Source organism: Culex pipiens, chromosome 2, assembly GCF_016801865.2.
Source record: "Culex pipiens pallens isolate TS chromosome 2, TS_CPP_V2, whole genome shotgun sequence".
In the NCBI taxonomy this organism is placed as follows: domain Eukaryota; kingdom Metazoa; phylum Arthropoda; class Insecta; order Diptera; family Culicidae; genus Culex; species Culex pipiens.
In genome coordinates, this window is record NC_068938.1 from 85,854,188 (window position 1) to 85,915,135 (window position 60,948).

Genomic DNA, 60,948 nt, shown 5'->3' on the forward strand with positions numbered 1-60,948 from the left:
TAATCATTAGAGTTGCACTTTGTTTAGAAAAAAAACTATGCTATCATTTGTTTTAAATAATATTTCATTAGGCCAGGGGTGGTCAACCTTTTGGCCCTGTGGGCCAGATCTGATTTTTCTGAAGCAGAGGCGGGCCGGAACTAATGTTTGATAAAAGTTGAAAATGCAAAAAAAAAGTCATAACATTATATTCATCAGATCATTTAAAAATAATCAAATAAAACAACTAGTATTGCAATCAAGATTCATTTATCTGGATTATAAGAAAGAATAATAAAGATACCTTTTGAAATTAAAATGAAATAATAAATAGAATTTATTTCAACGAAACTTGGATCCAAATCTTCTTTACCAAAAAACACTTTTTGCTTTATTGTGCAATTTTTTGCAAATATCTTACAAAATATTATAAAATGATTTGAAACACACACAAAATTCAAAAAGTTTTTCTTAAAATTTCTTCAAACAATTGAAATTCAGTAAAAAAAATTGAGACATTTTTCAATAATTCAAAAATATTTGCAGCAAACTCCGTTATCTGTATAAATAATTTGCTTTTAAAGCTTATTCTCGACAAAATCTATTACTAAAAGATTTTACAAAAACTACATCATTTTTTTCTTACTCATTTTAAATAAAAATCAATTTGAATAAACTAGCTCAGGACAGAAAAACTAAAATTTAAAGTAAACACATTCAAAATTGTAAGAAATTCAATATTAGAATTAATCTGTACAACAATCAAGTTTGTTATCGTACATTTAACAATTTAACGAAATTGATAATTATACTTTCTTTTCCTAGTTTTCAATTTAATTATTGATTTTGAAGAAATTTGCCTCAGATGACTGTACTTTCGGCTCAAATACAATCCTGCTTTGTTTTGACTGTAAATTAGGCTCATTTCTGAAGTCTGAGTTTTGGTTATTTTTAACTAAAATTTTACTAATTTCTTTCATCCGTTAATAACTATACGAAAACTATTTCATTACACTACTTTTCTGAAGTTGATTTTATGCAAAATCTTCCAATCTTTCGAATGAAAATGGTTGCGTAATGATAAGTGGTTGCGAGCACGGTCAAAATTCAAAATTAAGAGTAAGTTTTTCTAAAACCCTAGAAATTACCATTGAAAAAATAACTTTTGAAATGTTTTTCAAAGTGCGATAGAAAGCTCTCGCGATTACCTTTCCAACGATATATAACTTTTTGATGTTTGGTAATGTATTTTGGGAGATATCATTTCTCCAAATTAGGGCTTTTTTTCGAAAAAATCCATAGTTCAATACAAGTTTTTATTTACAGGTGGCTAACGGCTGACATTTTCATTGGTTCGAAGGTTGTTTTAATGGTTTTTTGGTGCGCTGAATCGAATGAGAAAATTGCCGTAACGATTTGAGAGCATGTGCATGTGCATCTAGTGGGACGGTTTCAGCGAGAATTGCTCATATTTCATTAACTGCCTAAAGGGCCATTGATAGAAATTTTTTGAAATGCAGTCGCGGGCCGGATAAAATAGCTTCACGGGCCGGATCCGGCCCGCGGGCCGTACGTTGGGCAGGCCTGAATTAGGCCGTTGCATTTTTTTAGGTTTTTTCGTTTAATTTAGTTAGTTTAATGAAAATACAAGAGCATTCAACTCATCACCTTATTTTCATTTTATATTAATATATTATTTTATATTATTGAAATTAGAATTGACTAGATAGTGGTACACAGCTAAAAAAGTTGCAATCCAGCTGCGTGTAAAAGGCCTGGGTGTAAAATAAATAATGCATTATTTTATGCAATTTTATGTGATTTTACACCCTGAAATATGTAGCCCATCAGTATGGGAAACCTACTTGACCGAAATATCAAGCTGATATATGCGTTTATCCTTCCAACTGTTCATCGGTCTGATGGTCGAGTGGGCTAAGGCACCAGTCCTTACTGTTGGTGCTGGGTTTGAATCCCGTCGATTGCAACTTTTTTTGTGTTTGCAAACATTGTACATGCAGTGTGTAATATTAAGTGTTTATTTTGACGAAGGTGATGTGCATGCTTTTGCATGCGATTTTACCATCGGATTTTTTGCTGTGTAGTCAACATATTACAAAAACATTGTCAGCGGCTTAACCTGATTTTAATGTTTGGTGAGGCAATGAAAAAATTGTGGATAATATTTTTCAGATTTTATTTGGTTTTGTTGATTCTTATAAATTCAAACCAATTGACTTTTCTAAACAAAACTGTTGTAAATTGCAATTTGTTGTTCTCTAATATTTAAATGCCAAAAATGTAAAAAAAATCATGAAATTAAAAAAAAGGATAATAAATTTATTTTTCACTTTAATAGATCATGATAACACAATTAAGTTTTATTTAAATAAAAAAATATCACATTTGGCCCGGAAGCTCATGTGAGCTTCAAATTTGGCCCGCCCTTAAAAAAACTTTGGGCACCCCTGCCCTACTGTCATTAGACTGTAATACAAATTGATTTTTCCTTTACTGAACAGTTATATACTTTTAATATCTGAAATAATCTTGACAGGATTTTTCTGGGCTGTGGAGTTGGAGTCGGAGTCGGAGTCGGAGTCAGAGTCGGAGTCAGAGTTGGAGTCGGAGTCGGAGTCGGAGTCGGAGAAGAAGCCGGATCCGGGTACTTTAGTCGGAGTAGGAGTCAGTAATATCTGAATAGTTAGATTTGGTGTCGGATTCGCTAAACCTTCAGTAGTCAGAGTCACAGTTGACTAATTTCAACAACATTGTATGGGAATTGTTGTTGGAGTCGTAGTCGGACTCGGAGTCGCTTGATCTCCAGAAACCGGCGGAATTGAAATCGGAATTGAAAAAACAACTTTTTGCGGTACTGTTCATCGGAATTTCACAAGAATTCAAAAAAATAAACCAAGCCAAAAAATTAAAAATATGATTAGTAACATGCATTTTAAACTGTTTTAGTAGATTTTACTTCTATTTCTGTTAATTTTTGAAAAGTATTCGAAACGGCCTTACTTTTTGTAACGTTGCCGAGATTTTTCAAAGAGTGTAAATGTTCAACCAAATTGCATAGACAAGTAAAATACAAATTTAAATTACAAGCTATGGATTCAACATTTGGATGAAAAAAGGGTTTAAAAAAAATACAATAATTAAAATTCTAAAAAAAGACCGATTTCGTGTTTATCTTCGAAATGATAACGGGAAAACTTATATTAATATAAAATTGATCAAATTAATTATTTGCTTCAAATCGTCGGAAACTCTGCTTTTTTCATATACACAGAAAAAAATAATGTAAATTTGGAAGCTTTAATTTTGGAAGGTTGAATATTACCTCTTTTATGATGTAATTTTACCTCAATTTAGACAGAAAAAGTGACATTACACCAGAAAAGTGGTAAAATTACACATTTCCAGAGGTAAAATTACACCTTTTTTCTGACATAAAAGATGTACCCCTTCCCAGATGTAATATTACCATGATTTTTTTTTCTGTGTATTTCTTGTAAAAACTGTTAACAATCATTGAATATTTTTTTGCCTCAGTTCCTGAAAAACAATCAATTTATAATTTTGGATGAAAATTGGAAAGTCTGAGGATTTGAAAAAAATATCAACGTTGTGTATGGATGGCCCTTTAGAAACAAGGTTGTTCATATTTCGTCTAATGTAATCAATTAATAAAAAATCAAATTTCATTCCTCACCATTTCAAATCTAACAATTTTCATAAAAGTCCACTTTCCGCGTCCAATGAAACATTCATCATCGCACCATCCGCCTCTCAGCGGGCGTGGCTCTGCGGGAAATCACACTCTCGTCGAGGCCATGTCACGTCTCAACCCCTTCTTCGGGTTCTCCAGTAACCGAGGAATAACTTTCTCATTTCGTTATTCCATTTGTCGAAAATCTGCTGCCCCGAATATCACTCCGAGTGCCCGCCGCCAGAACAAGTTCAAAAATACCAAGTTTCAGCAGTTAATTTCCCCCTGGCCGCCGGCCACCAGCCACCGCGTCTCGTCACAATCCGGCACATAATTTTCGCCGTTTTGCCCTCGTCAAAAGGACACTATCAAGCGTCTATCGGGAATTTATTAAGATTTACCGCTGTAATTTAAATTGATACCCATGAATTATGGCGACTCGACTCCCTCCCTCGTTCCCCAAGTTTCCATCAGGACTTTTCATTTCCCGTTTTTCAGGCGACGAGTCGAGTCGAGGCAGTTTTGAGCAGCAGCAGCAGCAACCAGGAAGAGTTAGTTTGTGTGTCGATGATTTGTGACTGTTGGTTGAAAAATTTCCCCTTTCGCCTTCTTTCGGGGGGTAATTCGTTCATTAACACTCTTTTCTGAATTTATATATATTTGAATTATATGTCTCTTACCCCCTTTTCCTCTCGAATATTTCCACCATCCAACCATCAGGCAGGTCCTTTTGGTCCTGAGTCGTCAGTGGGACCTATCCTCTCCCATTTCTGCCAGCAGCGTTAGAAAAGTGCCTCATCATACAATGAGGGAAGTCCGCACCTCGGAAGAGGGTATGACACCCCCTTGGGGGGCCTTCACATTGACTTGGTAGGGATAAATTGCTTGCCACTCTTGAGCAATTTTGTGCTGCTTGGTGGGCACTTTGGGCGGAAAAGTGAAACAATAGTAGCTAAAAGTCAGAACTTATTCAAATACGTTTTTTTATTCCATAAATTTCAAACTTCAATCCTAATATTCATAAAAATAAAGCAAATTTAATCACAATTTGCTTTATATATCATTACAGTTATGCTACTGTATGAATTATGAGAATTATTTTTAATATCACGTCTTGTCCCGTTAGTTTGTAAAGCCTTAATTTGTTTTGAAAACGCAAGAATAAACGTAATGCAATATGTTCTTATTAGTTCACATCAATTTTTAAAGGTTGTTTCAATGAAAAAATAAATATGCTGCTGATATTTTGAGCCAATTTGGAAGGACTTATAAAAATTTGCTTATTAAAATATGCAATGTAATTTTTGGGACCATCCACAAACCACGTGGACACTTTTTTGGAAATCCCAACCCCCCGATCGAAAAATTCCTTCAAAGATACAAATTTTTGATTTTTTTTTATACATTTTTGTATGGACAGCTGCCAAATTTGTATGGAAAAGCATATGGGGGTAATTCTCTACCAACTCACACGAAATCGGGAAAAGTTGCCCCGACCCCTCTTCGATTTGCGTGAAACTTTGTCCTAAGGGGTAACTTTTGTCCCTGATCACGAATCCGAGGTCCGTTTTTTGATATCTCGTGACGGAGGGGTGGTACGACCCCTTCCATTTTTGAACATGCGAAAATAGAGGTGTTTTTCAATAATTTACAGCCTGAAACGGTGATGAGATAGAAATTTGGTGTCAAAGGGACTTTTATGTAAAATTAGAAGCCCGATTTGATGGCGTACTCAGAATTCCGAAAATAACGTATTTTACATCGAAAAAAACACTAAAAAAGTTTTAAAAATTCTCCCATTTTCCGTTACTTGACTGTACAAAAATTTGGAACATGTCATTTTATGGGAAATTTAATGTACTTTTCGAATCTACATGGACCCAGAAGGGTCATTTTTTCATTTAGAACAAAATTTTTCATTTTAAAATTTCGTGTTTTTTCTAACTTTGCAGGGTTATTTTTTAGAGTGTAACAATGTTCTACAAAGTTGTAGAGCAGACAATTACAAAAATTTTGATGTATAGACATAAGGGGTTTGCTTATAAACATCACGAGTTATCGTGATTTTACGAAAAACAGTTTTGAAAAGGTTACTTTTTGCGTTTCTCTTTGTTTCGTCGTCCATGTCTGTCGCGGGTGACCATAAACGGCCATGATCAACGACGACCAGCATTTTCAAAACTTTTTTTCGTAAAATCGCAGTAACTCGTGATGTTTAGAAGCAAACCCCTTATTTCTATATATTAAAATTTTTGTTATTGTCTGCTCTACAACTTTGTAGAACATTGTTACACTCTAAAAAATAACCCTGCAAAGTTAGAAAAAACACGAAATTTTAAAATGAAAAATTTTGTTCTAAGTGAAAAAATGACCCTTCTGGATCAATGTAGATTCGAAAAGTACATTAAATTTCCCATAAAATTACATGTTCCAAAATTTTTTACAGTCAAGTAACGGAAAATGGGAGAATTTTTAAAACTTTTTTAGTGTTTTTTTCGATGTAAAATACGATTTTTTTTCGGAATTCTGAGTACGCCATCAAATTGGGCGTCTAATTTTACATAAAAGTCCCTTTGACACCAAATTTCTATCTCATCACCGTTTCAGGCAGCAAATTATTGAAAAACACCTCTTTTTTTGCATGTTCAAAAATGGAAGGAGTCGTACCGCCCCTCCGTCACGAGATATCAAAAAACGGACCTCGGATTCGTGATCAGGGACAAAAGTTACCCCTTTGGACAAAGTTTCACGCAAATCGAAGAGGGGTCGGGGCAACTTCTGTGTGAGTTGGCGGAGAATTAGCCATGCACAAACCAATGATGCAAAATTGCTTCTTTGGGCATACCAAATGCACCAAAAATGTTTCAGCTGGATTAAAACATACAAATATAGAAATTATAGAAAAAATACCGATTTAACCAATTCATTTTTGTCTTTCTTACTAAAGAAAGGTAAAGGTTTTACTTTACGGCTGGACGCCATTTCCATCTTCGTAAATATTACGATTTAGCATGAATTTTCATCGGAAAAATCGTCTAAAAATCACACTGCATCGATTTTCGACGCTTCGTCGCCAAATCGACAAGTTGTCAAGTTGAGCTTCGAATACTGGCGCGAGAATGCTGGCGCATATAGTTTGTGGCTCGAGATATATGTTTTGTAGTAGCTTGCCTATCGATGTTTTGTTCAGCATTGAAGATATCGTAGCTTTTCGGTTTCTTTTGAATAACTGTCCAATGTTTATGCAAAAACTTTTGTGACATAGGACATTTTTCTGGCTAGATTCAAATTGTTTCCTATGTGCTCCTAAAATCGCCTAAAAGTAGACTTCATTTTTCGTAATTTCGTAAGTTTATTTAACTGATTATATTGGATTCCAATAGGAGCTTTCTAAGCTTTTCATCGTTTATATCGTTTTCAAAGTTTTCAATGCTCGCGACGCTAATGGCTATCTACCTAAGCTACTCGCGGGTGAGTGTGTAGTGGTGCGGTTGTAAAAACAGCTTTCTCTGACTCTGTCACTTTCATAGAAGCTGAATGGCAAACTTCCCTGCACCGCTGTGCTATGCTCGCGTTTGTCATAAACACTTTGCGATTAAGAATATGTACGATTAAAAATATTCTTTTGGTGAAAATCGCGTTTTTTATTTCTTTTGGAAAACATATCATTCATAATACTTTGCATTCATCATAAGATTTTTTTGTATCATTTCACTTTCTTTTGTACTGACGTTATAAATAAACATATTCGATGTTATGAATTGAAAGAAGTTCTACCATTGTTATATTATTTTGTAAGAAAGGCGAGATAGTCACCCCGGGTGGGATTAAATTAGATTTTTATCATTCGATTTTAATCAATTCGGCTAAAAAAAGTCTCACAGAGAATTTTGAAGGAAATTTTCTCAGCTATTTAAACATATTTTCAAGGGGTGCTTTTCATTCAAGAAGTTTTGTTTAAGGCAAAAATGACCCCTCAAACTGAATTAAAAATTTTTGAAATCAAAAAAAAACTTATATTGAGTATTTAACTTTTAGTGATAATAGTATAAATAAAAAAATCGAATTCATTTTTCCAAGTAACTATTTTTTCGAAAAGTCCTAAAATTGATTGATCAAAAAATACCCACTTTGTATTACCAGCCCCCGAAATGAATGGTGACTTGTATGGAAAAGCGAAAGAAGCAAAACTGCTTCTGGTGACTTGTATGGAAAAGCGAAAGAAGCAAAATTGCTTCTTTCAAAATTGACATATGAATGGAATGCATGGACAAAATTCATTCAAATAACAAATTAAAATGAAAAGACGATTTGCGAAACCGTCGAAAACCTCCTTTTCAATCGATTGTATTTTTTTATTTTTCATTGCACATATCTTGCAGTTTCAGTGTTCAGTAATTTTTTATCAGTTTCTGTTAAATTTCAAATTTTTATACAACAATTTATTTAAGAGGCAGTATTTGTAAATTCTGCTCGGTTTGTTCTACAGGTCGTATCGAGGTGCTCCGATTTGGATGAAACTTTCAGCGTTTGTTTGTCTATACATGAGATGATCTCATGCCAAATATGAGCCCTCTACGAGAAAGGGAAGTGGGGTAAAACGGGCTTCGAAATTTGAGGTCCAAAAAACCTAGAAAATCATAAAATTGCTCGCATTTCCGTAAAACTTCATCAATTCCAACTCTCGTAGATGCATTTGAAAGGTCTTTAGAATCACTTCAAAATGGGCCATAGACATCCAGGATCCGTTTGACTTTTTCTCATAGCTTTTGCAAATTACTGTTCAAAATTGTTTTTTTTAAACCTTAATATCTTTTTGCAATAGCCTTCAACACCCATACTCCCATAGGTCAAAAGATAGGTAATTATATGGATTATAAGCCTACGGAATTAACTTTTTGGCCAATCGCAGTTTTTCTCATAGATTTACGATTTTTCTACAACAAACATTTAACAACGTTAGTTTTTGCCCTGTAGGCCTCCATATCGGCACTTTTTGGTCTCAACTTTGTCATATTCGGAATCCTCGGAAAATTTCACGTTAGTTAGATGTAGGGGAGTTGTCAATTTGATTGCAAAAATTGCCATTTAGAATGAATTAAAATATTTTTTAACAATTTGTTGGATTTGGAGTGAAACAGATTTTCGCCTACTTGATACAGCATTTGACGCATTTGACGTGATGATCACAGAGTAAATAAGTTCCATTTCTTTTTTCGAAAAAGTTTTATTTAATTATTTTTTAAATCAAATTTACCACTCCCCTACTTCTTACTAACGTGAAATTTTCGGAGGATTCCGAATATGACAAAGTAGAGACCAAAAAGTGCCGCTATGGAGGCCTACAGGGCAAAAACTAACGTTGTTAAATGTTTGTTGTAGAAAAATCGTAAATCTATGAGAAAAACTGCGATTGGCCAAAAAGTTAATTCCGTAGGCTTATAGTCCATGAAATTACCTATCTTTTGACCTATGGGAGTATGGGTATTGAAGGCTATTGCAAAAAGATATTAAGGTTTTAAAAAAATCAATTTTGAACAGTAATTTGCAAAAGCTATGAGAAAAAGTCAAACGGATCCTGGATGTCTATGGCCCATTTTGAAGTGCTTCTAAAGACCTTTCAAATGCATCTACGAGAGTTGGAATTGATGAAGTTTTACGGAAATGCGAGCAATTTTAAGATTTCTTAGATTTTTTGGACCTCAAATTTCGAAGCCCGTTTTACCCCACTTCCCTTTCTCGTAGAGGGCTCATATTTGGCATGAGTTCATCTCATGCATAGACAAACAAATGCTGAATGTTTCATCCAAATCGGAGCACCTCGATACGACCTGTTACACATTGGTGAAAAACTCGCTATTAATATAACACGAATTAGAGGAATAAGTCAACCTTCAAATTTCAACGATCCAAAATTCAACTTTTGATTGTTTACAATCGTATTTTAAAGAAAACAAGTAGTAAAATGTTTTAATACAGAATTCTTTTTTTTTTTCATTTTCCATTGTTCCTTCCTCGTTACGAAATCACTCATAAAAAAGCCAAAAATAAAACATAGGCAAATAGAAAAAAAAGTAAAATATTTCCGCACGAATCCGAGACCCGTTGGGACCATTCGCACATTCCACCCCCAACGGGAGGAAAAGTGGAAAAAGGGTTTCGCAGAGAGGGAGAGACCGAAATTATGATTATGATTTCTAAAGATGTCGTTTAATTTTTGATTTATTATATTAGCAATCCAAACGATGCCACCGTCGTCGCTGCTGGCTGTCTAAATAGAACGCAAATCCCGGCTGCTGCTGCTCAGTTCCAGAGTTTGAGGTAAAAATTTTCAGCGGAAAAAGGGACATCACCGGCAGCAGCAGCGGCGATGGAAAAGGAATGCTCAAAAGTTATAAATTCGTTGAGGGTTGAGAAAAGGGTTTTGCTGTTCCGCTTTTTCCTGGGGAGAGAAAGTTGAGCAAATGGATGCTTGGGCCCCGGGAAAAGGTCTCATTTGCTGTGGAGGTCGACACAGCAGAAGCGACCGGAGATGATGGAGCCGAATCGTGAGGTGAGCTGAGCTGCCGGTGAGGTGAGATTCCGCGGATGATTTAAAATATGCCGTGTCTTCTCTGCCAGCAAGAGGGGGAGAACAGGAGGGGTAATTTTTTAGCAGAGTAAGTACAAATAAAGAATTGTGGGAGGAGAGCTTTCGGTTGTTTATGATTGGGATGAATTGCTTTGTATTTATGTATTTATCTGTTTTGTTTAAAAAAAATCAATTTCTGATTTGATAGTTTTGAAAAAAAAACTACTTGAACTAATATTTAAAGACAATCCGATTGAAAAACAATTTCGCAAAATAATTCAACTTCGAATTTCTAAAAATACTATCCTGTAGCCTTAAAAATGTCATAAAACATCACGTCCCGCATTAAACCTCTTTACTGCAAACCCTTTTCCCGCGCAGAGTTCTTGTGTGATGTGACGTGACGTGATCCGAACGATTCCCCTTTCTCCAACTTTTCCTCTAATCTTTCTCCACAACCCACTGAAATCCTTCAACAGCTTCCCCCCGTCCCTGTATCGTGTTGTTTTTCCACGCGAAAGGAAACCGACCGCCGACATCACATCGCAAAAACAAACATCACCAACGACGACGACGGCGCCATCGCGCACAAATACACGCTCACCAGCGAAGGATCCAACCAGCCAACCATCATCGAGCAGCCACGGTTTGGCCTCGGAAAACACGTCAGCCAGGCATCACTGCTGATGCTGCAGTGTGACGAGGAAAAACGCCTTGACTGATGTGGGTGGAATGAGAAACTCTCTGATGGAGTAGAAAGAATGGGTAATAGGTGGAGAGGGTAGAAAAAAATCTTAGTGGTTTTACACAACACTTTTAATCGCGATGCCTTAAAACCTAAGCTATAGAAAAGATCATGTTTTAAAATATTTTGTGAACTTAAAACTAGTGTTTTTAGATAATTTGGGCATGGTTGACTGCCACATGAGTTGCTACTCCGTTATTGGCATATCAGCAAAATTTAAGCAATGAATCAAAAATGATCAGTTGGAGCCAACCATCCGTTCAAAGTTTAACCCCTGAAGACCCAGTTCAGATAAATACAAGTAAAACTATATGTGTTCCAAACAGTAGTTAGTACCAAATTCCATGAAGCTGATACAGTTACAGACCTATCAACTAGTAATCTACGAAAGTAAACTGTAATGACGGAGTTAAGGTGAAGCCGTTGATCATTTTCGAAGAAAGTTGATCATCACTCTAAAATGCTCTGTATTGAATTCAATTTAACGAATTTCTGCACCAAAATGAATCAGCATGTGCCAGTTGTTGCCTTCTTGAAGCCACTGAAAGAATTTTTGATCTAAATTAAATGTGTCTAAAAATTTATGTAATTTTGTGGAACAATCATTGACGTCCTAGTTGGCAATCATTGATTAATGACAATTTCCATAAAAATCAGGTTGGTTTTTTGTTCAAAAACCATCTGGGACGTTTAGCATAATTATGTCTACCTATGTTTGTTTTGTTTTTTAAGTGTTTCTCATTTTGAAGAATATTTTTCTTTTATTTTTAATTAACTTAACCTCTGTCATTTTCTCGCAATTGCTGTTTTTTAAGATTTTTTATGTGATATAATATAAAAGATATAATTTTCATTGGAAATATGTGTACATTTTCTCCTTTTTCAATTTTTCCTTCTTTTATTAAATTTGACTCAAAAAATGGATAATCTTTTGAAGATGTACTCTTTTAGAAATAATTGCAATTAAGTTTTATATTGTTTTCTCAAATTTTGTAGTCCACCTAAAGTAAGGATAAGCATTTTGTTCCTCTTGAAATATCCTGCAATTTAGTTGTTTATGCAATTTTCTCTTCTTTTATTCAATATTCAACTTATACAAGGTATATCAGCTTTATGGATGTACTTTTTGCGTGGGAGTCGTCTTCCTGCTATAAAGACAAACAACACAACAAACCAAGCCTGCTCCGGTGGAATCGCTGGCGGTGGTTAGACTCGCAATCCAAAGGTCATCAGTTCGAACCCCGGTGTGGAAGGTTCCTTGGAGTAGAAAGACGTTTGGGTGCCCTCCCCATTCAAGCCATCGGGCTCCTAGGTGAGCAATTCTCGCTTAAACCGTTCCACTAGAGCAATTCTCTGAGACTTCGGGCATTCGATTTTTTCTGTATTTTTTAATCCGGCTGAAACTTTTTTGGTGCCTTCGGTATGCCCAAAGAAGCCATTTTGCATCATTAGTTTGTCCATATAATTTTCCATACAAATTTCGCAGCTGACCATATAAAAATGATGTATGAAAATTCAAAAATCTGTATCTTTTGAAGGAATTTTTTGATCGATTTGGTGTTTTCGGCAAAGTTATAGGTATGGATATGGACTACACTGAAAAAAAATGATACACGGTAAGAAAAAATTTGGTGATTTTTAATTTCACTAAAATTTGATTTGCAAAAAAACACTATTTTTATTTTTTTTATTGTTTGATATGTTCTCGAGGACATAAAATGCCAACTTTTCAGAAATGTGAAGAATGGGCAAAAAATCTTTGACCGAGTTATGATTTTTTGAATCAATACATTTTTTTTCAGATAATCGAAATATTGATCGTAAAAATTTTTCAACTTCATTTTTCGATGTAAAATTGAATTTGCAATCAAAAAGTACTTTAGAGAAATTTTGATAAAGTTCATCATTTTCAATTTATAGCCATTTTATGTAACTTTTTTCAAAATAGTCTCAGTTATTGATTTTTTTTTTAAATAGAACCCATGCACTATTTTCTAATATCGATATCTCAGCAACTAATGGTCCGATTTACAATGTTAAAACATAAAACATTCGCGAAATTTTCCGATCTTTTCGAAAAAAAAATTCATAAATTTTAAATCAAGACTGACATTTCAAAAAGACCAAACATTGTATATTACGCCCTGAGATATCGACATTAGAAAATGGTGGGTTGTTTGGGTGAGACTTTGAAAACATTTTTTTTTTTGTTTTCAACCCTAAGGGTCTAAGGGTCGTATCAAAAAAGTCCAAATATAGAGAATTTTCTCAGCTTTTCAAAAATATTTTTTTCAAAAGTGGGCAAACATGAGCACTATTTAAAAAAAATCAATAACTGCGACTATTTTGAAAAAAAGTCACATAAAAATAGCTATAACTTGAAAACGAGGAACTTTATCAAAATTTCACTGAAGTACTTTTTGATTTCAAATTCAAAATGAAGTTGAAAATTTTTTACGACCGATATTTCGATTTTTTTTAAAATCTGTATTGATTCAAAAAATCATAACTCAGTCAAAGATTTTTTGCCACTTCTGGAAATTTCTGAAAAGTTGGCATTTGATATCCTCTAAAACACATCAAAAAATAAACAAAAAAAATAGTGTTTTTTTTTTGCAAATCAAGTTTTAGTGACAAAAAGTGAGTGCATGATTGGCAAAGGGAGCGCTTGGTTGTAAAAAATATTCGGAGTGAAAAGTGTTTTTTTGTGATTTTTAAAGCCCTTCCTATATCACCGTTGATTGGAAGGCACGGCGTCGGGTGGATTGTGTTTAAATTTTTCGAATAAGGTTTTATTTTTTTGCGGTGAAAAAGCCATTTCTATATAATGATCGAAAGACGCACTGACAATTTGGATCATTGAGTTAATAGTGAAGCAAAATAACTGTGTGAGAGTGATTTTGTGTGCTAACCAGAAAGACCTTCCCATATCATCCTTGCTCGGAAGGCTCACCGACGGATCTGTTATGAAAGTCCTCCCCATAGCGTCGTAGCTCGGGAGGCATCGAAAAGCCAATACCTTATCCAACTAACCCAAAAAAAAATTAATCACGTGATGCTTGAAGGAGATGCTGTGGATTCAACGGTCTCAAGCGGTATCAACAAGTATATAGCGAAAAACTATATGTTTGATGAGTCTGCAACTTCAACTATCGAACTAACATTCCTCCCTTTCGTTGAACTGCAGGCTTCTTGGGAGGGCGCCGGTATTGACTAATAAAGTAGGGATCTTCAGAGGTTAAACAGTGAACGGATGGTTGGCTCTCACTGATCATTTTTGATTCATTGTTTAACTTCTGCCGATCTGTCAATAACGGAGTAGCAGCTCATTGGCAGTCAACCATGCACATTGCTCATGCTCATGCTCATCAAGTTTAAGTGACAAAAAGTAAAATTAAAAATCACCAAAAAAAATTTTACCGTGTATCATTTTTTTCAGAGTAGTCCATGTCCAACCTACAACTTTGCCGAAGACACCAAATCGATCGAAAAATTCCTTCAAAAGATACAGATTTTTTATTTTTCACATATCATTTTTGTATGGACAGCTGCCAAATTTGTATGGAAAATTATATGGACAAGCTAATGATGCAAAATGGCTTCTTTGGGCATACCAAAGGCACCAAAAAAGAAAAAGGCACCAAATTAAAGAAAAAAGACCGATTCCGTAGAGAACTGCTCCCTAGAATTTCCCCTACTACAGCTCAACCATCCAATTACAAAATTTCAAAAATCATTTTCAAATGTAAAATCTAATTTGAAATTGAAAATTACTTTAAATTTTATATAAGGTGCACCGTTTTCAAGTTATAATAATTATTATAATTTAGGTGATGTTTTTTTCAAAACTGTTAGGTTTTTGGACTTCAACCAATAGTTTCTGAGATATCGCGTGCTGCACAAGAGGGCTAATTAGATGACAATGAAAAGAACTCGTTTTCCGGATATTTGAGCATCGAGAGGGTGTATCTCAGCAAACAGCTGTCCGATCAACAAAGTCAAAAAAGGATAATTGTACACAGTCAAATATACAATGGTAATATTACATCAGGGTAGGTGTGATAGAAAAAATGTGTAATTTTACCACTTTTCTGGTGTAATATAACTTTTTCAGTCTAAATTGAGGTAAAATTACATCATAAAAGAGGTAATGTTCAACCTTCAAAAATTACATCTTCCAAATTTAAAGATTTTTTTACTGTGTAGGAAACTTTCTCTGCATTTTTGAAAATATAGTTTGGGTGATTCCTTTTCTTTCGTGAAGATTGTATTTTTAAATTGCAAAAAAAACAAACACTTTTCGAAAACTTTCGCCTGGATGCTTATAACATTGAAACGGTGCACTTTATTAAAGAAGGCGTAGTCATTTTCAAATGCAAATTAGATTTTTAATCTAAATTTATTGATGCAATTTAAAATCACAATATTTTATACTTTTTTCAAACTTTGTCCAAAAGTTTCAAATTGTTGATTTCATTTCTGTTGAAATGAATCAGATAAAATTGTGAAGTCAAACCAAAGCGAGAAATATTCCCGTTTGATTTTTTCTTCATTGGTATTACTTGGGATGGGGCAAAGCCAAGCAACACCTTAAGTTCGTTTTTGATCTCATCCACCGACAAGTCGTTGGAGAGACCTTTCAAGACCGCCTTGAATGGCCGAGCATTCTTGGTCTCATACGTGTAGAAATTGTGTTTGTGGTTTTTCAAATAACCAACAAAAGTTTGGTGATCTTGTAAAGATTCCGTCAACAAGCGACATTCTCCTCTTCGACCAAGCTGGAACGAAACCTTCAAATTGCAAGTTTCCTTGCAATTCTTCAGTTGCGTTCGAAAGCTGGCCAAATCGGAGACGGAAGTCACTACAATTGGCGGAGCCTTTACTCGTTTCTCGACGGCAGAAGGCTCAGTACGAGGAGAAGGTTCCTTGTCATCAGTTTCGGATAAAACACCGAAACTGTTTGTCAATGGTATTGGAGGATTGACCTCACATTCAGAATCAGAATCAGACCTCAGAAGAGGCTGTTTTCTTTTTCTGTTTCCGTTAGCCGGTTTAGCGTTCAAACGCTTCACCGACGTAACGACCAAATCTTCAGAAGATTTGCGTTTACCTTTGTTTTGACGCATTTTGCAAGCAAAGTTCTCTTAAAAAGATGGCTTCGTTTGTAAAATACAACAAAATTTCAGGCGGGGTTAGTCTTGAAAAGACTGTTTAGAATTTTGGAAAATAACTCAGGTAGTCTTTAAAAAGACTGTGAATTTTGTTTTGAAATAACTCTGAGCTTAGGTAGTAAAAAATACCGCAGCTCTAGTGTCCGTTCACCACGAAGGTTCGCAAGACACTCGCACATTCTCTCACTTCACAATTAACAACACAAACTCAACAAATCGACCGCTCTTGTTCGAATCCTGACTTCAAATGACAAACGTAAACAAACCCAAGTTCATCTTTTTAATATTCAACCAATTGATATTTACATTTAACCAAAAAAAAATCTTGATTTTTCTAAAACCAAAGCTAACAGTCGAGCACGTTCATTCGAGTTCGGGAAATCTGTTAGCTTTTTGCCTTTAGCATTTTCAACAAACAGGTTATTAAATTATTACTTAATTTTGGTTGATTTAACTGAAAATTGGCCGCAACAAGTACGCTTTTGTTGAAATTTACGAAAGTAAAATCAACAATTTTAGTTGTTAAAATTTCTGGGCACAGTCTCTCCGTGTATTTTCTCCGAACAAAACCAAATGAGAACGTACTTGGCTTGGGATACAAAGTTTTTGTCCAATCGAACTCATATACCGGATTTAGGCTCATCACCCAAACATTTCAGCCCTGTAATTGACGGTGAAAAGTAAAATTTGAACCATTCTAATGCTAGTAAACAATATGTAGAAAAACCAATAATTCTAATAGCTTGAAGGATTTTGGTAAAATCCAGATTTCCTAGGATTTTTTTAAATAACAAAAACATGTTTTCCGAGAAATTAAACACACTAGCCCCAAGTCAGACAACCTTCACTCTTCTCAGCGAGACTATCACCTCAATCAGACCGAGTAAATTCCTTTCAAAAACTATTGAGGCCATTGGGAAGCTCAAACCATCAACCGGTTGTACACTAGCGCTTCACTTACTCGGTCGAATAAATTTCAAAACTGCTGCACTTTCCGACTGAAATTGTACATAAAATTAAATATACGGTCACATTCGAGGAAAAGTTTTGTATTTTATTATTTTATAGCATGTAGCCACCCGTATCCGCAGGACGAAGCGCATATCACAGAGCCATCTCCGAAGTGTGCTCCATCCATCCAATCCGGCGATCCAACTGGCGCGCGCAAGGACTTTTTGGATTCATTTCCTATGAAAGGAGACAGTCCCGAGGACCGATGCCATCCGGTGCATTTCATTCCTCAGCCCTCACCCCACCACGCCGATGGCCAATCCACGTTGAGCTGGCGTTTCCTGGCTGATGGAAGTGTGCAGCAAAAGTTGTATCCAGAGAAAGTAGGGGAAAAAAACATTTCAGTAAAATGTGCGAGTCCTTGAGAAGTTGCTGCACAACTTTACTCAATCCTGGGGGCAACAGCAGCGCGGAGACATGCCGCGCGCCGTGACGAGGAAACGGTTCCAGCAACCGGTCGGATGATGGCCAACGTTGGTCGTCAGGAGGGAAAGTTGGGGTAAGGTGTGAAGAGGAATTATGGGAGCATTGCTTTTAAAAGGTGTTTCGAAATTGCTTGGTTTAGACAAAACATGAAAACAAATATTCAATTTCAAAAGTGTTTTTTAATTCCTTTTGCAAGAGATGAATAATTTATTCTATTGATTTTAAAAATGTATTTTTGAATATTTATTATCGACCTCCCCTATAAATCCATAGCACAACGTCACACGTACAAAAAATTGCATTCTCACACACAGCGAGCAAGACGTACAACGAAATACAACGAACAGCATCGTCCTGTGTGCTGGAAAATCGGCGATATCCATCCATCCTTTTCTTTGGTTCGGTGCGACGGTCGACACAGTCGTGACACGTCTTCTCACGATCTGAAGCGTGATATTGCTGTTGGTGCACGAAGAGAGAAACATCACCAGCCAGCCACGTCCTGATTCGTCCTGGTTCGTCGTCGACGTGTTTCCTGATGTCCCGGTCCCCGAACCTATCGTCCTGCCTGGCAAAAAGGATATTTATGCAGAACTTTATCCGCATTTCACCATCATACTTTCGTCGTGCACACACACAGATACACACACAAAGAGTCTTCTCGTCAACTGGCTGGTGGTGGAAAGTGAGGAAAACTTTTTTGTGAAAAGCGAACCTCCTTCAGTGTTTTCCCCCCACACACAGATCTCGGAATGGCGGTGATTTCGTCTGATGCCATTCGGATGCTGCAGCTGTATTTGTGTGCACGTGCACAATTTCATTGCATGTGCTACTGCAAACGCTCTTTCTTCTCAGTAGTGGCGATTGTGGCATTCGACGAACTCAAATGTACATGTAACCATTAAGAAATATGTTAAAAGTTTGGGAAAGATTTATTTTCGCCATCCTGGGTTGGCATCATTTTCCGACTGCGAGTTTGCTGCACATTTCAAAGATTTCTGAATGCTGGTTGGTAGAATTGACTTGATTTATTAGAACATGTCACCCATCAACCAAGTGTAATCTTTTTAGGAAATCTCAAACAGACACAGATCTCTTATCTTTGAAGTGAATTTGAGTTTAGCTACCCTAAATTTGATTGATTGTCTGTTACATTACCAAATCGTCGCCGTATTTTTGTCACTTTTCATATGAGCAATTCTCTACCAAATCGGTCTTTTTTTTTAGAATTTTAATTTTTATATTTTTAATCCGGCTGAAACTGTTGTGGTGCTTTCTGTATGCCCAAAGAAGCCATTTTGCATCATTAGTTTGTCCATATAATTTTCCATACAAATTTGGCAGCCGTCCATAAAAAAATGAAGCATAAAAATTCAAAAATCTGTATCTTTTCAAGGAAGTTTTTGATCGATTTTGTGTCTTTGGCAAAGTTGGTTAAAATGATACACGGTAAAAAAACTTTTGGTGATTTTTTATTTAACTTTTTCTCACTAAAGTGAGTGCGAAAATTGACCAAAGGAAGTTCAGGTCAGAACGCGTTTGACACAGGAACAGATTCAATTATAACTCGGGACTCCAGCAGCCAAATTCAACCAAACTTCGGGGCAGTGTACAGTATTGTAAACAATAACAAACAAAACGTGTTTGTTATTGCGTGCTCTCGTTTTTGTGTATTCAACTGCTGTTCTACGCATTATTGTCACATGTTCAAAAAAGTGCAACTGAGAAAAACGCGAATTAAATTTTTCGACCGTTTTTTGTGTTTCTACGCATAATTTATACTTCAGCATCACCATTTTGGAAAAGGTAATACCACATCACATATATTTGAATGGAAACTGTATGCTTTTTTATCTTGTCAGTGAAAATTAATTCAAAGTTTTAAAATCAGCAACCAAAATGACACAACAGAGTCAAAAAAATATAAAATTATGAAATATTTTCTGAGATCCTCGAAAAAATCATGATTTTTTTAATTCCGGTGCACTTTATTTTCCGGGTCCGGAGGTGGTGTAAGAAAGGATTTTAGATTTAAAATGGAATTATAAATTTTCAATATTTAATTTTTTTAAATCATATTTTTTCTTTTTCTTATATCAAAATAATTCAAAGATCTGTTCTTGGTGGAACGAATGCAAAAGCTTAATAATTTTATTTTGAATTAGGCCGTTGAAATTTTTTTTCAAAGTTTATGTCGCCCTCCTTCAAAATCGGTCCAAAAAAATCAAGTGGCAAAAAGAAATTGTTCTGGCAAAACTTCAAAATTTTGATGGAAATAGAAGTCTAGTCAACTAAAAACAATTTGAAATGCATTTTACTTCGTTCAAAATCATATTTAGCATATCTGAGATCGATACAAATATTTTGAATTGTTGTGCAATACCGTTGTACAGTGCAGCTAAAAAATTTTTTTCGCGGAAAAAAAATTTCGTCGATACTAAGATATTTTGAAAACTAAGCAACTGTGCAGGTGAAAAATGCATTTTATTACACTTTTTTCATTCAAATGTTAATACTTTGGATTGTAAACATAGTTTTTTTTTTCTACAAACTCGTTAAATTTGATTCCAAGGACATTTTAAACAAGCAAAATCTTCCAGAAATAATTTAAAATTATTTAAACAAATATTTATAAGCTGCTGCTTTTTTTCAAGAACTGTTCATGTTGCATAAAATGCAGATTGCAGGTACTCGAAAAAAATACCTATTTTTCCAAAAAAGTTCTCACGTTCAGCATTCAAAAACTCTGAGAAATTATTGTTTAAAACCAACTTGTAAAAAAAATGAAGAGTTTATAGTTTATTTTTAAAGAAGGTACTAGTGTTGTTAAAAAGTGTTCAAAAACTCTTTTTTTTAACCAACTTCAGTTCAAAAAAATATTTTCAAAGAATTGCTCACGTTTAAAAGCTTGTAAAAAACTGTAATTTTTTTTTTGAAAATTTAAATAATTTTCAAAGAACCTATTCCCTGGATTTCCAATAAAACATATTTCCCGTTTCTCGGGAATTCCTGAAATTCAAGCGGAAGTATACATTTTCTTAACTGTTATGAACCGTTTTGTCAAGATTTATTTCTGAATTCAAAACTGAAAATAGATTTTGTTAGATGAAAATAATCTACTACACTTTTGTTCTTCTTCTTTTTACGTTTTTGTTTTGTTTTGGGTAAAAATTGTAAAAATGAATTGGTATCATTAAAATTGCAAGAAGAAAACAGTTTAAAGTAAAAAGTAATTTATTTATAATTTTAACTATCTTTCTGTTCTATGAGAAGTCAGTTATTAAGCTGAAAACCATATGACAAAATAAAACCCATTAAAAATAAAAACTACTTTGTATTGTTTGAAAGGTACCCAAAGAATGCAAAATATTTGAAAAACTTGATCCAAATTAATGGATTATGATTTCATTTTACTCACTTTCCAAACACATGGATAAAAAATACATCTCATCAAAATATACCTGAGATCATTTTTTGATTTATTGTACGATTTGAAATACAGAAGTAAGTAATTTTTTCCCATGACCCATGAAGAGTATTGGGGCTACATTTACAAAGCAGATTCAGTGGCTAGTGGCCGGTGGCCGGGAACCGCGGTGTAGGGGTAAGCGTGATTGCCTCTCACCCAGTCGGCCTGGGTTCGATCCCAGACGGTCCCGGTGGCATTTTCCGAGACGAGATTTGTCTGATCACGCCTTCCGTCGGACGGGAAGTAAATGTTGGCCCCGGACTAACCTCTAATGGTTAGGTCGTTAGCTCATTCCAGGTGTAGGAGTCGTCTCCCTGGGTCCTGCCTCGGTGGAGTCGCTGGTAGGCAGTTGGACTAACAATCCAAAGGTCGTCAGTTCGAATCCCGGGGTGGATGGAAGCTAAGGTGTAAAAAGAGGTTTGCAATTGCCTCAACAATCAAGCCTTCGAACACCTAGTTTCGAGTAGGAATCTCGCAATCGAGAACGCCAAGGCAATGCTGTAGAGCGAATAATTTGATTGATTTTGATTTTGATTCAGTGGCTATTTCTTAACTAAATGTTAACATGTTAAGGTTAAGGGCTAAGAGAAAGACCGAGCTCCGATTTTTGTCGTTTTGCGCTTGCTAGATTTCGCTCTCCCCGTGCGTTGCTTTCTCTCTCTATTCTCTCTTAACCAGTAGGTGCGTAAGAATGTTGGCTACAAAATGTCGGGTCGGTTTGTTGAGAAAATGTATCGTTTTCGAGATATTTCAATTTTACTGAAAAAAACTCCCAGCTGGTTCTCTTAGCCCTTAATGTTAACATTACATAGGTAGCCTTCCCTAAGGTGGCATGATAAGGTCCAGCTTGTGACGATACATTATCTTCCCTTTACTAAGCAATCGAATCCAGAAGGGAAAAGATCTGAAACTAAGTTCTTAAAGTTGTATGAATTTTATACGCAGTCAAGCTATCAATTGATCCTCACACTAGTTTAAACCATTAAAGTCGCTGTCCTACACGATTTTGTAGAACTAAGATCAGAACAACTTTCAAAAAATTTAAAAATTTCCAGGGAATTCCGGATTTTTTGTTGAAAATTTCCCGTTTCCCGGGATGTTGCACACTCTAAAAGAACCGCTCATGCTTTTAATGAATGTAAAAACGAATAGAAATATTTTTTTTAAACCCAAAGTTTTTTTTTATAATTTATTATCAAAGAACTGGTCTTGTTAAATGAATGCATACAATCAGAGACAATTTATTTAGAAAAATACTGTTTATGATCGTATGAATGCAAAAACAACAACCGAGTAGCTTCAATTTTTGATTTTAATGTGTCATCGTCAACAGTTTAACAGTTAAATATGTTAACTGTCATGCGACCTAATGGATTTGATTTACAAAAAAAAATCTCTCAAAACGGCTCAGATTTGAAAAAAATGCAAAAACTCTTTTTTTATCCAAAATAAAATCCAATCCAAAAAGAATTCAAAAACTCAAAGAAATGAATAAACACCATCTTCAAAAGTTATTCAAAGTACAATTTAGCTTATGTTAGAAAGAATCGTCCAACCACAAACTGCTCATCGTCACCTTGACGTGACGTGATGGCAAACCTGGCAGCCCAAAGTTTCCTCTTTCTGTAAAAGGTTTCAGGTTTTCCTGCCAAGTGTTGGCGTGGCGGGCATTGTCGTCTTGTGTACTTCAACCCCTCTCGTCGCGACTCCCGGCAGCTCGCTCGCGCAAACATAAACATAATTCTCGATACATCCTTTTTATGAGCCGTGCCAAATTTATTGCAAATAAGTTTAGATAACGAGTCATCAGTGTGTCACAACTCACCGTAGTTTGTGTTTGTTGGTACAACGGAATCGCGAGACAAGGCAATGTCAAAAGAAGGAGACAAGTTCCTGTGTCGGCGACTGGTTTATCATTCCCTCTCGACAAACTCTTTGCTTGACGGTTTTCTGTGGTTCCCTGGCCCTTGCTTTGGAGGGGTTCCGTCACCGCCGAAAAGGACGACGACGCTTTGTAATTTTGAAGGGTAAAGAAATGGTGGCATAAAGGCCGTACTTCAAGTTGACGCTTCGAGCTCATGGAACAAAGTGGGGAAGAGGTTCGCTTTGCTGGGCGACAGTAATTGGGCCGTTTGTTATTACAGTTGGTGTGAGTGCACGATGTTCAAATATTTGGCTTCAGGTGTTAATGAAAGTCGTGGTTTGTGGATGGAAAATGAGTTTTGAGAAATGGGGCTAGACATTTGAATGATTGTACATATTTTACCATCTAAAAATTTCAAATGCAAAAATGCAAAACTTAAGGTCTAAATAGCTGGAACAATAATAATAATATAAAACTTATAATAGTTATTATAACTCATTTTTATCATCACAACCCTACTTTGTACGACCGCAAGGGCAATTTTTAAATATCAACATCGCGGCCTTTTTGAAAATTTCTTGCTTGACAGCTAAAATAAAATGTTGTCTTTTCAAGGACCATCCATAAACTACATGAACAATTTTCTGAAATCTCAGACCCAACTTTCTTACTTACTTTGCATGTTTTATTAGAAATCTAATACTAAGTCACAGCAAACTCTTGAGTCATGTAAATCATGATCATTTTGAAAATCAAACTACAAAATTAATTTTGATCAACATGTGCCTGTGCCATAGCTCAAACCCATTTTTTTGACATCTAAATCTTAAACATTTACAAAAATGAGAATTTTCAAAAATGGTTAATTTGCGCAATGTTTTAGCGGTTTTCTACAGGTTATACAAAGCATTTAATTTTTATTTCTATGTTTTCTTTGGAAATCAAAAAAAAAGCAATTTTGTCAAAGACACCTAATCAATTAGATTCAGCGGTTCTCAACCTTTTGTTGGCTAGGTACCCCTTTCGTTTTGCTTAAGCTGCTGGTACCCCTTAGTTTTTAAACATGATTTTTTTCGCTTATTGGAGTTTCTTTTAAATTCCAAAAATCCGATTTTTTGTATAAGAAAATTACATTTTGGAGAAAAAAAAATCTGTTTAAAGGTTCTGTAACTGTAACTCGGGGGACATTGATAGAATTGAAACTAAATCTGGAACTTTTTTGGACCAAATTTTCTTTTTGAAACCGCATTGAGTCAGAGTTATTCTAAAACACATAAGAAGTGAAAAAATATGTTATTGGACATTGAACAAAATCGAGAGTTTTTTTAAAACAAGTAGGTACTGGGTAGGCCACACAATGCCCATGTACTTTTCTTCAATTCGTTTTTTTCCTGCTGAAAACATTGAAAATATAGTAAATTTAACTTAAAAAACTTTTTGATAAAGTGAAGTTTTCGAGCTGTAACTATTTTCAATCAAAAAAATCAAATATTTTTCATCTCAAAAAAAATTCTTTACTGCTGTTTTGATTATTGAACATTTTAAACAACACCACGATAATATTTCGAAAGAGTGTTTCGTTTGATAATTTTGAAGAAAAGTCTTGATCTTGAAATTGAAATTGAAAAATTTAGAGAAAAAAATCACTTAATTTTTTTGTAACATTGAAAATGAGATCCATAGTTTCCAAGATAACATCAATAAAATAAATTGGTACCTTATTGAGTAACATTTAATATAAAACATTTTTTCCTAAGTTTAATTTTTGGCAAAACTAAAAGACAGATCGAAAAAATAATGTCATTTCAATATTTTTTTGAATATTTTCTGCGTGTTTTGTCGATTTTTGGAATCATAGCCTTACCAACAATTCGAAAAAAAATGTTTTTAGGAAAACCTTATCATAAACTTTGCCAAAGATTTGTGATCAAAACATGCCATCTCAATGTACAGATTTTTGAAAATATTCATAGCACTTGTGTATGGACAGCCCCCATTTTGTATGCATCAATCAATCATGCAAAATAGCAGTTTTTTCAAATTTAATTGTTAGCAAAAACGAATTGAATTAAATAATCTACAAAAAAATGTTGTGTTAATATTTTGTTTCTAATCTATTTGTTTTTTCTTCTCTCAAATATTTTGTCTGGCATATTATTCAAATGTCCGCCATTACAGGGTTTGTCTTCCGGTACCCCCTGAGACCGCTCGAGGTACCCCAGGTTGAGAACCGCTGGATTAAAAAATGCGGGTTTTTGTCCCAAAAAGCAAAGCAATCCACATTAACGACCCCCGGGTCTTCTGTGGTCTCTGTTGCAAGTTTCTGCACATTTCTAGGCGTCCGAAGGTTATGTGTAGTGAGTCACTCAAAACCTCTTTTACGCAAATGGACTGACGTTTTACTTCTCCATCCGATAGAAGGGGGTTTTCGTCCCCTAATACATAAAAATAAATCAAAAATAAAAAAATACGGATTTTGGAAAACTGTTTTTTTGTGAAAAAAGTTAATTAAAAATAACCTATTTTTCCGTGTATCTATTTTTTTCTGAATAGTCCTCATCAATACCTAAAAATTTGTCAATACCTAAAAAATACTTGAAAAGCTACAGATTTTCGAATATTTACGTACCATTTTTGTATGAACAGCTGCCAAAATTTTACGGAAATTTTTATAGGCGAACCGATGACACAAAATGGCTTTTTTGGTGATAAGAAATGACCCCACAAAATTTGAACCAAACAAAAAATAAAAATGGTCGAAATCGGCCGATTTCGTAGAGAATAACTCATTTTTTAAATCGATTATAGGCTAAACATTATTGTTGCAAGCTTCATAAGTCCTATTTATATTTAATAAGAATCAAATAAAGATAAAGTTTTATAAAAAGTTTTACTGTTGCAAAACGTATTGGAAATTTTGGCTTGCTGATTTTTTTTATTTTTTCAGCGGCTTTTGAAACATTTTTTAAAGTGAAACATAATGACTCTTTGGAAATTCAATTGAATGTTAAATCATGACTTACTTTAAAGAAGGTCCAAATAAAGCAATGACTGTGTCAGCAATAAGAATTATAGCCAACATACAGTTTTCTTTCTCACTGATTTTACTTTGTACAAAAAAGTTTAAATTTACAGTTTACAGGAAAAAAATGATTTTTTTCGCTCCCTGGTGTCCGTGTTTTGAAACTAACAAAAGTTTTACAGACGAAAAAGCTTCCCATGTTCAGAATCTTCCTGAATGTGAGATACAGATGTCAGCACCCAACTTGCGATCCACAAAAAGCTTTGCGACAACTGTGGCCAAAATCTGCCACATGGGTCGGATTTTGGCAATTGTGGTACACTGTGAACATTCAAAATTTGTAAATAATAATGTCATTATAATCAACTTAAATGTAAATAATGTCATTATAATCAACTTGATGAATCAGGGCGGAATCGCTGCGGATTAATTTGAAAAATTTAGTTGATATTTTGTAGATTTAACTCGCGCAAATGAGATATTGAGATGTACACTAGGTGTAGACGTAGATAAACGTATTAAAACATAAAATAAGAAGGTAAAGTTCGAAAAATTGATCATTTGGCTACAGTCTTCATCGATCCACTAATTATTGTTCAATTAAGCCGATCAAAGTGCTAACAGTGTTTTTACAGATCTACGAACAACGATCAGTCCAACATGGAAGAAGCGAACTGCCCAACTTCAACATCACAAGAACCAGTATCAACCGATCAAGAACCGGTAATTGTTTAAATCTACATCCGATCCACAAATACTAATCGTTTCCCCATCAGATCACCCTCCACCAGTGCGATCGCTGTCCGGCTTCGTTCCGCAGCGCCGGCCTATTGGCACGTCACTTTGGTTTTTAAAATTTGATTGTTTCTACGCATATTTATAGCCATTTTAAAATTTTATTTTCAGTTGGTTCTCATTCAAGTTTTTCCAACTTGCATACTAGTCAAATTCTAATTTTAAAATGGCTATAAATATGCGTAGAAACAATCGAATTTTAAAAACCAGGGGTGTTTCAGAAAGGGGAAAACGTGAACTTTAAGATACATGTATTGGTTTAGTTGTTTATTCAATAGTTCTTTTGTAAAATAGTCGACAAAGTAGCTAATTTTGGCCTAAACTAACATTTCAAACGAGTGTATCTCAAAATTGGGACCACTTGGAGCAATTCTGGACCCGGATTCGGATTCAGCATGCAAAAATCTACTAGGAACACATATTCTCGTCTCAGAGACAAGAAACATTTGATTTTTTGTTGAACTGTGTAAGTGGTTGCGAACACGGTCAAAATTCAAAATTAAGAGTAAGTTTCTCAAAAACCCTTAAAATTACCCTTGAAAAAATAATTTTTGAAAAGTTTTTCAAAGTGCGATAGAAAGCCCTCGCGATTACCTTTCCAACGATATATAACTTTTTGATGTTTGGTGTGGTGGATGCCTTTATATTTAAGCACAGAATAAATACAATAAGTGCGCAACTGCGTGTGGAGAATCATCTCCAGTGCAGTGGACTCGTGTGCACGATGGGCGATCGTGTCGCGCTCAGTTTGGTTGTGAGTCTCAAGCATATCGGTCACGCTTCTTAAGATATACGCGGTCACCACACAATGGCGACGAGGATGGCGCAAGTAAAATGAAACGCAGTGAAAATTCTAATTAAATTTTGATTGATATAATGGCTGGTTGATTTAAAATATGTGATAAACGAATGTGCTTTCAAGGGTGGAGTAGATAATTGGAAAATTTGGTGTAAAAAAAATTGTTTCAACTAATGTTGTGTTAAATGTGTTAAAGTGATGTGGGGGTGATTAAAAGTTAAGGAATTGGAATATCTGCTGCTGCAAAAAAAAAAAAAAAAAATCGAGACAGAATAAAAAGAATTACATTTAATTAAAATTGTGATTGAAATGTGCAGCAGCAGCGGTCTAAAAAGATAACCTTGGAGAAACTGTGTGCAAAGGAATAATGAAAAGTGTGCATCAAAAGAGGCTGCGGCGAAATGACCTTGGAAGGGGATTACGATTGATTAGCGCACATAACATAAATAAAAATGTGCCGTGCAGGTAATCAAATGCATGGAACAAATTAGGTTCTTCCTGGACACATGAGGTGCGTATTTCCTGTGATGTACAACAGTTTGAATCATTTTTGATTTACTTGATGTTTCTCAATGGTTATCTAGTCAATGTTGACCAGTCTTGATTTATTTGCTGTCAGGCATTTAATGCCTTGTTATAACAGAAGTAAATTAATTTCTGGTTGTAATGGGAGAAAGATAACCCCCAGTTGAAACTGAAATTGATATATTTCCAGTTTTTGGTTCAATATCTAAATCACAATTTGAGGAAAGAATTATATTTCAAGTAATTACAGAACTGAAAAGAACAAAGAAAAAAGGTTCTGTTATGACTTTTTGTAATAACATGATGATGATGATGATGAATTTTCTGGTTGTCACGGAAAGAAGAATTTCCGGTTGTTACGGGATGATGGAAATTCCGGTTGGTACAGAAAGGGAAATTTTCTGGTTGTCACGGAAATATTGAAATTTCTGGTTGTTACAGAAAAATGAATTTTCTGGTTGTTACAGAAAAATGAATTTCTGGTTGTTACGGAAAAATGGAAATTTCCGGTTGTTACAGAAAGAGAAAATTTCTGGTTGTCACGGAAAGATTGAAATTTCCGGTTGTTACAGAAAAATGAATTTCTGGTTGTTACGGAAAAATGGAAATTTCCGGTTGTTACAGAAAGAGAAAATTTCTGGTTGTCACGGAAAGATTAAAATTTCCGGTTGTTACAGAAAAATGAATTTCTGGTTGTTACGGAAAAATGGAAATTTCCGGTTGTTACAGAAAGAGAAAATTTGTCACGGAAAGATTGAAATTTCCGGTTGCTACATAAAGATGAAATTTTCGGTGGTTACGTAAGGATGCGAATCTCCGGTTTTTCAGAAAAATAATTTTCTGGTTGTTGACAGAAAAATATATTTTTACTGGTTGTTAGGGAAAGTTTGAACTTTCTGGTGGTCACAAATAGAATCTAATGGATGCGGGTAAAAAAAAAAATTGTATTGTTATTCTTCAGTTTTGACGGAAATAGTAGTATTGACGGTTTTGGAGGTATGAATGTGAGAATGAATTATTCCTGTGATTACGGTGATTACGGAAATAGGGTGATTTCCGATAAAGTGATGGGTCTGTAAAAGGAAAATTTGAAAATAAAAAAAAATCATAAATCATTGATAAAAATTGTGATTTTGCGACGCTTGGCCATAACTTAGCAATGGTGGACGTTGTTTATGTACCATCGGTTTCTTCTGCTGAGTTCAGGACTATGACGGACAATTAATTTCATGTATGTTTCTTAACAATTCAACACGACCCAGCCAGAAGATTGAAAATACAGCTGTCATGGGACTCCAAGATCAGGATTGCTGAAATCAGTAACTTCTTGGCTGGTAAAGATTTACCATATGGTAATCGAGGATCGAAAGCCGTACAAAGTTGATCCGGGAAGATGAAGTTATGTTGTTACTCTGCACCAAGATGTCAGGCCATCGAACAGAATTGCTTGGGTCATGTAGGCATCAGAGTTGACGGGGTCGTTGGTGTAGCTGCAGGCGTGGTTGCCTCTCACCCCGGTCGGCGGTGGTTTGGTCCCACTCAACCTCGTTCGCATTTCTTGAGCCAGGCCTGTTTCGTTGAAATCGCTGGTCGGATGTTGGAATCGCGGTCCGAGGGCCATCAGTTCGAATCCTGATGTTGGAGGGTTCCTTGGTGTAAAGAGATGTTTGTATGCAATCCCCATTCAAGCCTTTGGACTCCTTGGTTCGAATAGAGGTTTGCAATAAGGGTCACGAAAGATCTGTTGGTCATTGAGGTGGATGGTTTGTTTTGTAGGTATCGAAATTGAAAGTTGAATTATTACCAGGAGGAGTGGAAGTATTGCCACAGATGGTATGAAACATCGCTGTCGAACCAGGGCACAGAGCGAAAGAACATCAAGTCAATTTGATTCGACTACGAGGACTTCGAGGACGAGGTTTGATTAGAATTAATTACATGTAGCGTGGGATGAGTGTAGGTTTCTGTATTGATTGATTTTGGTTTTACCGATAATACTGCCTAGAAGGGGATGAAGCTTAGGATGAAACGGGACCACATAGCATGACTCGAGTTTTTATTCAAAGCAGTTTTAAGGATAATTCGTACGGAATAATTATTTTGAAAATATTAAAAGAGTTAGAGATTCAAGCGCTCACATGTGTTTCAGTACCAGGTTGCCTGCCGGTGTAAGAATCATTCATACATACATACATAAATTGAATGTATTATAGATCAAACATAGATTGGATCGTGAAAAAATTGATCAAAGGATATCGGTAAGAAATTCTAGGTAAATAACAGCTTAGCGATTGCTTCATCTAGGAATCGGATTTACAAATACCAGTCTTCCCGAAACGCGCGCACGCCGTACACGCCGTACATGTTTTCAGTGCAGATGAACCTCAAACACACCAGGCTACCATGTTCGAGTTCTCCCCGCACGGCGCACTCAAGTTTACACGCGGTGTAAACGCGAGGTGCAAGGTTCGGTTTAAACTTGAGGTTCGTGTACGGGTACAGCCTGTACACGGCAGAGTTTAGGTTTGCTTGTACGCGTGCACACGCGGTGCTGGTGTTTGATCGAGTACAGATAACAGAGAACGCGGTTGAACGCGGTGAACGGGGATCACTGACAAATACTGTTGTCAACTAAGTCAACGAGACTCAGTAGCTCCCTATGAAACAAACATTAAAAAAAACGAGCAGATCCCTAATGAAGTGGAACTTTAGGAGGATAGCAGAAACAACACCAAATTTGTGACAAATTAGAGTTTGTGAAGTTATCTTTTGAATTTGTCCTCAAGTTTTGGTGTTCATTGATGATACTATACTCTGGAGGGAATATGATTGACCAGTCAAGAGTTTTATAGTTTCCAGGCAGACGAACCTGTGAAATTTTTGTTTTGAGGTGCATTACTCAAGCTCGAAAGAGTTGTTAAGCGATAGAGTGTTAGGGTTGCCATATTAGGGATACCTAGTTCATAGATGTATTCAACGATGTCCAACAGATTTCAGTGGTCTATCAGGTAAAGGAAATTGTGTCAGCGTATCAAAGATATGAAGGATGTTATCTCGTTTAAAGTGGAATCAAAGTTCGTTTTTCTTGGATCATTGCTCAATGTCCACTGGTGGAAGTGGTTTATTTAAACAACAGGTTATTTGGAATTGAATGTGATGAAAACATATTACAGTTAAAGACGCGACCAACAGCAATAGAGAGTTAGGCTGCTCATTTCTTCTTGTTGTTCTGTGTTTGTCCGTTTACTTAGTATTCAGTCTAGAAGACGTTTTGATTTCTAAAAAAAAAAAAAAAAAATAGCAGACTGATCAAAATCTTTAAGATTTGAAAGGACCGCCGAAAGAGTGGGGGTTTTATTGGCATGTTCATGCTTTATAGTGCCAAACAGTTCGTATCATTTGAGTTTGTTGAATTTTGTTAATCACATGGAATTCACGCAGCTTCATGTTGATCATAGACCACCAGGTTGTAGATAGGCAGGACCACTCACTTTTCAAATGTTTGATATTGTGCGTATTCCCGAAAAAGACACGCGGCATACCAGCCTCGAAACGACGCGCCGCACTTTCGGCAAATGCGCGATGTCAAATCCCATACTGCGCGTTTTGTTTTTGTTGATCTTCTTCTTCGAATTGCATGGTATTGTTGCCGGGTATGTTTTTTATTGCTCCAAAAGTGCAGAAAATCGCTGGCAACAGTGTCTGCTGCATTTTCTGAAAGGCCGCGCGGCGTGTGCCTTCGAGAGAAATGGACAATATTAACAATCGCTCTTTAGGGCATATAGATTGTAATCTTGAGAAGTTTAACAATACTTCGCATTTGTTTAACGGTAAAGCATCGAAACATTTATTTATTGACTTTTCTTGTTTTTTGCAAATGTCTAAGTTTGCAGATATGGAAAAGGGGGAAGATGTGAAGGAATTGTTTCTTTACCATATTTATATTTGTAGCCTGCGTATGTTTGGCGAATTAATAAATAATTTGAGAGACTGGAACAAACACCATGACATGGTGTTCATGTTTACAACATGAATATTAACTTATGATTTAAACATAAATTATAGAAAGGGAGATGTGGTGGATGCCTTTATATTTAAGCACAGAATAAATACAATAAGTGCGCAACTGCGTGTGGAGAATCATCTCCAGTGCAGTGGACTCGTGTGCACGATGGGCGATCGTGTCGCGCTCAGTTTGGTTGTGAGTCTCAAGCATATCGGTCACGCTTCTTAAGATATACGCGGTCACCACATTTGGTAATGTATTTTGGGAGATATCATTTCTCCAAATTAGGGCATTTTTTCGAAAAAATCCATAGTTCAATACAAGTTTTTATTTACAGGTGGCTAACGGCTGACATTTTCATTGGTTCGAAGATTGTTTTAATGGTTTTTTGGTGCGCTGAATCGAATGAGAACATTGCCGTAACGATTTGAGAACATGTGCATCTAGTGGGACGGTTTCAGCGAGAATTGCTCACATATTTTTAAGGGGTGCTTTTCATTCAAGAAATTTTGTTTAAAGCAAAAATGTCCCCTAAGACTGAATTAAAAATTTTTGAAATAAAAAAAAACTTATATTGAGTATTTAACTTTTAGTGATAATAGTATAAATAAAAAAATCGGATTTATTTTTCCAAGTAACTACTTTTTGAAAAGTCCTAAAATTGATTGATCAAAAAATACCCACTTTGTATTACCAGCCCCCAAAATGAATGGTGACTTGTATGGAAAAGCGAAAGAAGCAAAACTGCTTCTGGTGACTTGTATAGAAAAGCGAAAGAAGCAAAATTGCTTCTTTCAAAATTGACATATGGATGGAATGCATGGACAAAATTTCATTCAAATAACGAAATAAAATGAAAAGACGATTTGCGAAACCGTCAAAAACCTCCTTTTCAATCGATTGTATTATTTTTTTCAATGCACATATCTTGCAGTTTCAGTGTTCAGTAATTTTTTTATCGAAAAAAAACGCAGTTGACTTTATAGCTGTCAGCCACTATTGCTAGTACCAACCACTAGTGTCTTCCTTTTATCTACAAGGACTTCGCCGCCCTGGGCTCCAAAGTGTATGAGAGTATGGCACGGAGTGACGGCGCCGAATACCTATATTTACACAAAGAATTTTAGAGCGCTCGCCGCGGGATTCGAACCGGCAACCTCTGGATTGTGAGTCCAGTGCGCGGTCCGATTGATCCACACGAGCGGGACAAGTTTTTTTATCAGTTTCTGTTAAATTTCAAATTTTATACAGCAATTTATTTAAAATAACACGAATTAGAGGAATAAGTCAACCATCAAATTTCAACGATCCAAAATTCAACTTTTGATTGTTTACAATCGTATTTTAAAGAAGACGAAGTAGTAAAATGTTTTAATACAAAATTCTTTTTTTTTTCATTTTCCATTATTCCTTCCTGGTTACGAAATCACTCATAAAAAAGCCAAAAATAAAACATAGGCAAATAGGAAAAAAAAGTAAAATATTTCCGCACGAATCCGAGACCCGTTGGGACCATTCGCACATTCCACCCCCAACAGGAGGAAAGGTGGAAAAAGGGTTTCGCAGAGAGAGAGAGAGACCGAAATTATGATTATGATTTCTAAAGATGTCGTTTAATTTTTGATTTATTATATTAGCAATCCAAACGATGCCACCGTCGTCGCTGCTGGCTGTCTAAATAGAACGCAAATCCCGGCTGCTGCTGCTCAGTTCCAGAGTTTGAAGTAAAATTTTCCAGTGGAAAAAGGGACATCACCGGCAGCAGCAGCGGCGATGGAAAAGGAATGCTCAAAAGTTATAAATTCGTTGAGGGTTGAGAAAAGGGTTTTGCTGTTCCGCTTTTTCCTGGGGAGAGAAAGTTGAGCAAATGGATGCTTGGGCCCCGGGAAAAGGTCTCATTTGCTGTGGAGGTCGACACAGCAGAAGCGACCGGAGATGATGGAGCCGAATCGTGAGGTGAGCTGAGCTGCCGGTGAGGTGAGATTCCTCGGATGATTTAAAATATGCCGTGTCTTCTCTGCCAGCAAGAGGGGGAGGACAGGAGGGGTAAATTTTTAGCAGAGTAAATACAAATAAAGAATTGTGGGAGGAGAGCTTTCGGTTGTTTATGATTGGGATGAATTGCTTTGTATTTATGTATTTATCTGTTTTGTTTAAAAAAAAATAATTTCTGATTTGATAGTTTTGAAAAAAAAACTACTTGAACAAATATTTAAAGATAATCCGAATGAAAAACAATTTCGCTAAATAATTCAACTTCGAATTTCTAAAAATACTATCCTCTAGCCTCAAAAATTCCATAAAACATCACGTCCCGCATTAAACCTCTTTACTGCAAACCCTTTTCCCGCGCAGAGATCTTGTGTGATGTGACGTGACGTGATCCGACCGATTCCCCTTTCTCCAACTTTTCCTCTAATCTTTCTCCACAACCCACTGAAAATCCTTCAACAGCTTCCCCCCTCCCTGTATCGTGTTGTTTTTCCACGCGAAAGGAAACCGACATCACATCGCAAAAACAAACATCACCAACGACGACGACGGCGCCATCGCGCACAAATACACGCTCACCAGCGAAGGATCCAACCAGCCAACCATCATCGAGCAGCCACGGTTTGGCCTCGGAAAACCCGTCAGCCAGGCATCACTGCTGATGCTGCAGTGTGACGAGGAAAAACGCCTTGACTGATGTGGGTGGAATGAGAAACTCTCTGATGGAGTAGAAAGAATGGGTGGAGAGGGTAGAAAAAAATCTTAGTGGTTTTACACAACACTTTTAATCGCGATGCCTTAAAACCTAAGCTATAGAAAAGATCATGTTTTAAAATATTTTGTGAACTTAAAACTAGTGTTTTTAGATAATTTGGGCATGGTTGACTGCCACATGAGTTGCTACTCCGTTATTGGCATATCAGCAAAATTTAAGCAATGAATCAAAAATGATCAGTTGGAGCCAACCATCCGTTCAAAGTTTAACCCCTGAAGACCCAGTTCAGATAAATACAAGTAAAACTATATGTGTTCCAAACAGTAGTTAGTACCAAATTCCATGAAGCTGATACAGTTACAGACCTATCAACTAGTAATCTACGAAAGTAAACTGTAATGACGGAGTTAAGGTGAAGCCGTTGATCATTTTCGAAGAAAGTTGATCATCACTCTAAAATGCTCTGTATTGAATTCAATTTAACGAATTTCTGCACCAAAATGAATCAGCATTTGCCAGTTGTTGCCTTCTTGAAGCCACTGAAAGAATTTTTGATCTAAATCAAATGTGTCTAAAAATTTATATAATTTTGTGGAACAATCATTGATGCCTAGTTGGCAATCATTGATTAATGACAATTTACATAAAAATCAGGTTGGTTTTCTGTTCAAAACCCATCTGGGACGTTAAGCATAATTATTACTACCTATGTTTGTTTTGTTTTTTAAGTGTTTCTCATTTTGAAGAATATTTTTCTTTTATTTTTAATTAACTTAACCTCTGTCATTTTCTCGCAATTGCTGTTTTTTAAGATTTTTTATGTGATATAATATAAACGATATAATTTTCATTGGAAATATGTGTACATTTTCTCCTTTTTCAATTTTTCCTTCTTTTATTAAATTTTACTCAAAAAATGGATAATCTTTTGAAGATGTACTCTTTTAAAAATAATTGCAATTAAGTTTTATGTTGTTTTCTCAAATTTTGTAGTCCACCTAAAGTAAGGATAAGCATTTTGTTCCTCTTGAAATATCCTGCAATTTAGTTGTTTATGCAATTTTCTCTTCTTTTATTCAATATTCAACTTATACAAGGTATATCAGCTTTATGGATGTACTTTTTGCGTGGGAGTCGTCTTCCTGCTATAAAGACAAACAACACAACAAACCAAGCCTGCTCCGGTGGAATCGCTGGCGGTGGTTGGACTCGCAATCCAAAGGTCATCAGTTCGAACCCCGGTGTGGAAGGTTCCTTGGAGTAGAAAGACGTTTGGGTGCCCTCCCCATTCAAGCCATCGGGCTCCAAGGTACGAGCTTCGAGCAGAAACTTGCAATAGAGACCACAAAAGAGGGGGGGGGGTCGTTAAAGTGGATGGTTTGATTCGATTTTGATTTGTTGTTTTTATTGTTCACATACCTTTAAACGTTCAAACTCGTTGTGTCAAATGTTCATTATGCCAAATGGGATACACCCGCGCCAAACAACATTCTTGCTGAATCAAAATAATTATGTTACGCGCTAAACCCGGCGAATTCAACCGTCAACGTGCCTTCCAATCAGCGATTATGAAAAAAGTGCTTTAAGCTCAAAATAACTCACCGATTATTATTTAAAAAAAATCAAAATCTTGTATTACTACACCCAACTGGCAGTCACATGATTGTGATGCATGGCGGCACGAAAGTATATCAGAATCTGCATGAAATCTGTCCTCATGCATTTTTTGCGATATAAGATTATGACATTTTTGCCCGTTACCGACAATTATCGACATTACCGACGGCTTTTTGGTTGTATTTCACAAAAAAACACTTAGCAGAACGAGGATAGAACCACCAACTTCTTTATTATTGATCCGACACGTTACCACCGCGCTATGGACGCTTGATGTAAAGTGAGTGAAAGAGCACCAACATATGCTTCTCTTTGGAGTGTTGCTCGGGGACGGGCCAGCATTATATGTGTTGGTGAGAACTGCAGATCGCTGAAATTTTTACACGCGGGCAAAAAAGATCTACGGGCTTGCTGCAAAAAATGTTATAAAATATGACATTTTCTGCAGCAAATCCAACGTTGCAGATTTTGAGGTATATTTTTCCTTTGGGTGTAGGGGAACAGCATCTGATTCCAGCGTATATCTAATGTTGCCATATCAGCATTTTGATATTCAATTACAGCTCATAAAAAGCGTTTTCAACAGAAAACGAATGGTAAACAGCTCAATAGGAAGTGAGCAAGCAAGTTGCTATCAAAAGTTTTGCGAAATTAGTTGTTTAAATCTTGAAAATCATCAAATTGGATGGAGTTAGGAGCGAGCGCTTAACCTGCCAAACATACGAGAAATTCCCCTACTACAGCTCAACCATCCAATTACAAAATTTCAAAAATCATTTTTAAATGTAAAATCTAATTTAAAATTGAAAATTACTTGAAATTTTTATAAGGTGCGCCGTTTTCAAGTTATAATATTTAAAATAATAGTTGAGATGTTTTTTAATTGTTTAGTTCTTTGCGTTCTTTGAACTTCCACCAATAGTTTCTGAGATATCGCGTGCTGCACAAGAGGGCTACTTAGATGACAATGAAAAAACTCGTTTTCCAGATATTTGAGCATCGTGAGCGTGTATATCAGCAAACAACTGTCCGATCAGCAAAGTCAAAAAAGGAAAATTGTAGGAAACTTTCTCAGCATTTTTGAAAACATTTTTTGGGTGAGTCCTTTTCTTTCGTAAAGATTGTATTTTTTAATTGCAAAAAAAAACAAAACTTTTTTCGAAAACTTTCGCCCGGATGCTTATAACATTGAAACGGTGCACTTTATTAAAGAAGGCGTAGTCATTTCAAATGCAAATTATATTTTCAATCTAAAATTATTTATGCAATTTGAAATCACAATATTTTAGACTTTTTTCAAAAATCACAATTTTCATAAAAAAAATTAAAGGCTGTACCAGATATTGTAACATTGGTAATATTACATCTGCACCCAAACGAAAAATATATCTCAAAATCTGCAACAGTGAATTTGCTGCAGAAAATGTTATATTTTATTACATTTTTTGCAGCAAGCCCATAGATCATTTTTGCCCGCGTGTAAACACGTCAGCGATCTGCAGTTCTCACCAACACATAGAATAGGGGGATGGCGTCGCTATTTTTAGACCACATTTTCCACTTTTTCTCATCGAAACCGACTACTTTATCGACTTCATTTTGCTGGGCGAGATAGGACGCCGTCTATTTTTAGACGATGACTCAGCACTTTTCCACTCTTGCGCTTAAAAAAACCAGGTGGCAGCACGATGTAACGCCACGTCCCTATGCTGGCGCGTCCCCGAGCAACAATCTAGAGAGAACATTATGTTCGCGCTCTGTCCCCCACCATTCATCAAGCGTCCATGGCGCGGTGGTAGCGTGTCGGATCAGCAACCTAGAAGTTGATGGTTCAATCCTCGTTCTGTTAAGGTTTTTTTTCTGCAATACAATCAATCTGCCGTCGGTAATGTCGATAATTGTCGGTAACGGGCAAAAATGTCATACCCCTATATCGCAAAAAATGCATGAGGACAGTTTTCATGCAGATTCTGATATACTTTCATGCTGCCATGCATCAAAATCATGCGACCGCCGGTTGGGTGTGAGTTTGGTACATTCTTATGTTGGAAAAATGAGTAATTTTTCCTCTAAAAATGTGTAAATTTACTACTGTTTTTATGTTTTGCCACATGTAAAGTATAAATTGAGGTTATATTACATCATAAATGAGGTAACATTACACATACAAATGTTACACCTTACAAATTTAAACATTTTTTCACTCTGTAGCGCACACAGTAATTTTTTTTTTAATTTGGAAGGTGTAATTTTGGAAGGTCGAATATTACTTCTTTCATGAAGTAATTTTACCTCAATTTAGACTGAAAATGCCAAAGGTAAAATTACACATTATTTCTAACATAAAAGATGTACTCCTTTACAGATGCACCCAAAGGAAAAATATATCTCAAAATCTGCAACAGTGGATTTGCTGCAGAAAATGTCACATCGAGCGGCACTACGCGAGCGAGGACCACACGTGCGCGGTTTGCGACCGGGAGTTTGGCTCGCTCGAGGAGCTGAAGGCGCACGTGTACGAGGGTCATGAGGAGGGCAATCGGCGGGCAGTTGGGAAGATCAACGTTGTGCAAGGGTTTGTCAAGAAGTTGCACGAGTGCAAGTTTTGCGACAAGACTTTCCCCAAGAAGAGCCTGCTGGAAAGGCACTATTTGGTGCACACGAAGCAGAAGCCGTTCAAGGTAATTTTGAAGATCTTTCGAAAATACTTTAAAATTGTCTAAAAAGGATATTTTCAGTGCGAAATCTGCTCCAAATGCTTCAACCAAAAGTCCACCCTCAAAACGCACATCCTCACCCACAACGGCGTCCAGGACTTCCGGTGTTTGCTGTGCGGACTGAAGTTTTCCCAGAAAATCAACCTGCGCGTTCACACATTTCGGATGCATCCCAAACGGACCGCATCCGTGGCCGATCGCCTGCCGTGTCCGTACTGTCCGTGTCTGTTCAAGAAGTTGGGCAGTCTGAACGCGCACAAGACGAAGGTGCACGCGGCTCTGCTGCCGGATCCGACGACGGTTGAGGAACCTCCGGTTAAAAGTGTTCCGGAAGTAGTTCAAGTTTTTGAAGATCTCGTGAAAATGTCTAAGAATGTTGTCGCTTGTGACAGCTTGGAACCGGAAGTGGTTCAACCTATAATAGCATGTCGAACCCAGCACCATCTAGAGGGTAAATCCGAAGACCGCCAGCATGCTTGCACAATTTGTCCGGCTGCCTTCAAGAAGTCAAGCCATCTAACGCAGCACACCCGATCGCATTACGGAATCAAAAGCTATCGTTGTGAGATTTGCGACAAAACTTTCACCACAAATCGCTCGCTCAAAATTCACCGAATCAGCCACAGTTCAACCGTTCCGGACTTCCGGTGTGACCAATGTCCGGCGAGTTTCAATCTGCAATCCAGCTTACGACGACACACCGCCATTCACGACAACCCCGATCGCAGCTACAGCTGTCCAATCTGCAAGCGGATCTTCAAGTGGTTACAAAACTGCAAGGCTCACATCCGGACAAGTCACGGCAAGGAAGGCGCACCTGTATCGCTTATTACGGCGGAGCAATCAACGAAGCTGGAAGCAACTCAAGAACCACACGACGCAACGCTGCTCGATTTGAAAAACCTCCCGCCGAACGTCCAAATCTACGACATCAACAGCCTGACCAACTGTCTGGTGCGCATCGATGACCAATTCTACGAACTTCCGGTGCAGATCGACACGGATCAGCTAACGCAAGACCAGCACATTGTCGAAATCGTCCAAGAAGTCTCTACCGAGCAGATGTACATCCTCCCCGAGAGCGAAATAATCCAAGAGGAAGTGCTCGACCAATCCGACACCCCAGAACCACCGGCGGAACCAAAACCCAAAGCAAAAGACAAAAAACTCCCCAACGTTACCGAGCAGGACCTCTTCTCGGAAGGTCTCGTCAACGGCAAAAAGTGCTACTCCTGCAAGGCGTGCCAAAAGCCCTTCAAGAAGCCGGTCGACCTCCGCAGACACATCCGCACCCACACCGGGGATCGCCCCTTCAAGTGTGATCGCTGCCCAAAGTCCTTCACCCTGAAGGCGGTCCTCCAAGCACACCGGAAAACGCACGAAGAACGTCGCGAGGTACTGTTCTGTTCGGAGCCGCAATGCGAGGCCAAGTTTTCCAGCAAAGCGGCCCTCGAGATGCACCGCCGGATTCACACCGGGCAGCGGCCGTTCCGCTGTACGGTTTGTACGCTCACGTTCCGCACCTCCGGCCACATGCAGGCGCACATGGTCTCCCACGAGCGGTTGGCCGCGAAGCGGGAGCAGAACCTGCTGCAGTTTGGAACGTAGGGAAATAAAATGTGTTTAGTTTAGTTTAGTTTGTTTATTATTTCTAGCAGTGTAAGGTTTCCACCTTTTAAAATTACTGCTTTCGATGTTACATTGGTTCTTTACATAAAATTTGATAACCTAAATGAAAAACTACATTAAAAACTAAAATTTCAAAACTAGGATTTCACTAGACGGATTAGTCCTCAGGCACGTGTCATCTTCCTTGTAGTCGTCATGGGTTGTATTTCTCAGCGTCGTCCAGGGTTCGTCCGAGGGGATAGGGGGTTTGCCCCTTTATACGACCTCTTCCAGGGGCACTCGGGAGCCCGGGGGGTATTCCCTATTCCACTATTCCTGTAACGTGTGGTTAGGGGGGCCCCAGGTCTCCCGAGCGCCTCAGTGGATTCTCCAGTTTGCGTCGTGTCTTCCAGGCACCCCGGAGGAGCCGGGGGGTTGTCCCTATTCCACTCTTCCTTTGGCTTGTGGTTAGGGGGGCCCCGGGACCTCCGGGCGCGACAGTGGTTTGACTTTTTGCGGTTTCCTCAGGCAAAGTTAAAGCTGGTTAAAAAATTCAAGGCAGCCTCTCTTAAAGATCACTTCCGATGTCGAACATTTTACTGCCACGGGTAATGAATTCCAGTAAGCCACACCTCTCACGAAAAGGGAATTTGCGTAGGTCTGCGTGCTGTTTCTTGGAATCACAAGGTTCTGCAGACGGCGACCTCTGCACGGGATAAGCTTTTGATACAGTACAGGTGGAAACTGGGACGCCATCAGCCTTCTCAGGAAAACGCAGCAACGATACGCGTACAAGTTCTGTATGGGGCATCCAATCAGGTTCTGTTATGAACAAATTTTACATTTTACATTTTATTCTTGATGACCGCGGTCCATCTATTTATTTAAAAAAAAAAAGTAACGTCTTTTTAACATTTGACTTAATTTTTAAGGTCGCCATTTGAGGGTTAAATCCGTTAAATCGATAAACCGAACTACCCGCATCCATTCACAAACCATCAAAACCGATGGGCACTCGCCGTGGTGAGTTTCCAAGTGAAAACAAAAATATTCCCACCAAATTCCCCACACAAACGTCAAACGAAGCGCTGAAACGTGTTAAAACGTGCTCGATTCGCTCGTAATTTGCATCAAAAAGTGAAATTCTTTGTGAAATCTCGTGAAATTCGTGTTTTATCGTAAAATTTAAACACTCGGAGTGAAATTTGCACCGAAGGCTATTCGGGAAAAGTGGTTTCAGTGAGAAAATCGCCCTCGAAAAGGGTGCTGCGCATTTCGGCTGATTACGGCATAACCTTGAGAGGCAGGTAGATTTGGGTGGCCTCGGAAGTGTTTTCCGGAAACGATGCCAAAATGTCCGTCGATATTCCGAAACGTAGACTGTCGTCGATTCTGAAGCCCTTTCCGAACGGGGGCGGGTTGGAGGGATCGAAGCTGAACGGAAGTTTCTCACAGAACAAGGTCCGGTTCGACGATTTGGCCGTGGAGGCGGTGCTGCAGGACGCTCTCCAGAATGGCCAGCTGCAGCGCTTCGAGGTGCTGGTGCTTGAAATCAAGGCCGAGCAGTTTGACGACGATAAATTCCAGCAGGTGATTGTGGAATCGAAGCGGTGCGTGCACCTGCTCAATGCCAACTTTGGAATGCTGGTCGAGGCACTGCTCTCGGTCAACTGGCTGGCCCGGAACGAGTCCTCACGGGAGGTGTACAAGGGCTTTGTGATCGAGCTGCTGGTGGCGCAAGGCAACTACACAACGCTGGCCGTTTCGAAGCTGGTGCAGCTATTCCTGCCCCGGGACGAAGACAAGGAGGGCTGGGTGCGGGGCGTTCCGACGGTGGCCACGGCCGAGCGGTTCGAACCCGTGCACGATCTGTTTGTGAGACTGAAAAATGTGATACCGATGTGAGTTTCACTGATGGTTGTTTAATCTACTAATTTACTAACATGGTTCTCGCTCTTTTAAGGATCTTCGACGTGATCCTGGTGCAGCTGCGGAAGCAGTTTCCCTACTTTAAACGCGCGACCCACGTCGTCTGCGGGTACGTGTACAACACGCTCCGCATGACGGACCACTCGGCCATGTTCACGGAAGAGCTGCTGGACATCATCTTCTATCGGTTGGTGGCGATCGACGTGAACACCCCGCGGAACGAAATCGAGGATGCCGAGTTCCCGGACGAAGCAGACGACGGGCAGATCTTTGCGATGGAGGAAACGCCGGTGATTGAAATTGATGATGATGAAACGATGAAGTTGCCGCTGGCGGAAACGTTGGACTGCTGTCTGGAGACCATGTTCCGGTACATTGAAGAGCGGGCTCGGATTGAGGGTGGCAGCGATCGCGTGTACGGACTGCTGCTGAAGCTGTTCGACAAACACATTCTACCCACGCACAACACTCACCACGTGCAATTTTTAATGTTTTATTGCTGTAGTTTTAACCAGTCGTACGGAGAGCGATTCATCGAACACTTGCTGAAGATGGTGCGCAACCCGAATATTTCCACGCCGACACGGCAAGCTGCCGTCGGTTACGTGGCCAGTCTGTTAGCCCGTGCCAAGTACGTGCCGATGCCACTGCTGAAGAAAACCCTGCAGGACTTTTCCGACTGGGTTCACGGTTATTTGAACCGGTCCGATTCGCTGCACAACCAATCGCTCAAAGCGCACCTGGTGTTCTACTCCGTTTGCCAAGCAATTTTCTACGTGGTGGCCTTCCGCAGCAAACAACTCACGGCAACCCCGAAAAATCTCGCCTTTCTGCAAACCCTGCAGCTCACATCGATCGCAAACTGCTTGCTGAACCCGCTCCGGGTGTGCGTACCCGGAGTGGCCACCGCCTTCGTGGCCGTCGCCCGAGCGCACCAAATCGCCTACTGCAACACCATCATGGAACGCAACGAACGCCGTCGGACGTTCATCCTGTTCAACAACGGTGCCCTCGCTCCGGACGACTGTCTGGACACGTTCTTCCCGTTCGATCCGTACCTGCTGAAAAAGTCCGGCAAACGCATCGAACCCATCTTCCTGCAGTACCAGAGCTGTGAAGCGGAAGCCGAGGCCGAAGTGCTGAGCCCGGCCGCTCGTGGACGCAAGCGGTACGAGTCCATGTCGGAGGATGTGGATGATTTCATCCAGGAGGTGAAGCGGCACAAGGGCCACGGGGGCGACCCGGCCGAGATGCAACTACCGTACTCGTACGGAGTGTCGCCGGGGTTTCATAGCTAAATAATCAAAACTAAGCTGATTAATTGTATTATTTTTCATTTGTCTCATGTAAGCAGTGCTGTCGTAATCGTCTCATCAAAAAATAAATCATTTATTTTCAGTGACTAAAGTTATTGAATTCATACGGCTTTTTTGAATATATCACAACCCTATTGTCCACCATACCATAAAAGAGGCAATTTTCTAAAGAGTTTTTCCCTTTAAAGCGGTATACGCACTTCGGAAGGAACCGGTCAAGAAAAAAATCAAATGGGTAGCAGCGGCAGTGCAAGCAAGTCAGTGAGGGTGAAGAAAAGCCCCAAGAAAACGTTCCCTCTCCTTTGTTCTACTTTTCATAAAGCTGTTTCGTGACCCCTTTCCTTCCGATCTGCAGACTAGCCTTAAATACGGAGATCAAGGAAGGAATGCGGTCAAGCAAAGTTGCAAAAGTTGAAAAGTTCATTTTATTATTTCCTAAAACTCCATAATAAAATAATAAAAAATCTGAAACATAATTTTATTTTCAATTATTATATTCTTCAACTCTCAAATTCATAATATTATGTCAATAAATTCTAAAAATTATTTAATTAAAAAAAAATCTGATATTATTACATTAGAGCAGTTCTCTACGAAATCGGTCTGAAACTGTTTTGGCGTCTTTGGTATGCCCAAAGAAGCCCTTTAGTATTATTAGTTTGTCAATATAATTTTCCATACAAATTTGGCAGCTGTCCATACAAAAATGATATAAAAAAACGTTACTTAATCCACCTTAAAGAGGTTGGTGCCTTCCTCGCATTCATGTTGTATTTTAGGAGGAATTTACAAATTAATTTAAGAGTTTTATTTTTATTATTTTTTTTTCATCTGTTTTTTTTTTTAATTAGAATTATCAATTCTTTTTTTACCGACTCTTCAAAATAAAGGTGAAAAGTCTCATGAGTTATATATTTCAGTAAAAAGTTCGTGTAAATCTTTGTCGAGACAAAATGATGCAGCAACATAATTAACAGAGGCGTACTAAGGCCGGGTGTCACCCGGGGCGGGCTGCCCGGTGTCACCCCTCCACCCCCCCCCCCCCCCATTCGCGGTTTATTCCCACCAGATTTATGTATCATGCAGGGTTGTTCCGCTCCATCACAAAACCCAATCCGTGCCATGATAAGAAAAAATATTCCGCGACAGGCATACAAAAGATTTTCATAATAATTTCATTTTTTATGATAAGAGAGTATTTGAGAACAAAAATTGAACTTGTTTAATGTTTAAGGGCTTCGTCGGAAGGAACACAAAAATCACAAACGTTTGAATAATTTTGTATTGAATAAATACAATTTTAAATCCAGAATTGCCTCATGACACCGAATATAAGAACGCAGAATTTTTAAACGCGGACCATTCTATGTCGAATTTATTATTGCTAGGATGAAGTAAACCAGGGAGAAAAGCTATAACAATAATTTGGGCAAAAGATAAATTTAGGCATTTAAAATTTTGGTATAAAAAATAAATTAAAAACAAATAGAAAATTCATAAAATTCTACAATTTTTAAAAAAAATTCAAATTTAGGGATTTGACAATTTCTCGATAATCGTCCGCAAACTCAGAAAAATTGAAGCACGAAATTTGTATTATTCTCTTCTCAAATTGTCTGATTCTCAAATTGTCTCTAACTCAGAATTGCTCCAATGTTATCAGATGTTATGTAATCTAAGATGGTGACAAAAATAGTAGCACTTCAGAATTCTGCAGTTTAATTTTTTTTTGTAGTAGGTGCAGAATTTAAGAATTTTGTCTGCTTTTTTAAAGGTGCGGGATCAAACAATATAAGAATTTAAGAATTTAAGAATTTAAGAATTTAAGAATTTAAGAATTTAAGAATTTAAGAATTTAAGAATTTAAGAATTTAAGAATTTAAGAATTTAAGAATTTAAGAATTTAAGAATTTAAGAATTTAAGAATTTAAGAATTTAAGAATTTAAGAATTTAAGAATTTAAGAATTTAAGAATTTAAGAATTTAAGAATTTAAGAATTTAAGAATTTAAGAATTTAAGAATTTAAGAATTTAAGAATTTAAGAATTTAAGAATTTAAGAATTTAAGAATTTAAGAATTTAAGAATTTAAGAATTTAAGAATTTAAGAATTTAAGAATTTAAGAATTTAAGAATTTAAGAATTTAAGAATTTAAGAATTTAAGAATTTAAGAATTTAAGAATTTAAGAATTTAAGAATTTAAGAATTTAAGAATTTAAGAATTTAAGAATTTAAGAATTTAAGAATTTAAGAATTTAAGAATTTAAGAATTTAAGAATTTAAGAATTTAAGAATTTAAGAATTTAAGAATTTAAGAATTTAAGAATTTAAGAATTTAAGAATTTAAGAATTTAAGAATTTAAGAATTTAAGAATTTAAGAATTTAAGAATTTAAGAATTTAAGAATTTAAGAATTTAAGAATTTAAGAATTTAAGAATTTAAGAATTTAAGAATTTAAGAATTTAAGAATTTAAGAATTTAAGAATTTAAGAATTTAAGAATTTAAGAATTTAAGAATTTAAGAATTTAAGAATTTAAGAATTTAAGAATTTAAGAATTTAAGGATTTAAGGATTTAAGAATTAAAGAATCAAAGAATTTAAGAATTTAAGAATTTAAGGATTTAAGAATTAAAGAATTTAAGAATTTAAGAATTTAAGAATTTTTCAATAAAAATATTTAAATTTCATTTAATTTTCAAGTAAATCGTTATGGATTTCATGATCATTGATAATAAATGATGAATATATTTTTTAGAAAATTGTTCGATTCTAGAATGACGAATTCGTAAAATTAAATCAGCTTTCAAGAAGTATTAGAATAAATTATAGCAAAGCAAATTATTTTTAGTGGTTTAGTGTAGGATATGTTAAAACGTAAATTTTCCGTTATTTTTTAAGACAAGACACTTTAAATTTTGTTCAAAGAACTGCAAATCAAAAGGTACATTTTTGAACTTACGGTTTCTAGAATTCTTTTTTTAAATCTGATTAACTGACATCTCACTAGTTTTTTTAAGATTTTAACGATTGATTTGATCAATTCTGTGTTAACTTATATTTTTTTAATTCAGATTTTTTGATTGAATATTTCCAGAATCAGTTTATTTTTATTTTATGCAATGATTAAAAAAAACTTGTTAAGTCGCGTTTTAAAAATATAAATCAATTTTAGGAATTTTTGAACAAATTTTTTTAAAGAAACTTTTCTAATGGAATAAAATTATAGAACTTCATACAGAATGTTGACAAATCAATAATTTTTCTTAAGTTATCTTACAGTTGGCAAAAAACTTTTTATTTTTTTTTTCTTAAGACTTCAGAATCTACCTTTCAATGAATTGTCAATATATCAATATTGCATTAACTTGAAAACACTTACAAAAAGAATGTAGTCATCTTAGTTTTTTTTTTAATTACTCTCCTCAAGTATTTAAGGGCTTTTCTCGCATCTTTGTATTTGTAACATTATGATTTTATAAAAACAAAACAGATAATTAAATTAACACTTATATTTGAAGCAAAAAAAATATTTTATTGGTTGAAACAAAAATAATATTCATTGATGATGGAAAAATTGAACTTATTTATGCCTTTCCGTTTTTTTTAAACTTAATAGAAAATTGTTGAACTATTTTAGGCCGTTACAAATATTTTTTTAAAGTTTATGTCGCCCCCTTCAAAATTGGCCCAAAAATCATTCCTTCAAAATTTCAAAAAACTTCAAAATTTTAGCAAAAATGGATGTCGAATCAACTGAAAACAATCTTTATTCTTTATTGATAATCATATTTAGCATTTTGGGCTCGTTTGAAAATGTTTTGATTTATTTCTACAGCATTGCTTAAACCTTTTTTCGCAAAAATTAAAATTTTCGTCAATACTCAGATATCTTTTAGGTATCTATATAATTCATTTAAAACACACAGTTATTTATAAAGAGTTGTGATTTTGATTCATTGAAATATACAATAATCTACAATTAAAAAAATCGTACCCAACGGGCCAAGATTGCGCAATCTGTATTTAAAATTTAGTTGTCGATTACCTTACATTTTTTTAATTTTACGGTGCGGTTTTTTCAAAAATTGACAATAATATCAAACTATTTTAGTTCAAATAACTCATCAGTGTTTGAAAGTTCATTTCATGTTATCAATGATTTTGATAATGCCAAATTAATCATGAAGTTTTCTTTATATTTTGAACTGATTTTTTAAGTTTAGGAGCATTTTTTTTGTGATTCGGCTCCGGTTGATGAATGTTTGTAAGCAAAAAAGATTTTTTGGCGATTACTCCATTCCTGGTTGTCATTAAAATTAATTTGCCGTTTTCTGCACCCTTTTATTAGTTTTTGAGGACTTTAAAATTTAGTCAGATGAGATTTTTAAAAGCACACTAAGTTTTACCAATTTCATATTTAAACAATTTTGATAGCAAACAATTGTTATATTTTAATTTTCAATCAAACCTGTTTTTTTTTTTGCTTTTAATTGGAACTTTGCATAAGAAAACAAATATGAACTTATATTCCAAGAAAATTTAAAATATTTTTCAAACTCAAGAGTGGTTTGTCACAAGATCATTTTTTCGTGAAAATAATTTTCCTTTAACTCTTTTTATAACCTTGTAAATTATATAGGGGTGACACCCCTTACAGATTAGTTTCTTTATCAAAATTGCTTCATTTGATGATCGGGTGTCACCCCTGGAAATTTATTTTTTGAAGTCTTAAAAACGTGCACTTTTACTAATTGTGAATTCTTAACTTCATCATGACTTTGTAAACATATTATAAAACACGAATGTTACGTTTGGGTGTCACCCCTATCTGGAATCAATGTTTCAGAAAATTTAACTTGTATATTTTGAACGTTGATACTTGATGATTTGTAATGATCATATTTTAGGTCAATTATTGTTTTTTTCTTCTTTCGAGTCAGGTGTCATCACTTCAGCTCGGGTGTCACCCCAAGATGGGTGACACCCGGGGCGGGCCGCCCCCACCGCCCCCCCCTTAGTACGCCACTGATAATTAATACAGATTTTTTTCCAGAAGAGACGCAGACACTGCTTACACTGATAATCAACATTACACACCAGGGATGCCAGATACACAGATTTGTCTGTGTTTCACAGACTTTTGAGCTTGTGTCAGACATTTTTTGAGGTGCACAGACTTTTAAAAAACTTCATTAAATTAATATTTTGTAATCTTTTTTGTCGAAACTTATTTCGTTAGACTTCAAATGCTTAAAAACGCAGTTTCTGATGGATTTCAATGACCGTGAATTGATATATTTGAATTTTAGGCAAATGCACAGACATACACAGACTTTTTTACAGACATTTTCAAAAACCAAGTGGCATCCCTGTTACACACTGTTCAGTTCACTTTTACACACTTGTTACACACACACTGATTACACAGTTTCGTGTAATCATACTTGAACTGAAAAATCCCATACAAGTGTGTAAAAGTGAACTGAACAGTGTGTAATGTTGATTATCAGTGTAAGCGATGTGGCAACCGGGCGATACGCATGCAAGTGGGTTTGGCTGCCAATCCTCCGCGTGGTCAAAACTCAAAAAAAGCAAAAAGACCCGGCCTTTGAGGTTGTGCAAAAATCACCCTTTTTTGTAGCTACAAAAAAACTTTTTCTTGGCATAACTTTAAAAGTACTTCACTAAACAGAATAAAATTTAATAGGGTCTTAGAGGACCCCAAAACGAACAGAATAAGGCGGATCCGGCAAAAATCGGTACAGCCAGTTCTGAGATAATCGTGTGGAAAAAAATCATGTCTACACACATCCCCACAGACATTTGTTCAGAATTTGATTCTGAGTCGATAGGTATACGTGAAGGTATATCTAGGAGTCGTATTTCAGAAGTTCATTTTTCGAGTGATTTTATAGCCTTGCCTCAGTGAGGTGAGGAAGGCAAAAATCAAAAATCTGTATCTTTCGAAGGATTTTTTTGATATGTTGTAGGGGACATCAAATGCCAACTTTTCAGAAATTTCCAGAGCGGGCAAAAAATCTTTGACAGTTATGATTTTTGAATCAATACTGATTTTTTCAAAAAAATTAAATAATTTTCATTTTTATTTTTCGATGTAAAATTAAATTTGCAATCAAAAAGTACTTCAGTGAAATTTTGATAAAGTGCACTGTTTTCATGTAATAACCATGTTCTGGTAATTTATTTGAAAATAGTCACAGTAATTCATTTTTTTTAATTAGTGCCCATGTTTGCCCACTCTTGAAAAAAATATTTTTGAAAAGCTGAGAAAATTCTGCAAAGGTTTAAAAACAGGAAAATTGATGTTTTCTAAGTCTAACCCAAACAACCAACAATTTTCTAATTTCGAAATCTCAGCAACTAATGGTCCAATTTTCAATGCTAAAATATGAAACATTTGTGTAATTTTCCGATCTTTTCGAAAACAATATTTAAAAAATGTCAAGATTAACATTTCAAAAGGGCCAAACATCCAATATTATTAATATTAGATTAATTGGGTCCTAAAATTAGGTTTAAATTTATAATATTATTGTTCGCAACGACAAAGCTTATTTTTCTGTGTACAATGACCCTATGAACGACTGTAAAGGATTTAAAATGGATTTTCAATTCAATTTTTAAAAATTAACTTCACGGCGATTTTTGACAGAAATGGTCCTACTTACCAGCTCGTTCCAAGTGGACCATAATTGAACCATCGAAAAAATGTTATCTTGTCAATTTATTTTGTTGCATTTAAATGAAAAAAAAAGTGATCAGAAATGGTTTTTAATCGTGTTTTTTTACCATTGTACACTCAACCCCCGGTGGTTGGTCACTTTTTCGTTTGACACTTTTTTAGTTTGTACTCCGTTGGTTGGTCAAAGTCACGAACTGTCACTTCTTACACGGCGCTCACGAACACTATCAAAACAAACGTTTGGTAGTATGTGTGTGAACTCCGTGTAAAAGGGGTGTCAAACTAAAAAGTGACCCCGTTCGTCTGACAACAGTTGGTGTCAAACCATCGGGGTTTGAGTGTACACGGTTGTACATAATATATTATAAATGTACATAGAGCTTTAGGACCCTAATGAGTTTTTAACGGAATTCACTGAAAATTGAATAAACTTGGTTTTCCGTGTAAGAATGAGTTTTTTAGATTTTGCACGTTCATTCGAAATTTTGAACTCCGCTGGGCAGTTTTGCTTGTGGTGAGTTTAATTTGACATTCCGAAATTCAACTCTTGTTAAGCGATTTTATTCAGTGCATTCGTCAGCTGTGGCTCAACACAACAAACGGACCTTCTCGGCTGGCTAATTTTGTGTGATTTTTCTGTTATTTCTGTCTTTTTATTTCCCAATTTGATAAAGTGATAGCATTATCATGTCACGATTCAGTGGAGCACTTCAGCTTACGGATTTGGATGATTTTATTACCCCTTCGCAGGTAATTTTCTTGGAATTACGTTGTATTTATATCAAATCATCCTGAGATCTAATTTACACAACAGGAATGCATCAAACCAGTGAAGATTGAGGCCAACAAGTCCAAGACAGGTTCCAAGATCACCATCCAGGACGATGGTTCGTACATGCAGGCTACTTCGGTAAGAACTTTCTATCACATTTCGAGTTATTTGCTAATCATTGCCGTCCATTTCCAGAGTGGCCTCCAAAAGCTGGAGAAGGTAGAAATAACCCTGGCCGACTGTCTGGCCTGTTCCGGCTGTATCACATCGGCCGAGGGCGTCCTAATCACCCAGCAAAGCCAGGAAGAGCTACTGAAGGTCATGAACGAGAACAACCTGGCCAAGTTGAACAACCAGCTGGACGCGGTCCGGTTCATCGTGTTCACCGTCGCCCAACAACCCATCCTGTCGCTGGCCAAACGATACAACCTTCCGGCGGAGGAAACGTTCGAACGGGTAGCAGGTAGATAGCGCAGGGGAAGAAGACGAAGATCACCCTCTTATCAGGGGGCCAACCATGGGTGGTTCTTATCTATTTCTTCTTTTTTTATTATTATTTTCGAACAGGCTACTTTCGCAAACTCGGTGCCGATTTGGTTGTGGACACGAAAATAGCCGACGACCTGGCGCTGATCGAAGGTCGCAACGAGTTTATCGAGCGGTTTAACACCAACCGGCAGACGCTGCCGATGCTGGCCTCGTCCTGTCCCGGGTTCGTGTGCTACGCGGAGAAGACGCACGGCAGCTTTATCTTGCCGTACATCGCGACGACGAGGTGGGTGGTTTTTTGCTTTGTGGTTTGGAGATAACGATTGAATCGAGGATTAGTGCTTAAGAATGGTTTTTTTTTATGAACCATTCCAACAACCAAAAAAAAAAAAGATTCTTGGTTTTCTAAATATCCAAGTATTGAAGAGATTTTTGATCGATCCCAGACATGCTAACTATGATTTTAAGCGCAGGAAAATGCATTTCTAATTGTTTTTAGTTGGTTAGACTTCTATTTCCTTTAAATTTTTGAAGTTTTTTGAAGAAATATTGTCTTGCCCCCTGATTTTTAGAACAGATTTTCGCGGGAGGCGGGAGGGACATAAACTATGAAAATTATTCGCAACGGCCTAATTACCTAATTACCCTAAGGGTGCATTTTCATAACTCCTGAATTCTTGCTATTTAATTAATGTTACCGGTTCAAATTTGACATGAATTATTTTTTAGCTTTTTAGCAATAAATTTGATGAAAACGCTGGTAAACATGCTTGCTTACTCAACAAAAGTAACCTTCAACTTTTTTTTTATTTATTCATCACAAAATACTTTAAAAAACTGATGTTAAAAATTCAACGTGAGCAGAGCAACAATTGAATTCTTGCTTGACATCAAATCATTTCTTGTAGGGGAGTTTGGGGTAATATGGACAGTGGGGGTAATTTGGACACCCCTTTAAAAATCAAGTTTTCTTCAGATATAAAGTGAAAACGGTAATTTAAGTGATAAGGCTAGTACTAGTAATGGCCTAGGAGTATGGACAAACCAAAAAAGTTGGTTTTGCAGGGGTTATATGGCAAAAAAGTGGACATTTTTTGTTTAAGGGGGTTGCTTGGACGATGCCTGAGATATGTACGTATAAAAATTGTGCATTTTATCCATTTTTATCATCAAAAATCGCAATTAATAATAGAATATGCTATGGGGGTAATTTGGACATGGCTTGTGGGGTAATTTGGACATACCTGAAAGTCTACCTGTCAGGCAACAAAAAAGTAACTTTCATGGTTGGATGAGTTTTTAAAGGGATTTAGATAAATTTAGAGGGATTTAATATGTCAAAAACAATCAAAAATGAATGTGAGCTATGAGAACTTTCACAAATCCCCTATTTTTTAATTTAGATAAATTTATTCCAATATTGGCGTTCAGCAAGACTCTAATGTTGATTGCTTTTAATTAATTTCTTTGACATTTCTAATTTCTATGCTGGTTTACAATAATATTTAAATTTGAAGGGCTACAGAATGTAAAATTAAAAAAAATATTTTCAGGCTGATAAATTCTATATAAAGATTGATTTATATAAACATAAACGATACCTTAATCACTAAAAACAAGTATAGTGTGCCTGATCCAGAATCAATGTTTAAATCAAATCAGTTTCAATTTAATGATTGAATTATGTATACTACACTGAACTATTTGTTATCTTCCTATTGCATTATAGTTCTATCACAAAATCATTATCTAAACCTTTGATGAAATATTGTGAGCAACACTTCAAAATATAAAGCAATTACAAAACCAGGTTGAAGGATAAAAAACATGCTCAAAAAATCAAATGTTAAACTTATTCTTCAACATGTGTCCAAATTACCCCACAAAAGGTGTTCATATTACCCCACAAGGTATGTCCATATTACCCCACAAGGCATGTCCAAAATACCCCACAAGGCATGTCCAAATTACCCCATAGGGGTGTTCATATTACCCCCACACAAAAATGTGGGGGTAATTTGGACACCTTTTAATTTTTGCAATAAAAATGGGTTTTTCATCAAAATTTATTGAAATGAATGACATTTTTCCATCAAATATGGTCTCTATTATCCTCTGGTGTCATCCACATTCCTTTAAAATATCCATACAGCCCGTAACAGAGCAATTTCCTTAGGGTGTCCAAATTACCCCACACTCCCCTACAAGAATTCAATTCATGTCAAACAAGAAAGCCATTATAGCAAGCAGGAATGCTCTGATTGGCTACCGTGTCCCTGCCATAAAAAAATCTGACAGCTCTTTGTTTTTGTTTGGCACTTTGAGTTTCTTCATTTCGAAAACAAAGTGGTCTATCGTTTTGTGCTTAAAATTAAGTTTTATCAAAAAATGACTGAAAGTAATGAAGATGAGTTGATTGAGCAACTAATTTGCCTAGTTTCGACGCATGACGCAATATTCAATAAAAGAAACAAAGACCACATGCGAACGCAGTGCGTTGAAGGTGCGTGGACTGAAATTGCCAGTGCGCTTGATAAAGGTAAACATATTTTTTGTGCTGCTATTTTTTGTTGACTGAAATGTACTTTTACAGATGTGCAATGGTGCAATGATAAGTGGAGGAACTTACAAAGAAATTATAGGAATTTCCTCAACAAAGAAAATCTCCCAAGTGGTTCCGGAGCAAATAATCGTGGGCGTCCAAAATTCGCCTTAGCCCAGCAAATGTCTTTTTTAATCGAACACATTCAACCAAAAGCGTAAGTATACGAATATAATCTAAATTATATAACCTAACAATATTTTTTGTTTCAGGACCAAATCAAACTTCAGTCAACAGGAAAAATCCCCAGAATCTTTTAACGGAAGGAGTTCAAGCGATCGTTTTGCGGGAGAAACACAATCCTCAAAATCGTTCCGCGGATTGACGCAAAGCGAACTCGCTGGAAACGTGATCGACGTACACAGAAAAAAATATGTGAATTTACTCGACACGGAAAAATGAATCACATGTAAACACAGTTGATGTAAACTTGAGATTCGACGTAAACGGTTGAATCATACGTAAAATCATGTTTTTACGTATAATTTGTTGCAAATTTACATCAAATTACATTTAAATTTAAATGTTTAATGACGTGCAAAAGTGTTACATCATAAATGATGTAACATTAGGAAATATTTTTTTGTGTGTAGATTACGACGTGTTTCTTCGTGATACATTGAATCTGAGCCCCCCAAAACAGCCTGAAGAACAACCGCATTGCTCCTACCACCCGCCAAAAGGATACAAACCTTACGAAAAGGAACTTTCCTCAAGTGATGACGATGTCGCTCCAAAGAAGAGCAAATCAGCTTCTGATGAAGTTTGCACACAAGAGAAAATCGACTACGTCGCTGGCGATTCTGGGAACGAGGGCAACGAAGGACCGACACAACCCCGTAAAACTCAACCCGTCAACCCGAACCGAGGACGTGGAAGAAACAAAAAAACGAAACTAAATCCAAAACAGTCCCGCAGGCGCGAAGTCGCGAACATCGATTCTTCACCAGAGAGACAGGACTTGGAAGAGGGGTTCTACGTGCGGATGACAGAGGCAGCCAGATCGATTACAAATCGGTTTCAAGGACAGCAGATCGCGAAAGAAAAGCCATCAGACCAGGACGCCATCATAAATCATTTCTGCAAAATGCAAAAGCATATGCTTCGCACCATAAACGAAGATAGCCGGCGAGAGTACATGCAGCAGTGTACAAACAAATTATTTGATTTATGTGCGCTGGAAAAGCACATTTTGTGATTGACTTTCAAGTCAAAGCTTTTTTACGCGTATTTTAGTTTATTTTTTGTACATCGCCGTTCTTAATTAATGTTACATTTTTCCTTGTCGAACTTTCTTGTTAATCCATGGAATAACATTAATCACATTAAACCAAACCTTTAAAGCATCCCTGGCTGTGTTGTATTGTTTTTTTGATTTGTTTTCCTTTTCAGTAACAGAATTATACGATTTATGATTGCGTTTGCTACTTCGCTCAGTTTGTGAATTTTTCTGCTTTTCAACAATCAAAAAATTGTGTAAAGTTACACAAGCCTGAATTATACCTTCAATAGTTGACTCATTACCGTCAATTCTGTTCAGTAAAATTCTCCACGTGGCACACATGATACCGAAACATCGCTCAATTGAACTTCTCCCACGTGAAAGGCGAGCGTTGTAAACCCGTTTCTCAAAGCTTAAAAATTTTCCTCCGTAGGGCCTTTGTATGTGTTTGTGAAGCGGAAAAGCTTCGTCTCCGATAAAATAGTACTCGAAGGGGATTTGAGTATCCGGTAAGAAGGTCGTGCCTGGCATACCAAGAGTTCCAGAAAACAGTTTTTTGCCAAATTCTGAATTCTTAATACTTCCGTATTGTCCAATATCTACGGCGAGAATTTTGCAATTTGCGTCGCAAACGGCCAGAAGAACCAACGAGTATTCTTTTTTGTAGTTAAATAGTTGAGTTCCATGATGTGGAAGGTTCCTGCATTTAACATGTTTTCCGTCCACAAACCCGCAACATAACGGAACTTGATAGCGGTCCATGTTCAACCTCGCCGTTTTCAGCCACATATCCGTATCCGGTTCCGGAAGATATTTCGGAGATAGAACATGCCACAAAACGCCCAAAGTTTCTCGTATCACGTTACTGGCAGTGGTGAAGCCAACAAGAAAATTAAGAGCTACGTCCTTTTGGGACATCCCCGATGCAAGGTAGCGAAGAGTGATGGCTAGGCGAATCCCGGGGTTCAAAGCACGGTGACTTTCTTTGGTGAGATGTGGCTTTACCATGGAAAGTAACAGCTGAAATTGATCGTAGCTCATTCGAAAGTAACTTTCAAACATTTTGGGATCAGTTCGCATTGTACGCAAAACTTTCCCGTACAAGCCATGCGTATGACGCAAACGCCAGGTGTTTCTAATCCAGCAGCTTTTTCGTGCATATTTCCTGAAAAAAAAAAGATTTTTTTCGCTCATTTCTCAACACTTCAACAACACTTTGAAACCAATTGAGATCTGGCACAGGCAACACGCATCAGTAACTGTTACTAACCTTCGGGTGAACAGCTTTCGACGAAGCGATTTTCTCTTAGATTTTGATTTTCTTGTTAGGAAGGCAGCAACACCACCCAGGAGCAAAAATGCTAGCAAAACTTCCGTAGCATCAAGCATGATTCAGAAATGTTTTCAAAAAACACATGTCAAAACACAACATGACAATATTAAATATTTCAGCGATCGAACAGCTGTTCTCAGTACGCAACCATGGGTTTGGCTGCTTTTGCTATAAATTGCATGCAATCTCGCATTCAATCTAACCGGGTCGCAAACCGGTTTTGACAATAATTCAAGAGCAAGAAACAAGAATTCAGGAGTTATGAAAATGGACCCTTATAGGAAAAGCTTAGTTTTTAGTTTTTGGAAAACATTAATATGGAATAAAATCTAAAATTGAAAAACTTTTTTTACGTTTTAAAACATGAAGAAAATATTGAAATTAAAAAAAAACCAAGAAATTTTAAGTTATTGCAAAATTGTTAAAACAATGTGTCTCTTCCAACATTTTGCTTAAAATAAGTGGGGAAAAAAAATAGAAATGAAATTTTAAATTCAGTTATCTTAAACTTTTTGCCATTTTTAGTTGAAACAAAGTATCCAAAACTATACGTTTGTCCATTTAAAAAATGATATGAATGATATAAGTATTGTTGAACTTTCGATTTTTTTAAAGACTAGTTGTTTGTGTTTCTACCAGGGGGTAGCGAAGAAGCCACCATCTTGGAAGTTCAGATAACAAACACTAAGATTCAGTATTATACATATTACTTTGGTAACACGAAGTGTGTTATCCTGGTTAAACTCAAAAGTACCGTGCAAATGTGTAAAAAAAAATGTGTAATGCCGATTCTTAGTGTACGGGTGCACTGCTTGATCGACCCAGAGAAAAAAAAAGCGAAAAAAGGTAAACAGAAAAATCACTTTTTTCGATATGAATTTTCAGCCAATATTGGGATGGAATCTCCAAGGATATGATAGAATTTACCATCAGCAACACAATTCACGTGTTTTTTCAGACATTTATCGTTTGAATTGCGGGAAATTTGAAAATCAAAAACCCAAACAATGATTTTTTATGGACTACCATTTGACAGTTAGTGCTTTTGTTGTGGGCTCTCATTTGACAACCGTGCTAATGTCGACTGCTTTCAGTTTGCTTAGGTCGGAATAGGGTTGTCATCTCCCCGGTTTCTACTCTGAATCGTAATAAGGATTTTTTTTTCGGTGGTTGATATTGACTTTTCTTATAGAGAGTTTTTTTGTTTTAAATCATTCTTTAGATAAAAATGTCTATTATTTGGGTTTTCTCAAAAAGTCGGAAAAAGTCGGAAATTTGAAAATCGGATTTGAGTGGTCACCCTGATTAAATATTTAGCATCTTAGGCAAAATGACTAACGACAAATGCAGGATGGAGCAACTCTACTAAAAAAATACAAAAATTATGTGCTGCAAACGTTTTTTTTAATGTCAATCAAAAAAGTGACCAACCACCGGTGGTTGAGTATTTCCAATAAAATGTGGTCCAAGAATGGGAGAATCTTATGGGGAATTTAACGAGCTTTCCAAAACCATCAAAAAACCTATTTTTTCAACATTTTTATTTTTAAAACCGCTGTAGGGACTTTTATGTAAAATTGTCTGGAAAATCTATTCCCGTATTCGGTTTTTGAAAATTTCGACGATTCCCTATTTGACATGGAATTGCTCTATATCTTGAAAACGGTGCAGTTTATAAAAAAACTGTTTTTCACTTTTCGATTGCAGATTTGACTTTTATTTTTTTTTTACTAAAATTTATATTAAAAAAAACAATTCGTCAGTAAAATGCTTGTCTATACTTCTCTATTGCTCAAAAGTGTCCCCTAAAACACATCATAATACCTACAACTTTGCCGAAAACACCAAACTGATCAGAAAATTTCTTCAAAAGTTACAGATTTTCGAATATTTACATACCAAGCTGCCATAATTGTGTGGAGACTTGTATGGGTGAACCAATGACAAAATGGCTGCTTTGGTTATAGAGAAGCACCCCACAAAATTTGAACCAAATTAAAATCTATTTCCGGTTTTGGTGAAGAATTGCTCAAGTATTTAAAAATCCTAATATCGAAGCCTAAATCGACTTGAGGCTCGAGCCAAAATTTTCCACTAGATATTACATATAAATTAAATGTTAAAATTTTTAAAAACAGATCAGACTATCTAGATTATCCGAAGTTCTCAGAAAAAAAACTACACTTCGGATAATCGAATCACGAAATTTGTTTCGTTGTCTTATTTGGAATTAACGGAATCAATTAAATCTTCCACCCTTCCAGATCCCCGCAACAGATCATGGGCGTGCTGGTCAAGAAGTACCTCGCCAAGCTGCTGGGCATCGCCGCCGATCGGATCTACCACGTGACCGTGATGCCGTGCTACGACAAAAAGCTGGAAGCCTCGCGGGAGGACTTTTTCTCGGACGTGGAAAACTGCCGCGACGTCGATTGCGTCATCACTTCAAGTGAGCGGTTGTTTTTGTTGGCCAGTTGATTTGGTTTAGGTTAATTTTGCTTTATTTCTTTCAGTTGAGATCGAGCAAATGCTGGATGGTTCCGGCGTGCAGGCACTGCAGATTGTCGAGAAAGCACCGATAGATTGGCCGTGGCCAACGGGTCGACCGCCGGTGTTCGTTTGGGGCCACGAATCGTCCGGTTCCGGCGGGTACAGCGAGTACCTGTTCAAGTACGCCGCCCGGAAGCTGTTCAACGTGGCCGTCGATCACGTCGAGTTTAAGAACCTGAGGAACAGCGATCTTCGCGAGGCGGTGCTGGAGCAGAATGGCGAAGTGGTGCTGCGGTTTGCGATTGCCAACGGGTTTAGGAATATTCAAAACATGGTGCAGAAGTTGAAGCGCGGCAAGTGCAACTATCACTACATTGAAATAATGGCATGTCCGTCGGGCTGCTTGAACGGAGGTGCACAGATTCGGCCCACCGGGGGACAGAGCCAGCGTGAGCTGACCGCGGAACTGGAAGCGCTGTATCGAAGCTTGCCGGCGTCAAATCCGGAAAACGAAGCCGTTGAGATGGTCTACACAACGTTTCTGGACAATGCCGGAGACAACAATATGCGGAAAGAATTTCTGCACACGAGTTATCACCCCATTGAGAAGATGAACACCGCACTGAATATTAAATGGTGAAAGCTTAGACTAAGTGCAAAATTGCTAATTGTATATAGAAAGACAATACATGTTATTAATCGTCAACACGTTGGTTAGAGGCATGTCTTGAAAGAAATCCTTAATACATTCTGGTTGAAGACCTGGTTCGGGTTCAGTAGCTCGCACGAAGCCGGTTCTTCAGTTTGTCTTCCCTTTTTTCGCCGTTTCGCTTGCCTTGAAATCAGCCGGTTCGGGCTGTTGGCTGTTGCATGACCAAAGGCATTTTTAACCAGATTCTTTGCTCCCTCCCCGGGGAGGGCCACCTTGATCTTGATCTTGACATTCACGAGCGGGGACGCGTGTGTTCTGTGGAGCAAAACTGGACTGGGAAGAGGGGAGCGGCCGTAAATGATGATACGATTTTATTTTTTTTTACTATTTATTCTATTTGGACCAAGAAACAAAACCCTGTTGACCTGCAAACTGGTCCACGAGAAGATACTTGTTGTTTCACTTGCCTTTTTCAGCACAACATCAACAACTTTATCGGGTGCCATAAACATTAAGTGCAGGCGTGGAATGGGGATACAAAACAAAACAAGGAGCGCGTCCAAGCAGCTCGGGAAGGTGATTGACTTATTCCGATATTGGAGAGTGCAAGCAAGCTAAGAGTGGCTTAATTGCAGTTCAAATACTAAATGTTATACTTCGGCACCATTTATTACATTACCTTGAGATTTAATTT

The 60,948-nt window shown here is 36.8% G+C and overlaps 4 protein-coding genes across 4 annotated transcripts; 3 read left to right on the top strand and 1 right to left on the bottom strand.

Annotated features, from left to right (window-relative positions):
• Nucleotides 1-10,223: 10,223 nt before the first annotated feature.
• Nucleotides 10,224-40,765, top strand: LOC120419814 (zinc finger protein 236-like). Its single transcript, XM_052706928.1, has 5 exons — nt 10,224-10,244; nt 10,742-10,958; nt 26,576-26,693; nt 38,785-39,100; nt 39,158-40,765. Exons 1-5 carry the CDS (start codon nt 10,224-10,226, stop codon nt 40,742-40,744), a joined length of 2,259 nt encoding a protein of 752 aa, XP_052562888.1. The 3' UTR covers nt 40,745-40,765.
• A 1,038-nt stretch (nt 40,766-41,803) lies between these two features.
• LOC120419802 (RNA polymerase I-specific transcription initiation factor RRN3) lies at nt 41,804-44,089 on the top strand. The gene is made up of 2 exons (XM_039582637.1): nt 41,804-42,645; nt 42,708-44,089. The coding sequence occupies exons 1-2, from the start codon at nt 42,098-42,100 to the stop codon at nt 43,969-43,971; spliced, it is 1,812 nt and encodes a 603-aa protein (XP_039438571.1). The 5' UTR covers nt 41,804-42,097; the 3' UTR covers nt 43,972-44,089.
• A 7,169-nt stretch (nt 44,090-51,258) lies between these two features.
• LOC120419804 (probable cytosolic Fe-S cluster assembly factor CPIJ010948) lies at nt 51,259-60,310 on the top strand. The gene is made up of 6 exons (XM_039582640.2): nt 51,259-51,444; nt 51,509-51,604; nt 51,662-51,929; nt 52,034-52,241; nt 59,377-59,561; nt 59,626-60,310. The coding sequence occupies exons 1-6, from the start codon at nt 51,382-51,384 to the stop codon at nt 60,240-60,242; spliced, it is 1,437 nt and encodes a 478-aa protein (XP_039438574.1). The 5' UTR covers nt 51,259-51,381; the 3' UTR covers nt 60,243-60,310.
• On the bottom strand, nt 55,251-57,384 carry LOC120419805 (uncharacterized). Its single transcript, XM_039582641.2, has 2 exons — nt 57,050-57,384; nt 55,251-56,944 (listed from the first exon to the last, which is right to left on the bottom strand). Exons 1-2 carry the CDS (start codon nt 57,166-57,168, stop codon nt 55,828-55,830), a joined length of 1,236 nt encoding a protein of 411 aa, XP_039438575.1. The 5' UTR covers nt 57,169-57,384; the 3' UTR covers nt 55,251-55,827.
• Nucleotides 60,311-60,948: the final 638 nt, after the last annotated feature.

Excerpts from the sequence above, each read along its gene's own strand:
- LOC120419805 (XM_039582641.2), bottom strand. The coding sequence starts at position 57,168 with ATGCTTGATGCTACGGAAGTTTTGCTAGCATTTTTGCTCCTGGGTGGT. Across the intron at positions 56,945-57,049 it reads CGAAAGCTGTTCACCCGAAG|GAAATATGCACGAAAAAGCT; the intron begins GTTAGTAACAGT and ends TTTTTTTTTCAG.
- LOC120419804 (XM_039582640.2), top strand. The coding sequence starts at position 51,382 with ATGTCACGATTCAGTGGAGCACTTCAGCTTACGGATTTGGATGATTTT. Across the intron at positions 51,930-52,033 it reads AACGTTCGAACGGGTAGCAG|GCTACTTTCGCAAACTCGGT; the intron begins GTAGATAGCGCA and ends ATTTTCGAACAG. Across the intron at positions 52,242-59,376 it reads CCGTACATCGCGACGACGAG|ATCCCCGCAACAGATCATGG; the intron begins GTGGGTGGTTTT and ends CCACCCTTCCAG.
- LOC120419814 (XM_052706928.1), top strand. The coding sequence starts at position 10,224 with ATGATGGAGCCGAATCGTGAG. Across the intron at positions 26,694-38,784 it reads TATCAACCGATCAAGAACCG|ATGCACCCAAAGGAAAAATA; the intron begins GTAATTGTTTAA and ends ACTCCTTTACAG. Across the intron at positions 39,101-39,157 it reads CGAAGCAGAAGCCGTTCAAG|TGCGAAATCTGCTCCAAATG; the intron begins GTAATTTTGAAG and ends GGATATTTTCAG.
- LOC120419802 (XM_039582637.1), top strand. The coding sequence starts at position 42,098 with ATGTCCGTCGATATTCCGAAACGTAGACTGTCGTCGATTCTGAAGCCC. Across the intron at positions 42,646-42,707 it reads CTGAAAAATGTGATACCGAT|GATCTTCGACGTGATCCTGG; the intron begins GTGAGTTTCACT and ends CGCTCTTTTAAG.